The sequence below is a fragment of the Enhydra lutris genome, unplaced genomic scaffold, assembly GCF_002288905.1.
Source record: "Enhydra lutris kenyoni isolate GAN:26980312 unplaced genomic scaffold, ASM228890v2 scaffoldscaffold21, whole genome shotgun sequence".
Lineage (NCBI taxonomy): Eukaryota > Metazoa > Chordata > Mammalia > Carnivora > Mustelidae > Enhydra > Enhydra lutris.
In genome coordinates, this window is record NW_019154105.1 from 35,271,930 (window position 1) to 35,344,018 (window position 72,089).

The following is a 72,089-nucleotide window of genomic DNA, read 5'->3' on the forward strand; positions in this document are numbered from 1 at the left end:
AGTCTAGAGATACAATTGGAATATATTCACTATTTCACAAAGGGCAAGAAACCGGTTATGGAACAGACCTTGGGAATCTGAAAGCTCAAGGAAGGGGTGGGGAGGGTGGAAAGGTGCACTAAGTCATGCAGGGGCAAGGGTCTGGGCTTGGGGCTCCTTGAACCAGTGTTTGCTTTGCACTGATTGTGGGTTTACTCTGGTGACACTGGCTATTGCTAACCCTGCTATCACCAGGGAAAACGCAAAAACAGAGTAACAAAGTACCAGGGTAGGGAGAGCTTGGGTGTGTCATCTGCTAAGTTTTAGTTCTGAGTGATCCTACTCGAGCTATTTGATCTGAGTCTCAAGCGCCTCGTTTTTAAAAGGGGGCAGAAACAGCTAACACTTAAATGACTTACCATCATGCAGCTACACAGGGAAAGAACTGGGGCTCAAACCCAGGAAATCTGACCCTGGAGCAGGGAGCTTTTGCTGTAAAGGGCCAGACAGTGAATATTTTAGGTTTTACAGGCTGGACTGTCTCTTTTGTAGCAACTCACCTCTGCCATTGAAGCATGAGTCAGCCATAGGCAGTATCTAAACAAATGGGCATGGCCGTGTTCCAACAAAACTTACTCTAGAGCCTACTCTACTCTACTCTAGAGCCCACATTGTAAACTTCAACTCATAGGAATGACATGAAAAATCAAGTGTCTTCCTAAAGGTATATTATACGTATAACAGGTGCTCCAAAATGGCAGCTATCGTTAACTCAGGGGTCTTTAAACATTATGGAAACTCGTTGAGATATTATTTCTAGTCCATCTCTTTCCCTCTAGAGATACTTGCGTTTAAGTCCTGTTTCTCCCTCAGGGCTGCTCTCTTCTTGGCATGTAAGTGAAGCACACTGGGGAGTGGTGTCCTCCTCCGAAATCCCCACTGTGCTAAAGACAGCAGTCAACAGAGGTTGTGTGTCACAAAGATGCTCGATAAAACGGATTTTGGTTTTTACAATTTTAATGAATTTACTGGATTACAGTGTCATTGGGTATATATTAGATTTGTAATAGGTGATAGATGATAAGGTATTAGTTCTAAGTATAGGAGGATAAGGAGAACTTCACTCTTGAAGAATTTCCAATGGTCCGTAAATATAAGTAAAGCAGATACATGCAGATTTTCAGTCCTTGTTACAACTGGGCAACTCCCTGGTTGCTGTTTTGACTCATGGTCTTTCTTGCTGGTGCACTTGCTTAAGCCACTGTTGTAGCCTTGGCACTCGATAAAACATTGAAAGGACATGTGTGACCTCCTAGGGTTGAGTCATCTTATGTGGCCGCCCATCTTGGCTCTTGGGTTTCACTTAGCCCTCTTTCCTCTCTTTCCTCCTTCTTCATCTAGCCTTGGTAGACTAGGAAGCCCAAGGGCTGTGCCAGTCATCACCATATCCCCAAGACCTAGCACAGCCTGGCACACAGCCATGTGTCCCATCATCATTTGAATGAATGAGTGAATGAATGAATAAATGCATCCATGAATATTGCTGAATCATCTAGTTCATCAGATCATTGCCTCTTGCCTCAGGAGTGCAAGTGTTGATAATAGTACCAGTGAACTGGGGTCCAGAACATTTTTAGTGATTGTTCATAGTATGTCTTTTTAAAAAACAAAATGCTGACTCTTGAGTAAGGCTTCCTACATTATTGAAGACACCACCAGGGACCTTTGAGAAGGGTCTGGGTCTTAAAAACCAGATGCTAGCAGTTTTCCCGTGCCATGTAGTAGAGAGGTCTGAATTTAAATGAAGCACTTCTACAGCTTGGCAGATCCTTAGGCTGATTCCAGAAATAGTGTTTGTGGGACCCACGTCTGTCGGCTTGCCTGCGGGGACAAATCAGTTTGATGAAAGAATCCATCTGATAGGGCAGTATGGTGGTAGTTGCTTGGTTTGAAGAATTAAATAGAATTTGAAACAAATTAAATGAGTAGTTTGGTGTTAGAGACACACTGGACCTGTGAAGGATGTTGCACATTTCTCAGTCTCAGCAGCAGTAAGAGCCAGGTCAAGATGCCAAGTCCGTGCCATGAGTGGCGAGTATAAAATAACTTCTATTACTATTTAATTAATACCTGCATGTACAAGTATATAATCTGGTTATCAATCCACAATATAGTCAGACTTGGGGCGCCTGGGTGGCTCAGTCAGTGAAGCCTCTTCCTTTGGCTCAAGTCATGATCTCAGGGTCTTGGGATGGAGTCCCGCATTGGGCTCCTTGCTCAGTGTGGAGCCTGCTTCTCCATCCCTTTCTCTCTCTCTCTCAAATGAATACAGAGATTTTTAGGAGGAAAAAATAGACTCAATCAGGAATTCTCAAGAGAGGGCAATTTTGCCTGCACCCCCAGGGGACATTTTGGGTGGTCACACATGGGAGGGGGTGGGCATCAAGTCGGTGGATGTCAGGGGTGCTAGGACATGGTACAGTGCCCTGGACAGCTTCCCGCAATGAAGAATTATCACATCCCAAATGTCAGCGGGAACAAGGTTGAGAAACTTTGGATTAAAGGGTACCAGAGGTCCCTTTACAGCGCAGATTCTGGGATTTTGTGAAATTAGATAATCTGTGTGAAAGAATTTTACAAATTGCAGAACACAACATACTATTATATGATATCAAAGCATTGCTGCTTCTCCTTCGTCCTTCTCCTCTCTGTCTCTGCCAGTCGGCCTTTCTGTTCTTTGCCAGATCCCTCAAAGGTTTGGGTCAAAGGAGCCAAGATAAGGGTTGAGACTCGAAGTCTCTTCTACAGCTTGTTTACAGTTTGGGAAAACATTAATCCAGGAGAAGGATGTGGGCCAGCTTTGTGGGATTCATTTTTTTCGGCATTACCCCATCAACCTGTTGAGAAAAAATATACAAGCGTGTAACGTCTATTTAAAGGGAACCTGATAACAGATCCTTAACAGTATTTGTGGACTGCCAAATACCCGTAGAAAACTCACTCCCACTGCAAAAGCGGGTGGCTTTTCCCCTCTCGTGGTATACAGCCAGCTCCCCTGGGAACCCACAGCAAAATGCCTCGTTTTGGGGGATGTGTTGATAGAAATGGCCTGGGAAAAGTGAGTCTCTTGGCTTCTGCATCTGTTTATCAAACACAGTCATTCATTGAATGGTGTGCTTTGCCATAACAAAATCTGTACAACCATCAACACAGTGTGAGACCCTTGGAGAATTAACTCTTCTCAGATTAGCTGGGAGCTGACAGAGGTATGGCCCAAAATACTCTATTCTACTGCCTCTTTATCCTTTTGGGATTTTACCTAAAGAAGAGAGAGTCGTGGAAGGATTTTTATGTGTTCCAAGTGCCATGCCTTCAAATAGCGTGGGGTTGCTGGTGGGGATGGGGGGAGGGGTGGCAGTGGGGAGAGCCTGTGCTGGAATTTTGAGCTTACTATTCCGGCCTCCAGGTAAATTCCAGATAGTCTGCCTCCATTTTGAGTGGAACTCCTTTACTGCTTTCCAAGCCCTGAGGTAACAGGAATGTCCCAGTGCCAGAGGCCTGCCTGGTGGTGGGAGTGTTAGCTGTTGTTTACTCTAATGGGTGGTGGTAATGTGGGCCCAGGGCAATATGATAACCACTCAGGGTGAGGCCAGACCTTGGCAGCTTTCTGCAGAAGCTGGCCTTCGATATTTTCTGCCCTTGATTTGTGGCATTAAATGTTACTTCATCCTGGAACCAGTCCTCTGAAATGGGTGCTTTCACTAGAACCATCCTGGACCTATGGGCATGGAGCTGAGGTAGTTTGCCTCATATGACAGTGGTACCGTCATGATTTGAAATCCTGTTTCTTTGACTTTAAAGTCTTCACTCTTCTAGAATCTTCCATTATGTATTTTAATATATTGTACGGTTTATTTTACCAGTCTGTGAGGCCATGCCTAAGAAGTGACTGTCAGGAAAGACAAAAATGTTGTGATACAAATAAGGGACATCAAAATAGAAAGCTAACCACAAGAAGAGATAGAATTACCGCTTGGATAAATACATTCTAAAACCTTCCACTGAACTAAGTTCCAGCCGTTGCTGGAAGACGCTGCTTACCACTGTATATGATCTTCAAATTGCAGTGTGTCCATTCGTCAGCAAATAAAACTCTCCTGTGAATTCCAGATTGCACATTAATCTCAGGTACATAACGTATGTGCACACACGCACGTGCACACACGCACACACACATACATCCCCACAGCCGTGGAGCAGAGTTAACTAGTAGTTTGGATAATTCTAGAGTATACGCACTCTGTTTTTAATCCTAGGTAAAGACTGGTTGGCAAACATGGGAAATATTTTCCCAGTACCGTGGTATTCCTCGCCCTCTAAAATGTCCCAGTTCAAAGTTAAAGTCCTCCCAAAAGATACTCTGAACCACTACTAAGAATTTAAATCCTTGATTTATGTCTGCATTAAATCTGAGTTAGCCCTGAAATTTTATTTTACCCTGACAAGCTCGAACTTGGCCTAAAACAAAGACAACAAAAACTCTGGCTAATAGGTCAGAATAATGGCTGGATTTGAAAATATATTCTGCGCTGTTTTATATGCCCAGCTGTGAATAAATGTTTCACATATATTGCCACGTTTGTAAGCCAGCAGCCCTCCTTGAAGACAGAAGCATTTTTAGCGTGTGCAAGGATGGCGTTATGTTGGGATGGTCCTGCCTCAGGGGACCTGGCATCCGTGCGGATGACTGGACCCTTTGCATCCAGCACAAGTCTCTTCAGGTTCCTTCTGGAAAAGTCTCCGCAGACTGCTGTAGCCAAAGTTTAGGTGCAAAACAGGCTTACGCTTGGATGCCTGAGCCACATTGCCAGTGGAGAATTACACTACCAGACAGCTTACCTGCTAGGAATGGAATCTGGGAGAATCTGGTACACCAGTCCACACCAGAACACGCGGGCTAGGCTTCCCACACTAACTGGCGTGAGGTTGGCTGGGATAAGCACTTGTTTCCCCGCATACACAAGACTCCTACACAGAAGCAAGAGTCTCATCTCAAATTCAATTTTTTTTTCCCTAAGTTCAAATTTCTTCTAACAGTTTGTTTTGTTTTGTTTTCAAGATTTTATTTATTTACTTGACCTAGAGACAGACAGTGGGAGAGGGAAAGGAGCAGGGGGAGGGAGAAGCAGGCTTCCCGCCGAGCAGGGAGCCTGACGTAGGGCTCGATCCCAGGACCCTGGGACCACGACCGGAGCCGAAGGCAGATGCCCTATGACTTGAGCCAGTGACTCAAATATCAGCTCTGAGGCTCATGAACTGAGAATCTGCTTAATCTCTCTGTGCCTCAGTTTCCTTCTCTGTAAAGTGAAGCGCGTAATAATGCCCCGTACAGATGTGGTGAGGGTTAGAGCGAGTTAACGCGTTAAATAAAGAGTTTAGCACACTGCCGGGCACATAATGGGCGTTTAAGAAACATTAGCTGTTTTTGTCACCATTTTAAAGATGAGAAGATTGAGGCTTAAGAGGTTAGGTGGCTTTCCCCACGGTTCACAACTGGTAACCAGAGGAGCCAAGTTTTGTCCCTAGGTCTCTGCTAGACAACCCAAATCAGACTATCCGATCTATTTTAAAACTGTCTTATATTGGGGCACCTGGGTGTCTCAGTGGGTGAGATGTCCAACTCTTGATTTCGCCTCAGGTCACGATCTCAGGGTTGTGAGACTGAGCCCCGCATTGGGCTCAGCGCGGAGCCTGCCTGAGATTCTTTCCCTCTATCCCTCCCTCCACCCGCTCTCTCTCTCTTTCTCTCCCCTGCAAAATAAATGAAATCTAAAAAAAAAAACAAAAACAACAAAAAAAAAACTATCTTATATTGAATGGATAATTCTGTGCCGTTTATCCAAATTTTTGTTGTTTTTACTCACAAGGTTCAGCTTATAAAGTGTACTTATTACTCATTGTGTCCACGTCTCTACTACAAGAATCTTGTTATTCAAAAGATGGTATTTCTCACTACTTAGACACCCCCCCAAAAAACACACATGCATACATACACCTCCACCCTTCCAAAGAGGGTATTCTAAACTAATTTTTTAAAACACAGTAGTGATGGTGGCTATGCCTTTAAACGATAGCCTTATTAGAAACAAACTGTTAATAATATTAATAATTAATAATTAAGAGGTACAGCTCTTTTAAAGCAGTCTCTGGTCATTGAGCACAAATACAAGATTCATTCATTCTCAGCTTTTTGGGATGTGTAGCGTAAGTCTCTAGTTCCGTTAACTCCAAGGTAGGCTCCATGAGAACGAGGTCTATCCATAGCTGTCACATAGTAGGTGCTCAGGAAATATTTGCAGAATGAATGAATATAAATGAACTTCTGTGTTTGTGTCTCTTAAATTATTTGGGGCATCTGGGTGGCTCATTTGGTTAAGCGTCTGCCTTCTGCTCAGCTCATGATCTCAGGGTCCTGAGATCAAGCCCCACGTTGGGCTCCTTGCTCAGCGGGGAGTCTGCTGCGCCCTCTGCCTCTGTTCCTCCCCCTGCTTGTGCTCTCTCACTCACTCACTCTGTCTCTCAAATAAATAAATGAAACTTTGAAAAAAATTACTTTTGTGCATATATAAGTGTTGGAAGCTGAGCCAGCCACCTTCACCAGCTCTCTCTTCTTCTAGGTCTCATAAACTTGGCTACATATTTAAAGGGCAAGTAACTTAGACTGAGGACGGGAAAAGGCAGATCAAGACGACCTTCTTTGAAATATGTTAGAACTGGGACGCCTGGGTGGCTCAGTTGGTTGAAATATGTTAGAACTTAAAAGTTGGTCCTGAAATAAAGTCGTTGCTCAGCCTAGGACACTGAGGGAGAAGTGATTGTAATACTTAGCGGTAGCAATCTATGCTACTTACCCCCATTGATGTTCTCTGTGCATCTCCTAGAGCAGAGGTCAGCATACTTGGTCTCTACCTAGCCAGACAGCAAATATTTTAGGCTTTGCAGGCCATATCATGTCTGAACTATTTGACTCCGCCATGGTACTACAAAAGCAACCACAGCTAATATTTCCTTTAAGGGTATGGCTGTATTCTGATAAAATTTTATTTATAGGGACACCTGGGTGGCTCAGTAGGTTAAGCCACTGCCTTCAGCTCAGGTCAGGATCCCGGGGTTCTGGGATCGAGTCCCACTTCAGGCTTCTTGCTCGGCAGGGAGCCTGCTTCTCTCTCCACCTCTGCCTGCTTGTGTGCTCTCTCTTTCTCTCTCTCTCTCTCTCTGACAAATAAATACGTAAATAAATAAAATCTAAAATTTTATTTATAAAAAACTAATGGCAGGGGCGCCTGAGTGGCTCGGTGGGTTGAGTCTCTGCCTTCGGCTCAGGTCATGGTGTGGAGTTCCTGGGATCAAGTCTCACATCGGGCTGTCTCCTCGGCGGGGAATCTGCTGCCCCGTCTCTCTGCCTGCTGCTGCTCTGCCTACTTGTGATCTCTCTTGCTGTGTGTCAAATAAATAAATAAAATATTTAAAAAAAAAAAAGCAACTAATGGCAGGCTGGATTTGGCCCATGGTCGTAGTTGCCAGGCTCTTGGTCTAAAGCTGGTCTAATTGTGATAAATCAGGTTTTCTGTTCCGTCTCTGAGAGAAGAGTCGTATTAGCCGTATATAGTACCCTTTTTTAAGGCATTAAATAAATCATATATCTCTTTTATATATCGAAGCCTTTGGCCTTAAAAATTCGTTGAGCAGCACACCATATAATTAACGATAGTACAATAGACATAAAGATAAGGAGAATGGAGTTTGTAGACAAGATTTTTGTGAATGTGTTAAACTTCCTTGTTGTGCTTTTTTTTAAAGGCCTCTAATGAAATCCCAATTTTATGGGATTTTTTTTTTTTTTGTCCCTTTGGCATCTCTGAGCTTTCTCACTTTCTTTTTGAGGTTTTTTTAAAATTGTGGTAAAATATAGATAACAATTAACCATTTTAACTATTTTAAAATTCTTTTTAAGTATACAGTTCAGTGGCATTAAGTCCATTCACATTGTTGTGGAACCATCACCATCCACCTCTAGAACTTTCTCATCATGCCTAATTGAAACTCCATAAACACTGGTGTTCCCTTCTCCCGTTCCCTATCTCCAGACAACCATGATTCTACTTTCTGTCTCTATGAATTTGTCTGTTCTAGGTACTTCATATAAGTGGAATCATACAATATTTGTCCTTCTGTGCTGGGTTATTTCACTTAGCATGATGTCTCCATGGTGCATCCAAGTTGTAACATGTGTTCTAATTCCCTTTTCAAGGCTGAATAATATTCCACTAAGTATACCTACCACATTTCATTTGTCCTCCCATGCATCCAATGGACAGTTGGGTTGTTTCTACTTTTTGACTATTGGGAATAATGCTGGTAGGATCATTGGTGTACAAATATCTGTTTGAATCCTTGTTTTCAGTTCTTTTGGGTATATAACCAATAGTGGAATTGTTGGATCATATAATTCTAGATTTAAGCTTTGAGGGACCACCATATGGTTTTCCACAGTAACTGTACCATTTTACATTCCTTCTAGCAATGTGAAAAGGTTCCAGTTTTCTTCACGGTCTTGCTAATGCTCATTTTGTGTTTTGTTCTGTTTTTTATAATAGCCATGCTAATAAGTGAGAACCACTGTGGTTCTCATTTATTCGTAGGTCAGTGTTTTTAGTTAGTGTAAAAGACAGTTCATTTAGACATTACATTCATCAATGCCTGGTGCAAATTAGTGTGTGTGTGTGTGTGTGTGTAGATGCTTTCATTCCTCTGCTAGTTCCAAAATTAAGTGAGATGACTTCCAGGAATATATGAACAATAAGATGAATAATACAAATAGCTAAATTCATGGCACCAGGTATATAGAAGAGTAAAAAAAAAAAAAAAAAAGACACTATAGCTGAAATTAAATAAACTTGAGACTGTGTCATAATGTCTTTGATGATTACTAAAATTGAAGTGGCAGTTTTCATCCTGAACTTCCTAGTGGCCAAAGAAAAAGGGGAAAGAGGTACAATAACACGATTCATTTATTCCAGATGATGAAAGCTCAGGAAAAACGACTTCTTGGCTTATAGATGTAAGAAATCAGCTATAACAATTTTAAAGGAAGTGATTTAAAAAAAAAAAAAAAAGAGTGATTATATTACTGACCCCATCAGATTTCAAACTGAAAGCAAACAAAAATTTTTATAAAATTAATGGAATTGCCACTGGAAATGACTCTCATAGCCTGACCCTTATAAGACTTCTCTCGGGTAAAATGGTCATTTCAGAGTAAAATTAGGAAAACACGAAGTCAACTCTGCTCATCTCAGAGCAATAGGGTGTCTTCCTCTGGACTTTAGTTAACGTTTTATGTAGCACAACATGTAAGATCTTGCATTGCCTCATACATGTTTATGTATGTCCTGGCATTTCCTTCCCAGGTCACAAATTATAAACACATACATGTTTGTACCAATAGTCTTCTTAAGAATATATCCTTATCTCCCTTTTGAAGTAAGGGAAGAGCTTCATGTTCAAATCTGATATTGAAATTTCTGTTTCAGTGAGAAACTACAGGAACAAATGTATCATTTTCAAATTTGTAGTAGAAAAAAAGACTTCATGATAAGTGACTATGTTGTCAAACCAGTCTCAAGCACTTAAAAAGCAAAAGAAATAAAAGATAAGAATAGAAGCCATATGAAACAGATATTTTTAAAGAACTGAGAAAGTGGGGCGCCTGGGTGGCTCAGTGGGTTAATAAGCCTCTGCCTTCGGCTCGGGTCATGGTCTCAGGGTCCTGGGATCGGGCCCTGCATTGGGCTCTCTGCTCAGCAGGGAGCCTGCTTCCTCCTCTCTCTCTTTACCTGCCTCTCTGTCAAATAAATAAATATTTTTAAAATCTATTAAAAATATTAAAAAAAAAAAAAAAAGAACTGAGAAAGTGTCAAATTACCCTGAAATTGAAAGATTTGGGCTAGGGATGCCTGGGTGGCTCAGTCGGTTAAGCAGCTGCCTTTGGCTCAGGTCATGATCCCAGAGTTTAGGGATTGAGCCCTATATCAGGCTCCTTGCTCAGCAGGGAGTCTGCTTCTCCCTCAGCCTGCGGTGCTTTCTTTCTCTCTGACAAATAAACAAAATCTTAAAAAACAATAACAACAACAACAAAACATGTAATCTGGCTCCAGGGGCCACTCAGTTCCCCACGAAATCCTACTGCCCCTTGGTGTTAACGGCAGGTGAACCAAGAAAGTACTTGTTCAGCCGGCTGGCAAACATCTCAGATTTCAGTCGTGTCCCTCCAATTTCTTTTGTGTGTGTGTGTTTTTTAAACGATCAAACTTACATTAATTATTCTTGAAATTTCCCTTAATATTCTATACGGTTTCTACGGGTGAATTTTTACAGATCATGCTCCAGATTCCTGCTGAATGATGAAACTTTATGCCATTAAGTAATAAATACGTTTTTACAAAGAGTTTTTGAGAATCTGGAGGGATGCTTATAAAATGAAGCAAAGCAACAAGATGCAAATTTGTTGGAAGCCAAGCTCCATCCCCACCCCCCAAAAAATCATATTAAAAATATATATATATGGGAGAGTTTAATTTTGGCTATCATTGGGTAGGAATAACAGGAATGATTTCTTTTCCTGCTTTTCTTAATTTTCCATAAAATTTACCTGAATACTTTTGTAGCCCAAAAAATGAAATAAACTTCATTTTTTTAAAGGACCTTTTTACAAAAGCACGGCACAAAGCCCCTAATGATAACCTTACTGTATAGTTAAAATCATCTCCACAGAGCCCCATTCTGTATGAGCGAAGGTGAAATGGTTTACACTATTGTATATGGATTTTTTTTTAAGGTTTATTTGAGAGAGAGAGCCTGTCCATGTGTGTGCATGCACTAGTGGGGGGGGAGGGGCAGAGGGACTCTCAAGTCCTTGACTCCCCGCCGAGCATGGAGCCCCATGCAGGCTCCATCCTACAACCCTGAGATGGAGACCTAAACCGAAATCAAGAGTAGGATGTTTAACGGACTCAGCCACCCAGGCACCCCATGGCTATTTAATTTTAAGTTAACTAAAACAAAGTAAAATAAAAAACTCAGTTCAACAGTTACGCTAGCCCCCTTTTAAGTGTTCAGTAGCCACAAGTGGCTAATGACAGCTTTTCCATCCTCACCGAAAGTTCTGTTGCACAGCACTGCTTTCAAAGAAAAAATGTGGCATTGGGAACCAGGTGACTTGGAATCAAATCCTGGTAGGAGATGACTCTTGGCTGTGTGAAATGGGCAATTTGCTCAACCTCTCTGAGCCTACAGACAAATTAGGAGTAATAATAATACCGCTTTCCATGTAAGGAGATTAAGAAAATCGGGAATAAGATAATGCGTGTGACAGTTCCCTAAAAACCCGTACTGTGGCTCACAGGATTGTAGCTGCTTCAAACCCCCCCCCCCCCCCCGCCGGCAGTTGAACTTAATCTAGCTCTTTGTAGACTGATCCCAAATCCATGCATGGTTCCTACCCAAACTTTTACCTAAATGACACCGTAAAAATCCGACTTACCAGCAGCTCCTGCCACAGCTCCTAGGCCACGTCCTTGGCAATGCTGATGTTCCATTTCTCTCTTGGAAAAAGCTTCCGCACACGGCTCTGTCCTGTAGAATAACACCTCCTCCAAGTTTTCCTTGACAACTTAAACGCACTGCTCTATGTCTATTCCTAAGGGACAAGATTGTCTTAAAAAAAAAATAAAAAAGCAAAGAAAGAGCCTTTGTCTCCCCAAGAAATAAATGGGGTAAAATGCTATATAACGAAAAGGAAATCAGTCTGAGTCGACAGTGCAGGAGTTGAGCAAAAGATGTTCCCATTTGCTGCAAGAACGTGAGGTTTTTCACTCCCAATTACAGCAGGTTCGCCGTGCTTCAAAGCTGCTGGGGGTACTGATTCAGCGGAAGTCCTTACTCGTTCTGAATTTTTTTTTTCCCCGAGTCCCTTCTGGTTTTTCCGGCAAAACAACTTGGCTAATTTAGACTCTGTTCGAGCTGCTGTATTTATTTCTCATCTAACCACCTGCTGGTTAAGGCGTGAGTCTCGCAGGTCTTAAAAGAATGAAGTAGCTAGGTTGAGGCTCGAGGCGGTGCGGACTCCACACTCACCCTGCCTTCTGCCTCCTCCCCCCAGATCTCCTGCAGCCGTGGATGCCTTTGACATTATGACTGCAGAGGATTCCACCGCAGCCATGAGCAGCGACTCGGCCGCCACGTCCTCCGCCAAGGTGCCGGAGGGCGTGGCCGGCGCGCCCAACGAGGCGGCGCTGCTGGCGCTGATGGAGCGCACGGGCTACAGCATGGTGCAGGAGAACGGGCAGCGCAAGTACGGCGGGCCGCCGCCCGGCTGGGAGGGCCCGCACCCGCAGCGCGGCTGCGAGGTCTTCGTGGGCAAGATCCCGCGCGATGTGTACGAGGACGAGCTGGTGCCTGTGTTCGAGGCGGTGGGCCGCATCTACGAGCTGCGCCTCATGATGGACTTCGACGGCAAGAACCGCGGCTACGCCTTCGTCATGTACTGCCACAAGAGCGAGGCCAAGCGCGCCGTGCGCGAGCTCAACAACTACGAGATCCGCCCGGGCCGCCTGCTCGGCGTGTGCTGCAGCGTGGACAACTGCCGCCTCTTTATCGGCGGCATCCCCAAGATGAAGAAGCGCGAGGAGATCCTGGAGGAGATCGCCAAGGTCACCGAGGGCGTGCTGGACGTGATCGTCTACGCCAGCGCGGCGGACAAGATGAAGAACCGCGGCTTTGCCTTCGTCGAGTACGAGAGCCACCGCGCTGCCGCCATGGCGCGCCGCAAGCTCATGCCCGGCCGCATCCAGCTCTGGGGCCACCAGATCGCCGTGGACTGGGCTGAGCCCGAGATCGACGTGGACGAGGACGTGATGGAGACCGTCAAGATCCTCTACGTGCGCAACCTCATGATCGAGACCACGGAGGACACCATCAAGAAGAGCTTCGGCCAGTTCAACCCGGGCTGCGTGGAGCGCGTCAAGAAGATCCGCGACTACGCCTTCGTGCACTTCGTCAGCCGCGAGGACGCCGTGCACGCCATGAACAACCTCAACGGCACCGAGCTGGAGGGCTCGTGCCTCGAGGTGACGCTGGCCAAGCCTGTGGACAAGGAGCAGTACTCCCGCTACCAGAAGGCGGCCAAGGGCGGCGGCGTGGCAGAGGCGGCAGCGCAGCAGCCCAGCTACGTGTACTCGTGCGACCCCTATACGCTGGCTTACTACGGCTACCCCTACAACGCGCTCATCGGGCCCAACAGAGACTACTTTGTGAAAGGTTAGTGGGGGCTGTTCTGCGGCGGGGGGGGGGCAGAGCCGCATGGCCCGGGCAGCGTCAGGGGTGTTGTGGCTATAATTTGCTGAGCTGCTAGATGGGCTCCTCCCCGCTACTCACCCACCCTGCTTTGGGTGTAGGTTCTGGGGTCTGTTCTTCACAGGCACGTAGAACATTTGCTTCCATAGCATTGGGGGACACGCAGGTCGTTCCTCTGTATGGGATGAGCCCTAAAATCACGGGGGCATGCAAGCATTTTCTTGCACACTACCTTTGCAGGACCTACCCTATCTGGGGCTAGTCCGCCAGTGTCTGGGTACTTAGGTTAAAGCCTCCTTGTGAAATTCATCTTTAGGATGTTGTTGGCGTGGCGGTGGTGGTTAACTTACTCGCTAGGGTAGAGTGAAACCAGGCATTACACTGGGAAACCAATACCTAGGTTCTGAAACCTGCTGTCATCAGATTGACTGGCTATGTGACTTTCATCAGTCCCTTGACCCTCCCTCCGCCAGTTTTCTCACCCACACGATGAGGAAGGTGAACCAGCAGATCCCCTTCCAGATATAACATCTTTGCAGCTGGGGAATGTTGTTCTTTATTGAAGTTGCAGTCACAGTCCTAGGAACTTGCCATGTAACTTCATCTCTTGCGTGAGTGTAAGTGCTTAGGATACGAATCTAGGATGGAATAGAATGTTGGAAGCCTCTTACCAGCTCATTCTAGAGCAGCTTACACACCATCTCCAACTAGACTCGGGGCAAACACTGGAACGCCGAGAATCTTGAGTTGAGATCTGCCTCTCGTACCATCAGCTGTTGGATACTCACCATTTTTTTGTGTTGTTATTCCAAGCAGGCAGCATAAGAGGCCGGGGTCGAGGTGCAGCTGGCAACAGAGCCCCAGGGCCCAGGGGTTCCTACCTCGGGGGATATTCGGCTGGCCGTGGTATATATAGCCGGTATCATGAAGGGAAAGGAAAGCAACAAGAAAAAGGATTTGAGCTTGTGCCGAATTTGGAAATCTCTGCTGTCAATCCCGTTGCCATTAAACCTGGTACAGGTCAGTATAAACCAGAGATAGCCTGCATCCACTCAGCCAAAACCCCAACGCTGTCTTTGAAGTGACCCCAAGATTTCCTCGGGCTCCTTCATTGACACGTGCACTCCGCTTCTCACAGGCAGCCAGAGGTCAGGCAAAGACTATGGCCTCCTGAGCCGCTTCCTCTAGAACTTAAGGGGCTCTTCTACCTCCGATCATGTTCAAGTCAAACTTTCCAGTGGTGGGTTTTACCAATGGGTGTCATCAGTGGTTAACCTGTTGCTCAATCTGTGACCGAGGTGGAGTGGTGAGGAGGGGTGGCAGAAGACACAGAAAATTGGGAGGCCCTTCTGTATCTTCTGCTGGCCCAAACTGTCTTCTCCCTCCTCAAGCCTTTTGCTACACCAGCAGTCAGCAGCCACAAGGTACCGCTGATCACTGGTTCCAAGAGTTGGTGGAAAGGGTAAAAAATTTCCTCGGGAGCACAAAACACAAGCGTCCCTTGTCATGGTCTTAGAACAAGCCAGAAAACCTGGGAACAAGGCAGCTTAAAATGGCAGCTGCTCATTGATAAAATGGCAGTTGCTCGTTTCTTGGATTCCAATTCCCAGCACTCTTCTCTCCCCATCTTGCTGGAGCAGTAGATCGGGGGTAGGGACACTCATATAATTCAAGCCAGAAACCTTGAACTTTGCTTTCACCTGCAAAGCCCCACAAACCAGTTTGCCCCTGTGATTAGTGCCCATTGGTCAACCTAACAGGAGGCAGGTCTTCCTTCTGATCCAAACTTGTGCAGAACTCGAATCCCGAGGGCAGCGTAACACCAGCTCACACCACACAGGTGTCCAAATGTAGGGAAGCCTCATTCGTGGACAGTCAGAGCCATCCTCCCCCAGCCCTCTTCCTGGTTTCAGGGAGGGCAGATTGAAAAGCTCTTGGAGAGAATCCTCCCCTTAAAGCTCAGCTGCTCCAACTTTCTTCTGGTTGAGGATTGTACACTCCTTTCCCTAGCTAAGAGATCCCAGGAATCTGCATTGCCACGTAGGGCTTAAAAAGTGTTTTCCCAGTAGAGCTTCCTTTTGATAATCCAGCAATTTTTATTTATTTATTTATTTTTTGCCTGTGAAAAAGTGTTGCAAATTCTCCGTCAAGTGACTCCTTACACTGGATTTCCTTATAAATGCCACTGACACTGTAAGTGTGTTAAATTGATCATGGATGTCCCTAATGCCTTAAGACAGAGCCTAGATGTGAGAGCTGTCACTTCTTCCTGTTGGAAAAGGGACTCCTGTTGGCAAGTTGTGATAATTTAAGATTTAATTAGAGAAAAGAGCTTTTAAACCATCTTTAAGCATATAGTCGTGTCCTGGGGCCTGACATAGAAATTCCTGCGGGCTGACATCCAACAATCCAGAGTTACTCAGTAAAATCCCAATGTAGCTTAAACTCCTAATCACCTCAGGTCCCCATCCCCATGGCCTTTCTAACTCATCCAGAAAATTAGAACTTTATATTTTAGGAGAAACACCAGGGCATGCTGAAATACGTGACCACAGACCCTGTAATTGAAAAGGCAGGTGAAGGATTTGGTGAAAGTTTTAGGTCCATTTTATTGAAAGATCGTACCATGGTTTGGCCTGCAATCATTTGTCTCTTTACCTTATGTCAAGTGAGCTTGTAGTAGAATAAATATACCTACAGTTGTAGAAAAAACGTGAAAGCCCACTCTGTGTATGCATTTTATATTCTTGCTTACCCTTCAACACATCCATATGTACCATGTACTCAGACTCCTCCAAAACCAGAGCTAGAATTTTTTCCTTGTACCTGTCTTTATTAGATGTCGGCATTTATTACCTGCTGTCTGTTTGAGCCCTGGTTAAAATAGGGACTTCACTCACAGATCACATCTTTGAGTTGGCGGGGCCCGTCCCCAAACCAGTCACTCTGCCTGCTTCACTGCTATGAGTGGACATTAGAAGATGAGGGAATTTGCCATTTTTTATTAAGTATTTTTGCTTGAATCAGTAATGCTGAAAGCTAAAACAGAGTGGGGAAGGCATGTACAGACCTCTGAATTCCCAGAAGGAAACCCTTAGCAGCACCTGTTTCTTAAAACGTGAAAGTGAAAGGGTGGCAGGTCTGGTAATGAGCCGGGTGAGGGATGAGGGCGGGCCGGCTCCCTCTCGCTCGCACCTGGTGGGGCCTCGAGCCTCTGATTTCATGTTTCACTCTGAGCCTCTCCTCTCGGTCAGAAGGCCCTTGCCTGTGCTGTAGGAATCAAGAGTGGGATTCCAGATTAGAGTTCTCTGTAGAGTCAGTAGGAAAAACGTTGGTGCCGACACCTAACTCTGGAGATCTCTCCGTGAGCATCTGTTGGGAGCCACCATTGGTCCCACGTGGTTCCTTCTGCAGGATGAGCAGGGAGCTGGAGAGCATACCTGCCAGCTCCCCTCTCTTCCTCCTGGGTCATGCCTTGTTACATGGCCTCAGGGAGCATTAGTTAGCCGGCGAGGCCCATGACCACCACACTTGGCTTTGCAAAATAACAAGAAAGGACGGATCTCCCTCAGGGACTCTCAAGCGACACGCATTTTCTCTTATCCCTTCTCTTGCAGTAGCCATCCCTGCCATCGGGGCCCAGTACTCCATGTTTCAGGCAGCGCCAGCCCCTAAAATGATCGAGGACGGGAAAATCCACACAATGGAGCACATGATCAGCCCCATCGCCGTGCAGCCAGACCCAGCCAGCGCCGCTGCGGCCGCCGCTGCCGCCGCTGCCGCCGCCGCTGTCATTCCCACCGTGTCCACGCCGCCACCCTTCCAGGTAGAGCTCTGGCTGGGGTCCTTGACGTCCTTGTGGGAGGCCTCCCTTTAGCATGGATTCATTTCCCTGTCGGCAGGACAATCAGCTGTGTGCCTCGCTCTCTGATGAACCCTGGGCGACGGGAGAAATGGGTCCTATAAATCATGTCAGGACAGAAAAATTCAAAATCCTAATTGTACTACCCCAAGGTCATCGCTGGATTAAAGATGGGAAGCCATATGCAAAAATGACACACGTAATTCTTCACAGTGTCATGATATTGTACATACGATTTTTTTTTTTTTTTTTATGACGCTGGGTAATTTTTAACTCCTGTTCTTTCTGCTAAGGGGCTGACTCCCAAAGTCCAGGGAGATAGCTCACGCTTTCACATTCCAAATTGCAGTTCCAGGAAGATTTTTTTCTTTTTTTCCATTCTCTCTCTCAGGTGCCTGGGTGGCTCAGTCGGTTAAGTGTCTGACTCTTCATTTCAGCTTAGGGTCGTGAGATCGAGCCCCACATCGGGCTCTGTGCTCAGAGCAGTCTGCTGGAGACTTTCTGTCTCCCTCTGCCACTCCCACCCTGAGCTCTGTCTTTCTCTCTCTCTCTCGCTCAATAATTTTTTTTTTTTTTAAATACAGTTCTCAGAGCACAGTGGGTTAAGCGTCTGCCTTCGGCTCAGGTCATGATCCCGGGGTCCTGGGATCCAGCCCCACATCAGGCTTCCTGCTGGGTGGGGGAGTCTGCTTCTCCATCTCCCTCAGCCCCCATCTCATGCTCTCTGTCTCACACTCTCTATCTCAAATAAATAAATAAAATCTCTAAAAAGTAAAGTTCTTCTGCCCCCTTCTGTGTATAAATATTTCAACATATATATCCATATACAGTGTGTGTGGAGAGAGAATTGCCTGTAGAGAGAGAGATCTATGAAACGTTACAAAATGTGTCCTTAACCCTCTCCTCCAACCAGACCCAGCTGTTTCCATTCCTCCTCCTCCCAGTCCAGTCTCACGGTTCCAACCTCCTTCCCCACCTTTGCTCACAGCTTCTCTTCTCTGTGGTGTCTTCAGTCTCGTGACTTCTGTGGAATCTTCCCCATCCACCATAGCCTTGGAAATCCTGTCCCCTGTATGTCTCGTTACCCACGTGATACCTTGGCGAATGATTGCTGCTTTGTCCTGTCTCCCAACTCATGAAGCTCCTCTAGACTGACAGTCACATCTTGTGTTTTCTTTTTACCATCAGTGCATAGCACATAGGGAATACCTATAGATGATACGTCATTCTCCCGAACAAAACAAAACAAAAAAATCGTGTTAAAGCTGCTTTTCATGAGGCTCTCAAATACCTTTTTAGTCAAGAAGCACAGATACCCAGGCTGGGGGTCTCTTCCCTAACTGAACTATGCAGGGATTATGTTTACAGAACAGATTCTTAGACTCGCACCTTGAAGACTCCCACTGGGTAGAACTCGGCTGGGGTTCTAGAACCCAGTGATGCTGAGATAGAGCCAGACTGGGGGAACCATCACACGGCCCTCGTGTCGCTTTTGCCCTCGCTGTGCACAGTCTTACTGTGTTATTCAGAAAGGGTCACGCCAGTTGAAGTATATTCCTGTGTCGGTGTGTCGTCAAGCCTTCCTTGAGTCTGGACTCCCAAAAGCCTGGAAAAGGAGTAAGTCGTAAATGACTCACACTCTAAACGGCAACTGAGCATAGCTACGGCTTGTGGCCTGACTGTAAATATCTACAATAACCTCCAAATAGTATTTAGTGGAATTCTGGTAATAATGTCAGATTTCCCTTGACTAAGAAACTCGTGCACTTTTGTCCGTGGCGCGTGGTGTCCCAGATTCCAGTTCTCGTATTCACCGTCCCAGGCTGTTCTCAGTCTTTCATCAGTCTCGACTCGGTGTTGCCATCAGGGTCTCTGTTCCGAGTCTTTGCTTATGAGTTTGTTCAGTAGACAGGGTTGATCAGTTTATTCTGATGAAGATTCCACCCCCCCCAACCCTGTCCTTCAACATATCTGGAGCTATTACTTTTGAACTTGAGAATGACTTCTTTGTTTATGAGTGGCCTCCGTGCTCACCCACCAGTCTCGGTCCTCTGCATCCTCCCTCTGAGTTCTTTGACCCTGGGCTCTCTGAACGTTTGGCTCTCTGTCCCCACCCCTGTATTCTCTGCCAAATTGCAGCAGCAGAAGGAGCATTTTGAGCGCTGCTGATGGGTGACTAGAACACTCTTCCAAGTGGAGCCACACTAGAAATCTGCTCCCAGCATTACTTCCAGAACCTTCCTGTGGAACACCTTCGTACTCCTCTATCTTGCACATGCTCAGGGATGTTCCTGCTCAGCCATTTTATATTCTCCACTTCATAAAGGCTTTATAAGTAATTGAAGAAAACATTTACTGGCATAGACCTTTTTAAAATTTATTTCTCAAGGAGTTCTCAATCTTCACAAACCTCTGGTATAAGTAGAACAGGGATAGGCATTTCCCCTTGATGAGGTCTCTTCCTCTCCTCCTTCCTCCGCCAGCTTCCCATGCTCAACCCTTCCAGGCCTAGGTGTTGAGCTCGACCTTAGCACATGGAGAGGTTTCTCTCGGATGTCCCCTTCCCTGCAATTTCATCCCTTTATGCATTTGTCACTGAATATATGTCTGCCCATTTGGAAAAGAGTGCTTGTGTCTTGCTATAAGGCACCATCTTCCCAGTTCTGAAGTTTCTCTCTTGCCCATGAGATCTTTGCTGTTTTAGTGTTGTAGGAGATGAGCTAACACAGGGCTAAAAGTGCAGGCTCCAGAGTCACCATTCCTTTGCTTAAAAGCTGTGTCACCTTGTGCAAGTCATTTAACACATCAGACCTCTCCGTATAATCATAGTACCAGCTTCATTGGTGGTTGGGATGATTCCAGAACATCATACAAATAAGGCACTTAGAATAGTGCCCAGCAGACCATAGTCCCTCGGTTGTTACTATCATTTAGTATAATTATTATTTTGGTTACAGTGGAAAAAATGGCTCTTTGATGGTGAGTCGCCTTTGAACATAATTTTATGACTCTCATTGCAAATTTTGTTAGGGAAAGATAACTAATTCCCTTATAAAAATCCAGGAAGAACTCATTTTTAAAAATTGAATTCTCCATTTCGTATATCCCGAATTGTTTATTTTGAAGATGCATGAAGACAGAGAGGCCATATAGGCATTTACTGCAGGGCACCGTGAGGAACGTAAGGCGTACTAGGTATTTGGTTAAGCGTGTGTTTCTTTCACCGAAAATCCCCCTTGCCATAAAGCATCTCACAGAACTGGTTCCGGAGCAAACCCTTTGGGAAATACTGAGCTGCAGTCTTTACTCTTTACACCTGTTGGCTCGGGAAATGTAGCATGTTAGGCTTTCAGGTAGACGAGAGCAAGTAGCCGGGACTCTGATGGAGCCCGAGGTGGTGTCCGAGGTAAGGAAGCTTTAGTGAGTGAGCTAGCCGTTCCCTACTGCCTTCTCCTGCAGAAACTCCTCCTCATCCTTCAAGACCCAGCTCAAATGTCTCTGCTTCCAACATTGCTTTCTCCAACTTCCCAAGTGAGTTGGTTCCTTTTCTGAGCCTCTACAACCATCTGCACAGTTGACCTTGAGGAATGCAGGGGTTAGGTGTGCCCACCTCCCCCCACCCTCCACACAGTTGTACATAAACCCACATGTAACTTTTGATCCATCGCAGCGTAACTACTGACAGCCTACTGTTGACTGGAAGGCTTCCTGATAACATAAACAGTCTATGAAACATACGTTCTGTATGTTACGTGGATTAGGTACTGTATTCTTACAGTAAGAAAGTCATAAGGTAAGAAAAATCATAAGGAAGAGAAAATACATATAGGTACTGGGCTGAACAGTGGGAAAAATCCACATGGAAATAGACCCACTCAGTTCAAACCCTGGTTGTTTGAGGGTCAACCGTACGCATCGTGGGTGTCCTATCTTAGGTGAGAGATGGTCGAAGTCATCAATGACACCTGCTGAAAATTATATGTGGTTGCAGGGTTTTCAGGTCACAGCTTCCAAAGCTGCCCCTGTGGAGATCTCTACACTGGGTTCCGTAACATTGTCACAGTCAGTTGTCCTCTCCCGTTTTTGAAGCACCATGTTCCTTCAGTTAAGTAAGAGTGGAGGCACTGGCATGTATTTTATGGACCATATTTTTAATTACAGTGAGATCAGCTGAGCAAAGGGTAGATTCCCAACTCCCTTGCCGCTGGAAAGGAATGGCAAGATGGAAGATTCCAAAGTATTTAAACTTAGCTTGGCAGTTCTGTTGCTTTGACTGTTTGAACTCAAAGGAGCCTTGACTTGAGGGCACAACATCTCCAGCTTACCTTAATGGCCCTTACCACCTTCCCTTACAACAATTACTTATTTTACCCGTCTACCTCCTTGCCCTGAGAATGAAAATGTTTGCCTTCACCTCTTCCTGTCCCCTTCCAGCCCCCCAGGAATGGGAAGAATGAGTCCACGGGTTGACTCCATGGGAAGGGCACCATGGGCGTGGTCATTAAGGGGCCTTTCTGTGTCTCCCCCCTCAGGGCCGCCCGATTACCCCCGTGTACACGGTGGCTCCGAACGTTCAGAGAATTCCCACTGCTGGAATCTACGGGGCCAGTTACGTCCCGTTCGCTGCTCCGGCCACTGCCACGATCGCCACACTACAGAAGAATGCGGCCGCTGCCGTGTACGGAGGCTACGCGGGCTACATACCTCAGGCCTTCCCCGCCGCTGCTATCCCAGTGCCCATCCACGACGTCTACCAGACATACTGACACTGGCGAGGAGAGTGCAGGCAGACCACAGACTACCCCTGAAGGAACACTTTACTATTTATGAAGAAAGAACGTGCGGCATTACCGCACTCATGAAACCTGAAAGTGAAGAATGTTATCCAGTATCATCCTGAAAGATTTTATATTCATGAAGTTTCCACTAGTTGTTGTTGTTGTTGTTGTTTTTTAAAGACTGTTTTCCACTTAGCAGACCCTGTTCATACATTTCTAAGAGACTCGTGACGGTTCGTGCCTTAATACCATCTCTCAGAAATTTGTACGCCGTTAGTATATTTGTATAGAGGTTTTTGTTTTTGTATTTTTAAGGTTATATTTTCAGTATGAAGGTTATTTTCTTAACTTCTGCACTCCAGAGATTTCTATTTTGTAGTACCTTCAATAATATATCAACTATATATGGAAAAGCACACTTGAGCAGCTAGGGAACTATTTTGAAAAATATATTCAATATTTAAAGATACAAACAATAGTGCTTTAAAATACTACATAAAATGTTATTTTAAAAGTTATACTGGAAAGTGCAATTTTAAAGTGAGTAGAATCTCTGTTTCAGCTGGCATTAAGGGGTGACGGTGTTACCATGTGTTATCTATGACGGTTCTGTTTTTTTTGTTTTGGTTTTTTTTTTTAAAGAAACACTCGATCTCTCCTTAAGCCCATGTTGAAAAGACTTGTCACACTTCTGAGTCCAAACACTGGAAAGCTCTCACCTGCCACATTACCCTGTTTCCCGTTTCTTCTCCATGTGTCTTGCCCTCCCTACCCCCCTACTCATTCCTTCCTTCCTATCCCCACCCCCACCTCTGAGTCTGGCAAGTCTAGGGCAAATGAATTACTCTGATAGAGAAAGCATTGATAGCTTTTATACTTCTTCTGGGTTTTTGTGGGGTTTTTTTTTGTTGGGGGTTTTTTGTTTTGTTTTTTTAGTCTTGGTTGGGGAGGTATTTCCAATAGCAGAGTATGCATAAGCGCAAGATTTTAATAGTTTCCATAAGATATCTTTGCATAGTTATTTAATGTCTCATATAAAACCTTAGTTCCTTTTCTAATGCTTTTATCTTATTCATTTTTGAAGTATGAGTTTATAGAGACAGTGAATGTTATTGTCGACAAGGCCCCCAGAGACTCTTGTCGCAGAAAGTTATGCTTCTAGCTGACTTACCATGTTTCAATGCAAAATGTCTGTGGTCGTCAAGGGTGTTGGTAATGCTGTGTTTATTGAGCAGGGCTTTCCTCCATTGCTGTGCACGTGGTAGGTGAGCTGACTTGGGATGTGCACATCCAGGAGGAGGAAGAGAGACCTGTAGAAGTTAAAAGATAGCTTGTACATAATCTAATGCTGGTTTTTAGTTGTTTTATGTTGTGGAAGTTCATGGTATAGAGTTTAATGCAGAGTGAAACCGTTTTATTTCAATGTTATTAAAAAGTTTTATTATTAGGAAGTTAATGTATTGTTGCAGTGTTGTGCCTGTTTCCAGGCTTTTGTTCAGCAGAGTGAATGTAAAATACAGTAAAATGTTAAGAGTGTCATCTGCTTTATGAAATACATCAACTTGGAACTTTTTTTAAAGGCTCCATCAAGGAATTGAGCTGTGCAATAGGTAGCAAGGACACAGTTGTGTGTTTATGTCACATTAGAGATCTATAAAATCTTTGAACTCACTGAATTTTTGCTAATGGCTGAATTCTTATTTATGGATTAATAATAGGATCACGCCTTTAGCAAATATTTTAGTTTTGTCTTAAATTTTAAATTAAGAGACTCCCAAATGCCTTTTCCCTCCCCCTCATCTTAGGGTGGGATGAATTTTTTATATATAAGCAATATTTATTTAACTATTCTATAAAATTATTGAGTGCCTACCAAGGCCTTTAAACATTTCTAACATTTCTTTCCATCGTTCTTAAATGACATAAAATGATTGTGCAATGTTCCTGATGATGTACCCAGCAAGCTGCATCGAACCTTTCGGACTGTGTCATCCAACTAAATACAATTTGGATCAGATCCTCGTCCCTTGACTTAGTGTGAAAGAACTCCTTCCAATGAAGGATTGTCGCAGAGGTTCACTGGATGAGACTCTGACCCAGCGGTCTTACTGTATTTTACATATACCTGTAAATTATTTGCAAGAAAAAAAAAGGATAATGAGAAGAAAAGAAAAAAAATTGATATCTCAACATGGCAACTACCAAACTACCCTAAAAACAGATTTTGGTGAGCCTGTTCTCTATGGTCTGTCTGTTTCTGTTTCAAAACCATTTCACATACACTACTGAGGTAAGTTTATAACTTGAAATGTGAACTTTTTTTTTTTTAGGGTTAAGAACAAACTATATAAATATTAAAAAAGCTTTAGTGTTCTCTGTTTTCAAACATGTTAGCAGTTTATCTTTAGTTGCTTTGTATTTGAAAAGCTTTTAAATTTATTTAGATCTTCCTCCATTTACAATACATTCTTAGGATGTATGTAGTAAATAAAGCTTTCTTTAAAGCAGTTTCCAGACCTTATTTTAAATTGTGTTTTCTTTATACTGATTTTTTTTTCCCCCTAACAAGACCAGAGAAACCCTCACAAAGTGGAAGGAAACAACTAGTTCAGTATTTTCAGCCGGAGTAACCAACAAGTTACTATCACATTTTTGGCTTAGAATTACAGTGAAGATGGGTTTTAAGTAAAAATTGTGAATTATCCGTATCCTCAGACTTGAGCTTAGGTGGTTGAAGGCTAATCACCCAAATTATATTCAACATCTGGGCTTGGGTAGGGTGTGGCTAAGCCTGTCACTCCTGTCAGTCCTCAAGTTTATGATCCCAAGAGCTCCACACTCAGACCTCTAAATGGAGGCCACTGACGAGACGCTGAGTTTGTTAGGCGATCTCGTGAAAGTGCTGGGCGACCTGAAGGTCCATCACTGCATTCAGAAACCAAAGCCTTGTGTTCCTCATTTTCTCGGTGCACAGCAAGGTCAGCAGGAAGCTTGCTTCCCTTTTCTCTAGAGAGCATCACTAACTTCAGACAACATCCATTAGCAAAGCCAGTCAAATGATTCAAGGGCAGGTGATGGGTTGTCAATGGAATTACTTCTAAAAAAAACTTGCCCCATGTGGCTTTACCATTGATTAAGAATTTTACCTTTCAGTCTCAGGCAGTCTGGCTTATGGCCTTCCTTCTCACATTTCTAGGAATAATAAGTTGTTGCTTCCTCTTAAAAAGATAAAGCCCTTTTTCAGAGGCAGGAGGGGCTGCTGAACGTCCCAAGATGGCAGATGGTTAGGCAATATTTTCAAGGGCAACAAGATCTGCTGATTTCTTTTTGTTCTGGGAGAAGAGTACAGACGCCCTGCAAATTACAGAATCACAGTTTGATTGATCTCATTAGAAAAAGAATAATCGTACAAAATGTGTATCACTCCTCTACTAGGTGCCAGGTTGGCTCTGTGCTGTAGCAACCACAGCTTGAGCAAACCCACAAAATCTTGCACAAGTAGAGTTTACATTCCGCGGGGGGAGAACACAGACTGATTGAACAGATAAACAGCATGGTGAGCAGGGACAAAAGTTATGATTACGTGACTCATTAGGCTTTTTGGCTTCCATAATCTCATGCGGACCTCACAATAACTCAGGGAAGTAATCAGGGTGACTGGCCAAGGTCACACAGCTGACAAGGACCTGGACTGCAGTCTATGCTCAGATTCCACGTCCCAGATGCTTGCGAACAGTACACTGACTCTGGAAGTGGGTAAAACCAGTCACACCAACATCCCACCTCAGAGCTCAGAGAGAGAAAAGCAAAGCTTCTCTATAATGCAGTTTTCCATTGGGTTCTAGTATGTTTCCATAGGCGACCTCTTCTCTTGGGTGAGAACCGAAGGCTGAATGGCTGAAAATGCCTCTTCTCAGCCTGCAAGACCTCACAGCTCTAAGTGGAGCTGCCGGAAATGTCCACGCTGGGAGACTGAAGGAATTCTACCTACAAGGCTGGGCCAGAGATGATAGAGAAGACTCAAGAACTATCATAGGAAGTCAGCTGCACCCTTCTGATTCTTCAGTGGAATAGGTGCCCCCTTTTTTATTCCAAAAGTATCTGTCATGACAATATACGTAAGCAGTTATCTAGTTGAAAGTCAGAATGTTAGGAAACAAAGCTCTGGTTTGTCTTTTCTAGTGAAGGATAATCCCAGGCCAGTCCAACATTCACTGGGTTCTGTTACCTGGCGTATGGACAGTGTCGGGTGTGTTTTGTTAGCTGTAATTGATCTTCCTGGCTTATCAAACTCTGTTTCAAGGATATTAGGGGGCTTGACTATTGAACAGAAATATATAGTATATTACTTCAATTATTACATGATATTATATCTTTATTGTAAAGTCTTCTGGGCACTCAGCTTCTACCAGAGTTGGTTTTGTTTGGTTAAGATGAAATGTGACATTTTGGCATGGCTCTTTTGACGAAATGACATTTTTGACACCATGACCCTTAAGAAAAAATTACATCTTCAGCTTTTGAAAAAATGACCGGGTAGGATGATACAGACGTACTCACTTTATCCTTGCATTCCAATCACTTTCCTGACACATTCCCCATCTCTGACCACCCCAGGTCAAGGGCAGGATTCAGCTTTAATACAATACCTCATTAGGTTTAGGAGACCTCCACAAAGGGTTTTGCTTCAACTTCAAGTTCTATGCTGTCAGACTGGATACAGCCTTTTTTTCTCTTTTCCCTCTTCAATATCCCTTTCTGGATACTCAGTATTCCTCTGTCTCTTAACTTCTCACACCAGTATACCTGGAAAAAATCTGGTTGCCCAAAGACTTGTCTTTGTGGGCAAGCCCCGTGGCCTCGTGGAACAAGGCTGGGTTTGTAGGCCACCTCCCTGGGGGGTAAAACCCCAGCTTTGCTACTTACCAGACACGTGACTTTAGAAAAGACACCTCGCCACTCTGAGCACCAGTTTCTTAACTGGTAAAATAGACATACTAGTCCAGACCTCAACAAAGTTATTGTGTAAATCAGGTGAATTAATGAATCTAAAAAAGCCTAGTTGTTGTAGGTACTCAAGAAACCCATTTCCTTCCCCTTCCCCTGCAGGGTGAATGCATTCTGCTATATTAACTCCATTAAGCCTTTCCATTTTACCCCTTTTGATTCCTCTTTGTTTTCATTGGTTTAGTAACCGTTTATTGAATGCTAACTGTGTGCCAGCACAGCATGAGGTACTGGAGAGACACCAGCCAACAAAACTGACTCTGTCCCAGGCGTGGTAAGATAGGGTCACAAGCCCTCTGAAGTGGGAGGGGGCGGCCCCGCAGGCTTGGGCAGGGGGTTCAGAAGGACTCAGGGAAAGAAGTGGCATCTGAGCCAAGATCTACACAATGAGTAGGAGTCAGGGCAGCTGAGCAGAAAGAAGAGGGAACAGGAAGTTGCTACCAAAAAAACCGTGGAATTGTCAGGTACCCGGAACAAGCTGAGTAGGGCTGTCTGTCTTGGAGAAAGAGAAAGGGTGTGCAGTGAAGAAACTCGACCTTTGTTCCGTTTGGCATTAAACAGGGTTCAGGGGCCTGTGTTAGCTGTAAACTGAAGAGATTTGGCCCTTAAAACAAGGAAGTGAGAAGAACACTAAATCATTCTTCCTTAGAGTTTTGAGTTCCAGAAAATGGCGGCGCCCTGCATTTACTAAACCGCGGAGAAACAGAGCTTTCTCTCCATCGACACACGGTGCCTCTGAACACTGGCCCTAGTGGGCAGCTCCTGCCGTTCTGTCTTCCTGGTCCCGGGTGATGCCCACCAACCTTGAGCTCATGGCGCAGAGTTTGTAGGGCGGCCCGGGCTCTTAGGATTCCCCACCTCCTCCTTCCTCAGGTCCACTTTCCAGTCTTTGGACCCTTCCTCCCTTTTCTCTGAGAAATCAGACTGCAGCTACATGTGCCAGACAGGGATTCCCCACTTTCCCCCTGGCAGCCCTACAGACAGGCGGACTTCTCAGCAACGATGAGGGAAGCCTAAATTTAGTCCTCCCCAGGACTGTGAGGGCCGAGGAGGGTTCCAAGGAGAATCTTCCAAGCCTTACTGGCTTCCTCGGGGGCTTATATTTTCCTGTGACTCTGTTCCACACAGTTATACCCACAATCAAATGGGACACCAAACCCTGCATTTGCAAAAAATATGACCTTTCCTGAGCTAATTTTTAGCCATCCCTCTTTCTTGGCTTGCTCTACTTTGTTTGTCAAAAATCTTCATTAATGATTAACCAACCACGAGGCTTAAATAGGCCTTAGTCATTCTGAGGCAGGTAAGACAAGTTGCCGAAGTCCAGTTGTTTCTGAGGTGACCTTGCTAGGGAGCCCTGGGTCAAGACATTTTGAGCTTATGGTATTATGATAACACTGGGCCAGGCCAGTTTACTTTTTGCAGGGAATTTTCCTCTCTGTTTTCAGGACCTTTATTCTAAAGAGTGGTGGCACCAGGAAATGCTATTTCTACCGGCCTCACCAGCTTCACCCCAACCCTGATTCAAATACGGCCCCTTGAGACTTTCTCAATCTTACATAAGGTGCTAAGTAAACCCAGCTCCTGACAGGCACTTAATCTCCCCTTTCCAAATAAGATGTGCCCCTAAGAAATTCTGGAAATGTGGCCGAGTCTAAATGGGCTCCAGCATTTCTAGAAGGAAGCACTCAGAGCATAAGAGATGATAGAGAAAATAATCTATTTTGCATCATTTCCTAACACCAAAGTGCAAATATACTCCTGCCCTCTGTGAGTATTTCTTCCTGTTACCCGTTTTCTTTATGCTTGGAGATAATGTTAAAGACTTAAGAGGGTGATCATTCAGCAAGAGGTAAGAAAAATTTAACAGTGTAATGAGTTCACAGTAACTTCTATGCTGATCAAGTCATGTAGTTTACATGGATTTTTAAAACCTTATTAAAAATAATGTAGATCTAGAATTGTGCATATATCACATATAGCTTGAAGAATGTCAGAAACAGTATATCCATGTCACCAGCATCCAGATGAGAGACATAACCTCCATCCCAGAAACCCCTATGGCCCCATCCAGTCCCCATCTGCTCCCCAAGGGTAACCACCACTCTGACCTCTAACAACATAGATTAGTTTCACGTGGGTCATTTTTCTCATACTTGAGATCACTGCTACTATTAAGCAGGGAGGCAGAGAGAGCCTTAATAACTTTCCCCAAAGTCACATAGCTGGTAAGTGAAGAGTCTGAATTTGAACCCAGATTATCTAACTTCAGACTTGGGGACAAGGGTTTGTATCTGGGTGGGTAGTGGGGTTGGGGGCTAATTATCATATACCCAATTTGTAAGGACTTAATTTGTTTCTTCTAGAAGTTTACACTATTTCCTAATAGTCATATCACCATAAAGGACATTGGAAAGGAAAGAATAAAAACCAGCGCACACAGAGGAGGGTGGGACAGGAAACCTTTAGGAGTTCCTGGGTCCTGTGGATTGTCCTTCTTTTATTCCTTGTGGCTCCAAATCTCTTGCACTCCAGCATCCCTTGTATCAAACTCCATTTCCAGAAAGGGAAAGAATGAGCTAATTCACTCAGGGTTGGGCATTTTTCAGTAAGGGCAAATCCCTTGTTCAATAAACTGAGGAGTAAACTTCTCTTTTTGGCATTTAAGGCTATACCCAGTAGGATAAAGAAAATAACTAAGGATCAGGAAGGTCTTCCAACTGCCCACGACCATGTACCACAAAGACATCCCAGAAGGGAGCTCAGCCTAGGAATTCTGAGTTGCCAGGGGCCAAATAATTAGACCTTTGGAGAGTTAATTGACTAATGTTAAGGACCAATGGCCCACATATGAGACATACTGAATAAAATCCTGGAAAGACATGCCGCTCAAGGGAACATCTTTATTCTAAAATGGTAATATTATTATCAGCTTACCTTTGAATATCATTTCACTGTCCACAGAAGGCTGTCTTCAGCTCTATGTCACTTGACCCTCAGGACAATCCCTAAGACAGTTACAGAAGACATGCCTCTCCTTCCTGCTCTCCTCCTCATTCATTCATTTGTTCATTCGACAAATGTGTTTTGGGGGGCGGGGGTTGAACATCTATTATGTGCCAAGCATTGTGGTGGGGCCTAAAGAAACAATGGTGAACCTTATCTCCATGTTATCAAGGAAGAAATTGAGGCCCAAAGGGGATACATGGCTTGCCCAAGATGACAGTGAGGCTCTAAATTAAATAATACAGCATGACTGTTTACGTGGTGACAAGACTTTAAACACAGTGTCTCACTAAGACTTCGTGACAACTCTATGAGGCAGTTACCATTCTTTTAAGTCCATTTCATGAATGAACAAACTGAGGGGCAGACAGAAGCTAAATGACTGCCAAGGCCTCACAGCTGTCTGTGGAAGAGTAACCATTCACACCCTTGTTGGGTCGACTCGGGAAATGAAAGCGTAGGCATTATTTTACAGATTTAACAACCAACTTCGCGTCTGAACCCTACCTCACTCCCTCACAGGAGTTTCAACTCTGAGGCAAGCCACAGAATGGTAAGAGTTCTATGGTTCTGAGGGAGTCTGAAAAGAGACTTGGTTGGCTCTGTATCAGCCCTTTTTCTTGGGTGAAACAGATATTTCAATGCATCTCTCAGAACAGCTTTTCACCCAGATGTTAAATACATCCATTCAAACAACTTGGAACTTGAAATTTAAAAAACCATACCACAATAGCTTGATGCTTTCATTTAAATACTCTGTCCCAAATAAAGCTAGGCTAGCCCACTGATGGCAAGGAGATTGGCCATTGAAGACTTTGCTTCTGCTTTTTGGAATGTTCCCCCTGGTAATCTGAGTATCTGTGTACCTCTTTACCCCCAAGGTTAATCTCACCATGGGGTAATCACATGAGGGAGTGTCTGGCTCCTTGTGTTTTGAGATTTCTACAGTAAGAGACAGCATGCCGTTTTCTCTACGAAGCACCAGCAGTATCTATTACCATGTTGTAAGGACAACGGTGGCACAGTTGGCCTCCTCATGGGTCTCCCCGCCTCCAGTCTTACTCCCTTTCTACTTTCCATTCACCCTTCACACCATAGCCAGAGTGGTCTTCCCTAAAACCAAACCTGAATGACACGTCAAAAACCTTCACTGGCATTGCCTTGTTGACCGAATGAAGCTCAAACATTAGCTTACAACACACACAACCCTCTATAATCTGGCCCCTGGGCATCCCTCTAGAATTATCTCCTGCCAGTCACATACAGGCAGAACTGGCCTTTCCAGACATTTATCTCTGGTGGCCCCTCTGATGGACCAGAGACCATGTTGGTAGCTGAAGATTTGGACTATGCTCCTTTCACCTGATCACCATTCTCTCCCATTATAACAAACGATCTCTGTTCTTTTTGGAACTTCTCTTCTTACCTCTACGTGTCTACCCAGCAAACTTCTATTCATTCATTGAACATTTATTGAGCATCAGTTATATGGTAAGCATTGTGTGAGGCATTCAAGAAAGTTCTGGTTTTGGGGTGCCTGGGTGGCTCACTGGGTTGGGCCACTGCATTTGGCTTGGGTCATGATCTCAGGGTCTTGGGATCAAGCCTGCATCGGGCTCTTTGCTCACTGGGGAGCCTCCTTCCCCCTCTCTCTCTGCCTGCCTCTCTGCCTGCCTGTGATCTCTGTCAAATAAATAAAAATATTTTTTTAAAAAATAAAGAAAGTTCTGTGCAGTGAGAGAACTGTCAGGATAGAGAAATTTGGGGGCTTGTGGGGTACCGAGGAGGGATACTTAAGCCAGACTCAGGGTTCAGGGAGCTGTTCCTGGAGAGGGAAAACTATGCTGGGTTCTGAAGGCTGAGAAGGGGGAGAAGGAATCATTGATAAAGGGAGCAAAGGGCCTGTAAACAGCACAAATAGGGTGAGGCTTGTGATGTGAGTTTGAAGAGAGAGTCTTCTGGCGGGGGCAGTGTGCACGAGCGCTGTGGGGGAAGGGGCAGGAAGAGCAGATTTGGCATAAGATTCAGGTGGAAGATTCCATCCTGAGCGCAGTGGGGAATCAGTCATTCATTTTCATCAAGGAAATGAGTAGCATTGTATCTTAGAGAGGATATTCTGGCCAGAGCATGGAGAACAGACAGAAAGGGAAGGATAAAGGGGAGGGAGATCCCTTAGGAAGCTGTTGCAGGAAACTGATGAGAGATGATAACGGGCTGGGCTAAGGCACTGGCAAGTGAGTTAGTGACAGAATGAGTTCAAGAAGTGTTAAGTTAAAGTCAATGAACATTGGTGACTAGTGATGGGACAACGGGAAATGGAAAATAACTCCAAATCTCTAGTCTGGGTAACTGGGTGGGTAGTGGTACAGTTTTATGGAGCTAATATCACATAGCCCTCTGTCAAGCACTTAACAGAAATTGGCCCATTTAATCCTCTTAACAACTCCATGAGATAATTTTTTTGTTGTTTTTAGGTTAGGGTTAGGGGTTAGGGTATACGCCTGGTAGCCTGCAGTTCAGATATCTCTCCAGAGAATAAAACCCCAGGCTTCTGCTGGGATGAGAACAGACATGACAGCCATACACCCAGCTGAAGCAAGGAGGGAACTGGGGGTTCTGAATACTCTTTAAATAGATATTCAATTGATCCTTCTGGGGGTTTTGTTTATTTGTTTGTTTGTTTTTACACAAGATATTTCTCTTATCCCCATTTTGTAAACAAGGAACCAGAGTCACAGAGAGGTCGAGTAAGTTATCCAAGGTCACACAGCTAGTAGGTGATGGAATCAGGATCTGGACTCAGGCAATCTGAGTACAGAATCCACATTCTTTTTTATGTATTTATTTTTTTATTTTTTAAAAGATTTTATTTATTTATTTATTTGAGATCGAGACAGAGAGAGAGCCTTGGCAGGAGTTGGGGTGGGGCAGGAAGGGGCAGAGGGAGAGGGAGAAAGAATCTCCAGCAGACTCCATCTCACAATCCTGAGATCATGACCTGAGCTGAAACCAAGAGTCAGATGCTTAACAGACTGCACGATCAGGGCACCCCAGAATCCACATTCTTTTTTTTTTTTTTTTTAAGATTTTATTTATTTATTTGACAGAGAGATCACAAGTAGGCAGAGAGGCAGGCAGAGAGAGAGGAGGAAGCAGGCCTCCCGCCGAGCAGAGAGCCCGATGCGGGGCTCGATCCCAGGACTCTGAGACCATGACCCGAGCCGAAGGCAGCGGCTTAACCCACTGAGCCACCCAGGCGCCCCCAGAATCCACATTCTTAACCAGATCCCTGGATTGCAATTTACTTAACTGAAGAGTATAGAGGGAGTAGCGAATTCGGTTAAGCCCTTGGCAAGCTCACTTTAGAGATATACTGAATTTGAAACACCTGTAGAGAATTGAGGCCAAGTCCAGAAGGTAACTGGGTATATAAAAGTGGGTTAAGGGGCACCTGGGTGGCTCAGTGGTTAAGCCTCTGCCTTCGGCTCAGGTCATGATCTCAGGGTCCTTGGATAGAGCCCCGCATCGGGCTCTCTGCTCAACAGGGAGCCTGCTTCCCCCCACCCCTGCCTGCCTCTCTGACTACTTGTGATCTCTGTAAAATAAATAAATAAAAATGTAAAAAAAAAAAGTGGGTTAAAACTATGGGTTTTAAAAGGATGACCCTTTATAATGAGATATTACCTCTGGAAAGTTTCTTTGAAAAAATAAAAAGATTTTATTTATTTGAGAGAGAGAATGTGTGAGAGAGCACAAGTGGTAGAGAGGGCTGCCCATCGAGCAGGGAGCCCAATGCAGGGCTCCATCCCAGGACCCTGAGATCATGACCTGAGCCAAAGGCAGACGCTTAACCGACTGAGCCGTCCAGGGGCCCGTACTTTTGGAAAATATCAATGGATGTATTTTTCATTTGCTTTAATCATGATGTTCTGGGACTCCCCATACCTGGGATAATGGCATTCAATGATTTGAAGAGTGAGAGGCCAGCCAGGAGGTCAGTTTCTTTTCAGTCCATTGTAAGACAATTGTTTTGAAAGTTAGGTATTATCAAAAGAGAAGCAGAATGTCTGAATTGTGACAGCTCCATCTTCAAGTCAGACCATTGAGCACTGTCACGACGGTGCAGCAGAGAGCCCATGGGCATCAGCCAATAGGCGCTACGACTGATCAGCCTCCACTGTGATCTGCGGATTCTGTGTCATGTTCACCCAACAGGGAGGAGGAGGCAGCAAAATATGGGAGGGAGACTAGGAAATTGGTGGCAAAATTTCTGGTCCAGAGTAAAAACAAAACAAAACAAAAAACAAAACTTGGCAAGAGGATGAGCATGGATTTTTAAAATATTTTGGCACAGGATGAGATAATCCAAAATCCAATGGGGACCCCAGATATCTTCAAGGAAAGTCAAAGAATATTGTAGCTGGTACTCTACTTCCCTTCCCTTCAAATCCAATACAGCATGAGAGGTAGAATAATGTTTTGGAGGCATGTGACTGGATAGATACATCTAAGAAAGTGTTAGTGGTTCTAGGTTCTCCGCAATCTTATGATGATATTTCCCCACATGCTCCCACCTGCCTCCAACTCCCCACCCCTGCCATGCCCCACCAGCCCCGTGGAGAAAGAAACATAACCAGGGTGCCCATAGCAAAGGTTGCCATGGACACCCAAGGCAGGGGGCTGACTGACGATGTGACTGAGATTCCAAGGGTCCACAGCTCCAGCACTGTGGCATGCTCTGGTGAGCTAGATAAACCTCTTCTTCCCATGCATGGTGAGAAAAGCAAGCACAGTTTCACTGGCCACAGACTCCATTGATCAGGAGCAGAACCAGGACCAAACCCCCAGAGATTACGTTAAACATCCCTCTGCATCAGAAACCAGCAAAGACCACAGACCAACATGAAGCTCCAGAGCTTCTCCCCTCTTGCCATGACGTTACTGAGCTCCCGGCAAAGAGCGCCATTTTGAAGGAGGAAGAATGAGAAGAGGAGAAGAGCTCTGGTGGGGAGGTGAACTTTAAATGGTTGACTATTTACTTGAATGGATTTAACTGCAAGACCGAATGTTGCTGTTACTATGTCTCCCCAAGAACACAAAGGTATAAACTGTTGTATTAAACTAAGAAAACTACTTCTACATTTGAGAGCATATTGAGTGAGGGAAAAGTCATCCCTTCTCCTGATGTTACCCTTTCTGTGTAGGGAGTTCCAAGAATACAACTCTTTGCCCCATTTTTCTTTTTACTTACGGCATGACAGTTTTGTATATGATCGATAACTTGGGGGAAAAAAACACAGCATTCTGGGCTAAGCAGTTCCCTCCTCCTCTGGGGAAGGAGCCATTAGATGAGTTCCTCTCTGTTCTTCCCTCTTCTAAATCCTCCCAGTCCCAGGATTGCCTGGGACTGGGTGAGGTAAATCTGCCTAATTCGGGGTTTATTTAACAGATCTGGCTCTCTTGCCAAGCCAAGTCCTCCGACACCCTCCAGTCTCCTCCATCAGTAATGAACATGATACTCCCACCTCTATTTTTTTTTTTATTTTATTGAGGATAAAACTAACATAACGTAATATTCACCATTTTAGCTATTTTAAAGCATTCAATTCAGCAGCTTTTATTATATTAACAACATTGGATAACTATCACCACTATATAGTTCCAGAACATCTTCATCACTGTCCCCCCCAAAAAGAAACCATCCATTAAGCAGTTACTCCCACACCATGTAGCCCTAGCCCCCCGCAACCGCTGATCTGCTTGCTGTCTCTATGAACTTGTCTATTCTGCTGGGCAGTTCATATCAATGGAATCATGAAATGCGTGACCATTTATGACTGACTGGCTTCTTCACTTAGAATGTTTTGAATGATTCATCCATATTATTGCATGTATCTGAACTTCATTTCTTTTTATGCTTCATTAATATGCCATTATAGGGATATACCATATTTTGTTTATCCTTTTAATAGTTGATGGACATGCGTAGAGTTTCTACTTTTGGGCTCTTACGAATAATGTTGCTATGAATATTCATGTACAAGTTTTTGTATGAACACTTGTTTCATTTCTGCTGAGTATGTACTTACCTAAGAGTACAATTGCTAGCTCAATATAGAAATTTACGTTTAATTTTTGAGGAACCGCCAAACTGTTTTTGTATAATAATCGCACCATTTTACATTCCCACCAGCAATGTATGAGGGTTACAATTTCTCCATATCCTTGCCAGTACTTTTTTATCTTTCTTTCTTGCTTTTTATTATAACCATCTTAGTGGATGTGAAGTGGTATCTCATTGCGATTTTGAGTTGCATTTCCCATATGTTTATCGACCATTTTTATATCTTCTTTGGAGAAATATGTATTCAAGTTCTTTACTCATTTTTAATAGGGTTGTCTTTTTGTGGTTGAGTCGTAAAAGTTCTTTATAGATTCTGGATACCAAGCCCATTTCAAATATATGCTTTGCCAATACTTTCTCTCATTTTGTGGGTTATCATTTCACTTTCTTGATGGTGTGCTATGATGAAAAAGTTTTTAATTGTGAAAAAGTCCAATTGATCTATTTTTTGTCTTTTGTTGCTTGTGCATTTAGTGTCATCCCTAAGACTCCATTGCCAAGTCCAAGATCATGAAGGTTTTTTCTTTGGTGCTATTATCAAATGCAGAATTGGGAGGAAAATGTAATAATCTAATTTTTTTTGGTATTCCCACTACACAGAGAAAATAGATGTAAATAACCTTATTCAGGTTTGAATATTTATTAACTTCCTATTTTATTTTTAGGATTTTATTTATTTATTTGTCAGAGAGAGAGAGAGCACATACAAGCAGGGGGAACAGCAGGCAGAGGGGGAAGCAGGCTCCCCACTGAGCAGGGAACCTGTTGCGGTACTTGATCCCAGGACCCTGGGATCATGCATGACCTGAGCTGAAGGCAGACGCTTAACTGACTGAGCCACCCAGGAATCCCTGTTTATTACCTCTTTAAATATAATTTATTTCATTATGTTTATATAATTTGATCTGTAATAATGGCTGTATTTAACAATTTGTTCACAGAATTCCTAAAAAAATTTTTTTTAAACATTTCATTTAGGGGCACCTGGGTGGCTCAGTGGGTTAAACCTCTGCCTTCAGCTCAGGTCATGATCTCACGGTCCTGGGATCGAGCCCCACATCAGGCTCTTTGCTCGGCAGAGAGCCTGCTTCCCTCTCTCTCTCTCTGCCTGTCTCTTTGCCTACTTGTGATCTCTGCCTGTGAAATAAATAAATAAAAAATTTTAAAAAACAAACAAACAAAAAAATTTTATTTATTTATTTGACAGAGAGAGATCACAAGTAGGCAGAGGGAGAGGAGGAAGCAGGCTCTCCACGGAGCAGAGAGCCCCATGTGGGGCTCGATCCCAGGACCCCAGGATCATGACCTGAGCCGAAGGCAGAGGCTTTAACCCATTGAGCCACCCAGGGGCCCCAGAATTCCTAAAAATTTAACAATCAGCTCTCATGAGGGAGCACCAGCCAGCTCCAGCCTGGGCTGGAGACATGCTTTGAGCTAAGAGGACACATCTCTTTGCATAAACAAAAGAGCAGGGGCAATGAGGTCAGATGGACCTCTCTCAGACTTACTTCTTGGGAGAATTTGGGCAAGTCACTGAATCTCAGTTTCTTCTTCAGTAAAATGGGATGGTACTATGAATCTCAAGTCTGTGATAAAGCTTAGAGATAAACACATAGAGTCTGATCTCTAAGAGGTGTTCAAAAATGCTAGTGTAATATTATTTTACCATAGCTTCAACTTTCTTTTGTTAGTCAGAGAGACACCTGGGAGTCCCCCAGGGTACAATGGGGAGTTCCCAAGTCCCACATGAGATATAGCATTTGTGTGAGGACACCGATGCAAATAAATCTCACTCCTTATACACCTGGCAGGGGCAGAGCCTTGGAAATCTTGCCCAGGGTAGTCTGGGGGGGAGGGGAAACAGAGTAACAGGCTCATGGTCACCCTAGAAATAAGTGAATCGGATTATGATTGTGGTATGTCCCTATAAGACCTTCGTGGCTCCTCAAACATATTTCTGACAGATTGCTCAGAAGCTTGACAAATCTACCCTTTAGCTTTCCAATGTGTCACCTGAAGGGAGCTGGGGTTGGCCCTGTGCATATCACAGGTTTCTGCTTATCGGCCAGCCTGGAGGGCAGAGAGCTGGGCCCCAGGGAAATGTCACATGGGCAGTATGTCTTTGTGGATCGGAGGGAAGGAGGGAGGGAGGACTGGGCAAAGTTTCTGGCATAGAGGAAGGCTTTGCAGGGGTCCTGTCGGGACAGAAGGAAGGAAAAGATACCAAGAAGAGACACAAAACCTGTTCCCCGCCTCCCAGAGCGGCATGGAGCCTCTGATTTCACACCACCCCATGAAAGAGCTAACATCCTCTTTGCTTTTCTGGGTCCTCAACAGTGAGTGCCAGGGACACATTTAAGCAGGAAGTAAATGCATAGTGGCTGGCACTTGAGTCACCTTCAACTCGTTTGTCAACATTTCACAGCCTCTTTGGAGAGAACTGTGGAAAGATGAGCTGAGAAGTATAATCCTTTCACCCCGGGGGAGGCCAGGTGCTTTTCCCCCTAGTTACCCGCCACTTGCGAAACAGCAGGAACAACCTGTCACCCTTTGGATATGGAAAATCCAGCATTCCGCCAGCCCCACCAGCAGGATTCTAATTCAGAAAATGGCGGCCAAGACAGTGTCCAGAAACCTGGCTTGGTTGTGCTAAGCAAGAGGACCCTGAGCAAGTCACCTGGCTTCTCTAGGCTTCCTTATTCTTTCCATTAATTAGAGATAAGAGTACCACGCCCTGACAAGGTTTACATAACTTGAGGAAAATGCTTTGGCCAATGGTAGATAACGTCATGTGCGTTCAGTATATTGGAGCAGCGGGCGTTATTACTACTGCCCGTGTGCTCTTGGGCAAGTTGTTTCCTCTATCTGGGTCCTTAGTTTCCCTTTATTGTGGGCCCGATGATCTTGGAGGCATCTCAGGTTCCGCATCCTGTTATTCCATGACATTCTTTGCCTTAGCCCTGGTAGGCAGGTCTATCTACGGCGACAGATGAGGCCATTGGCTGTTGCCGTAGCAATGGTTAGCAAACAACTTCGTGAGCAGAGAAGACTTGTTTACCCCTCCCCTTGAACAGAGTTTTAAGGCTCTGGGACAAGACTTATTTGGGGTGTTTCTCTAACCATACTATTAGGAAAGGGGACGGGGTGCTAGGCAGCAAGATGTAGCAAAATGATCACCTTTAAAGTGTTGCCAAGAGGCAGGAATAGATGTGATCTCTGGCCAAGGTCATGGCAGACATGTCAACATTTACTTGGGGTTCTAGCAACATCTCTTTAAATTTTTTTTTTTTTTTTTGCAACATCTCTTTAGATCCTACCTCCAAAACAGGTGGTGACAGAGTGGGGATGACACAGCTCTATACTTTCAGAATAAAATTCCCCCTCTGGACTCTGGATGGATGAGGCGAAGCCTTCCTTTTCTGAATGGGGCCCAGTGAATAATTATAATTAAGTGAGAGAGAGAAAGAGAGAGTGTGGGTAGGTGAAATCAAAGCTGTGTCTCTGGGTTGGCGGGGGTGAAGGGGGAGGTTGAGGACAGTAGAACTCTACCAATGCTGTTAGTCCAGCCTAATATTTTGAGTTGTCCTGATGTCCTTAACTCAGGCATGTGGGATAGAGATTGATGACCTTGGATGCAGAGCAGAGGGACAGGCTTCTTTTCCTCAGACCTGGGTCCCTAGGGTGGGAAGCTAAGGATTTCAGGCTGACTTATTCCCAGAATATCTTAGGTCAACTCTATCTCCACGAAAAAGTAGACACAAGGGAAAAAGAAGTACAATTATGTGCAGGGCACATTTTCTACAATCTCTATTTTCCCAGAGCCTCATTGCTTTTGCCCTTCCCACCCAATTTCCATTAGTGATTTCCAGATGTCAGTTAAGGAGCTGGTTTCCAGCTGGTAGAAAGCATTGCTCATTAACAATATTCACAAGACCCCAGGCCTTTGGATGACAACTCACAGGGTTTCTGTCACCCTCCCAGCTGGAAGGTCTCTGCTAAATGACAAACTTCCTGAAGTTTCTCCCTACACATCTTGGACAGTGATAATGTTTCAAGATCACACTTTGGTTTTTTTTTATACTGTCTCAAATATTTGTGTCACTAATTCTATGGTTCCCCGTCAGTACAAAAGAAGCATCTGTCACAGAAAAGTGACTTGAGAGGACAAGGGGCACCCAGCTGCCATCTGTGTGTGTGTCTGGAGCTCCGTCTCCGCCTGGAACCAGGGGGGTGAGAGCTGCGAGTCATCTTAAAGGTGGTGTGTTCTCATTCATCCCAGCCTGCTCACCGACCCATCATCCACGATCATGCCATGGCCACGCTCTTATGCTAAGTGATGGCAACATTTTCTCCAAGTCCTCAGAACAGGGGCCTCCTTTTCACGTCCCTCTCTAAAAGCCTTATCTCCCAATATAGTCAGTCTTCTTCTGAGGTATGGGAGCTGGGCTTCAACCTATGTCACGAAGGCCACATTTCAGCCCAGAATCGTGAGCGTTCCTTTTCCTTTATTGTTGTTGATGTTGATGAAAAAGAGGGAGAGGAGAATGTACCCCAGAATTTTGGAGGAACATAAAACTTCAGGAACTATCCAGAGGTTAGCAACTAGATCCAAGAACATAACATAAGAAAAACTAAGAGAATTCAAATCACTGGGCCCGAAATAGAAAAGGGTGATTTTCTTTTATTGAAATACGCTTAATTGAAATATGGAGGCTTAAAAATACTTGCCATACAACTTGGATGTGCAGGGAAAGTATTTTCTTTGTGCTGCCATCTTATTTGTTATTACTTGCTAGATAAAGAGGAGAAATCTAATCGAATGTCCAATCCAGCTTAAAATTTAGTTGGTTTTGTTGTTGTTGCTGTTGCTGTTTTTTTGTTTTTTGTTTTTTGTTTTTTGTTTTTTGTTTTCAGAGAGATCCTGTGGGGGGAGGGGGGAACAGTAGAGGAAGAGAGAATCCCAAGCAGACTGGGCACTGACCATGGAACCCAACATAGGGCTCTAACTCATGACACTGAGATCAGGACCTGAGCCAAAACCAAGAGTCAGACTCTTGACCAATGACACCACCCAAGAGCCCCTTATAACTTAATTTAAACTGATCATTTAATTGGTCCCTTTTGGGTCTTGTTCAGGATCATTCTGAGCCTTTGGTCCATGGCATTGTTGTGGGGGAAGAAGGCACCTTGGCTTTATGCAGGCTTTAGGTGGGTGCTTGTTCCTGGAGGTTCAACTGGTAACCTACTAATGTCTATAACAGGCATGGCTCCCAATCACTTGTCCCTGGCTTCTCACCTCATCTCAGCTCCTTCTGGAGCTGTGGACCCTTCAGAACTCTGCCCCAGGCTCCCTCTGCCATCCTGGTGCAGTGGGCATCAGGGCTGGCTTGCAGCCAATGGGAATGGAGGAGGTTTGGGACTACAGAGCAGTAGACTGACTCTCTCTCTCTCTCTCTGCCTGCCCCGTATGCAACCAGCCTTTTGTACCACTTTGGACTGCCCCCTCCACCCTTGGCTCCTGTCCCAGAACACAGCCTGCTGCCTGAGTTCTCCTCTCAGAGTCCTAAACAAACAGGGAGTGGAGAAGAAATCCATCTTCTAGGTGCCTCTTAGCATATGGAAAATGCCTTTTAAAGGGACATTAGAGCACGCATCTCACCACTTCCCCTCTTAATTTGCTTCAGTTTGTGGTATCCTCTTCCCACAATGCCCCAGGACAAAAAGAAGAAGCAGATTCATTTACTTTCTCTGCTTTGAATTTTCCTGGCTTGAACCTAAACAGAACGTATAGACGGTTGGTTAAACCCAAATTGTAAACAGCATTATCTTCTCTGTCCTTTGAGAGAAACTCTGTGATCCTGACCAAATGGGAGCTGAAGCTATTTAGAAAAATCCTTTCTCAAATCTAGCATTCAAGTGACTGTCTTGCTGTGAAGTCTTATTTTGATTTCAAAACGGAATACTATCTCTCTTTTGCTTTGAATTCCTTTAGGGACCATTATAACTGCTTCTCCAGATAAAAGGATTCCTTCAGCCAGTGGGGAGAAAGCAAAAAAGAAAAGTACATTAATCCCCCAATGATGACTCCCATTACAACAGTGCGTGCACTTCTTGATGGGCAAAGAAAATTCCCCCAAAGCTCTTAATTCATGATTATTTTTTTTAAGGGAAGGAAAGGGAAAAGAAAGAAAGAAATCAATATTTTGAAAATTATCACTGATTTTCCCCTGTTTTGATAAGATAGAACAAGGAATGTTTGGGTTCAATCAAAACGGAAACTGTTTTGAGCAGTGTGAGAGAAGCTGAGTGTGTTGCCATACTTGGGCATTGGAGTACAAAAGGGTAATTGTGCCAAAGATGAAGAGATAACTAAATGACCTCTGCAAATCTCTTCTAGATCACACACCTGTTCGCCTAATCCCAAGAAGGCCCGGAGTGGACGTTAGAGCCATCTTTTTTTCTGGAGTCCAGTATAGGGGCATGGTCCAAGGAGCTGCACCTGGCATGGTTGCCTCTGTGAGAACAGGACCATGATGGGACCAGGAAGTCCTTGGTTCCGCAGAGTCTGTAAATCTTTCTGAGCCAGAGCACTGAAGCTCTGTGAACTTCAGGGGAGTCAGGGGCTTCTGGGAAGAAGCATGTCAGAAAGGCAGCAGAGACTCATTTACCCTGGAGACGGAGACGCTGAGGGGACTTTGGGGAAAGTGAACCAACCCCACCAGAGGGCCTGTTTGGTGAGTCTATGCTTAAAAGCGTTTTTTTTTTTTTTTTTGTAAGATTTTATTTATTTATTTGACAGAGAGAGAGAGACCACAAGTAGGCAGAGAGGCAGGCAGAGAGAGAGGAGGAAGCAGGCAACCCACTGAGCAGAGTGCCTGATGCGGGACTCAATCCCAGGACCCTGAGATTGCGACCTAGGCCAAAGGCAGAGACTTAACCCACTGAGCCACCCAGGCGCCCTTAAACATGGTTCTTGAGAAAAATGTCACTTTGTTTCTCCAAGCCTGTTTCCTCATCCATAGAAAGAGGGCATCAGTGCCTGCCTCCTATATTTATTGGAAGATTTACATGACAGAACACAGATCCAGCCCCTCATCCAGGGCCTGGCACATAGCGAGTTGTCGGTAAATGGTAGCTGGTTTTGTGACTACCATTGTTTTTAGTGAAACTCTTAAAAAAAAAAATATATAGGCAAGGCAGAGTAGAACATCCTGCACAAGGATCCTCTAGCATACAAAATAAACAAAAGATGGCTTTGTATGGCTTTTTTTCCCCTCCTTCTGAATAAAACCAAGGGGCAAAGAGATGAGTCTGAAGTTGTAGCCCATGTTGTCAAATAGGAACCTGATGTAACCCAGATCATCTGGGTTTTCACTGAGAAAATGACAAGTATATTTGACCCCACCCTGCAGGGGAAGGGTCAGATGCTAAGAACTCAGCCCCTCTACTGTACTCTCATGACCCCAAAAAAGTTAGAATCCTCAGGCTGAGTGATTTGGGGCAATGTATGCAAGATACTGAGTGGGAGGACTCCGGGGTGAGTGGAGAATGGAAAATTCCTATATTTTTTTATTGTGCTTCATAACTGGTGGGTTAAAAATGAGCAAAAGAAATAGAAATAATGCACACCAGAATTAGGGTGGAAGAACCAGGAAAGTCATGGATGTATGAAGTAAAATCAAAAAGAAAAAAAAAAAAAAGATATTCGAGTTAGAACCGTAATCACCATGATTCAGCAGCTCTAGGAAACTTTACATCAACACCCCCGTGATTTTCCAGATAAGGAAACTGAGGCTCATAAAGTCAGATTACTTGCCCAAGTCCACAGTGAACAAATCTGGGCCTCTCGACTTCAGTCTGGCACTCTTTCCACATCCAGGGATTATAGAGAAGACCCTGAGAGGGAAGAACCAAGAAGGAAAAAACAAACAAACAAACAAACAAACAAACAAAAAAACACAGGTCATTTCTAGCCAAGTCCCAAGATCTTGGTCCCAAGATCAAGTCCCAAGATGATTGGTTAACTGGCCGCTTACAGCTTCATGTAAGGAAACTTGACACCAAGAGCCCACCGCCAGGCTAAGGCCCTGGGGTTGGAGGCCCAATGTTAAAACAGCAAGAAGTTGGAGTTGAGCAATGGATGGCAGGACTCCAGGTCCCAGAAGGGAGTCCATGCACCTGTTTGGGTACCGAAGCATGACAGGACTTGGGCAGGCCCAAGCCCAACAGGAGAGAAGCCGGAGGAGGGCTGAGCAAAGGGCCTGGTTGAAAAATTCACTTTACGACACCCTCTACATTTCAGTGGCCCATCATTCTTCCTTTCTTCCCTTCTTACTCTCTCTCTCTCTCTTTCATTCTTTTTTTCTCTCTCCTTTGTTCTTTCCTTCCTTCCTTCCTTCTTCCCTTCCTCCCTCTCTTTTTCTTTCTCTCTTTCTCTCTCTCTCATTTCTTCCTTCCTTCTTTCCTCCTTTCTTCCTTCCTTCCTTTCTTGCCCAGCATCTAAATCCTCCTTCTTAATTTTGAGGACCCCCCCCCCATTGTGAGTCAGAGCTGGTGCTCCTCACACCAGTGCCCCAAAAGTCAATGAGGGGACATGAATCCAGTGTAACTACACTGTAACTTCTGGTTGCTAGCCAATGTGTGCATAGTACAGCGAAAAAGAAGAAATCCTTGCCCTCCTTATTCTTGACCACCAAAGGAACCACACAAGTTAGGAACACCACCACCCAGGACTTTGAGTTATGTGAAGTCACAGAAACAGTGGCGTTGGATCCATGATGGCCACTGAGGTGGTCTAGCATTAAGATTCATGTCCAGGGATAGTGACCATGGTTGGTGATGGTGGTGGTATGCTGGCCACATTTGAGTCTGCTGCCCAGCCTCCCTGGACTCTAGGCCTACTTCTCCTTCCTTCTTACAGATTCTGTGAGCAACCTTCCATGAATTCATTTTCTGCCATTGTTGGCCAGCATTCAACTACAGATACCTGGCCCACACAGGCACCATTCCTCACCTGTAACAGCAGAAGCCAAGAAGTTTTAGAAGGCTAGGCTCAGCCCGACAGTGAATCTTATGAAAGTAGTTGTGGGAGCACAATGGAGAATAAAAAGATTCACAGTGGAACACATGTGGTGGAAACACATTCACGTTCAAGGATTAGAACTTCACCCAGAGTCACTCAGGTAGCTAAATGACAGAATGCAATGGAAGCCTTTGGGTTTAAGTGAACTTTGAAATGTCAGGAAGAAAAGAGGCTTTGGCTCCTTCTTAAAAGAGGCATTAGATGCTAAAGGTCTGATCTGGATTATATAATCTAAACCAAGGACTTCCTCAGCTCCTCAAACAATGAGGCATTGATCGAGGGAGAAAGGGAGTTGAGAACCGTTTCCTGATTAGAACAAGGAAGACAACCCCATGATTTGTAAGCCACACTGAGAAAGTTACGTAGCCACCCTGGGTCCCTGCTTTTCCATGCTGTTCCTAAAAGAGGAAAAATGGAGAAATCCGTGCTGGATTTGGGGAAATACCTTCTGATTGTCCATTGGGTTCTCATTGTCTCAATCCACGCCCTAGGCTCATTTTTCCTTCTTTGCAACAAGCCCCAGAGACTTCCATTTCCTATCTGCTCTTTCCTCTGGAGCTTTGTTTTGTTTTGTTTTTAAGATTTTATGTATTTATTTGACACGGAGAGAGGGAACACAAGCAGGGGAGTGGGAGAGGGAGAGGTGGGCTTTCCATGGAGCGGGGAGCCCGATGTGGAGCTCGATCCCAGGACCCTGGGATCATGACCTGAGCCGAAGGCAGATGTTCAATGATAGAGCCACCCAGGTGCCCCTCCTCTGGAGTTCTTATCACTCCTCCATCCCACCCCAAAATGGCTACAGAAGAAGAACATTTCATTCCAGCTGCCCCCAAAGGCATAGACAAGCCCTGATTCTCTTAAGGATTTTCTTCCTAAGAATTCAGGACAAACAGAGGACAACAAAAAATACAAAGAGGTGGTTCATTACAGAGCTTAAGAATATTACAAGGTTTCCATAGTCCTTACAAGGTTCCTTTGCGTGCTGAGCAAAGCTAAAATGTCCCAGGCATTTCTTTCTCACCAGGACTGCCTCAGCAGGTGTTCCCCACTTTATATTCCCAACAACCCTCTGAATGTTATTAATGGGACTGAAGCCAACAGAGATTGAGTAACTTTCCCAAGTTCAGTTGGTAGTTAGCGGCAGAATTGGAATTTGAACCCAAGCCTATCTGACTGTATCTGCTGCTCTTCTTTACATTTTAGTTCAGCTTTCTAATGCCCACTTCCATCCTTGCCCCTTCTTCCTGTCCCCTTCCCCCTTATAAATTATTTCTGTTAATTTCTGATTTATCTTTCTAGTGTCTCTTTCTGAGAATATACATACATACACATGCACACACACACACACACACACACACACACACACACACACACAAATTAAAGCTGGTACTATTCATACCATGCCCAATTGAATGCCTACTCTGTCTTCAAAAAATAAATAAATTTAGGGACACCTGGGTGGCTCGTCGGTGAAGAGTCTGACCCTTGATTTCGGCTCCGGTCATGATCTCAGGGTTGTGAGAACACGTCTGGCTCCACACTAGGCATGGAGCCTGCTTAAGATTCTCTCTCTCCCTCTCCCTCTGCCACCCACCCCCACCTTGTCCCCTGCCCTCATGCATGCACACACTCTCTTGCTCTCTTAAAAAAAAAATCAATTTACAAAAAACATTGCAATTTAATCAGAAGAAAAGAGCCTAATAGGAGGGGGACTGGGAGAAGCGAATGCTCTTTTAGATGGTTGAAAACAGACACCTAAGAATTTTCCAACATTGCCTAAAACCCCCCAGATAGTTTTTAAAAGTGTCTCAGCAATAATATTAGCACTTGGATACCAGAAGCAAATATTGTGAATACATTGGAAGCATCCCTAAAATAAAATAGAAATCAAGTATAATCCTAGTAAGAGCCAGGTGCCCACGTGGCCAAGTCTGTGCACAGAGCCACAACTCAGGAAGCCTGCTACTATAACCAAAAGTAATGAAAGCTAAATTGTAATCTTTGTTCATACCCTTCAACGAAAATCAGCAGAAACCTCATTCACAAGACTCAGCAAATGTCTCGAATCCAAATTCTCTCCATATTCAGTCCATATTTTTTTCTCTCTCCCCTCCCTTTCTCCCTCTCCCCTAGCTCAGATCAACTCAGCTTCCGGTGCTAAGCCTTCCATGCTTTCTTCCGACTTCTTAGATCCTGTCTCCTCTACCTATCTCCTTACTCCTTCTAGAATCTGGGAGATGGAACTGGCAAGGATTCCTCTTGCGTGGCAGGAGAAGGATGACTTTTCAGGAATACTTATGTGCTGAGAAAGAATTCCTTGTACACCCCACGTCAAGTCATCTTTGGTAACAGTTGCAGTTTAGTGGAGAAACCCACCAGGTAGGTCTCTGACAAGGAAAAAGAAATCACATTAATTATTTGAATAAGGAAACTTTGACGTAAAGGACCATTGCCTAATACTAATAGAAGGTGACTAACTATTACAAGGAGTTAAGAGATGCCCCTAAGGGGTTCAGCAGGAACCAGCTACAATAAAAAGAAGCTTCTAGGGGCACCCGGGTGGCTCAGTGAGTTGAGTAACTGGGTCTTGGTTTCGGCTCAGGTCATGGTGTTGGGGTCCTGGGATTGAGTCACATTGGGCTTGGTGCTCAGTGGGGAATCTGCTTAGGATTCTCTCCCTCTCCCTCTGTCCCTCTCCCTACTCACACTCTCTCTCTCTCAAATAAATAAATATTTAAAAAAAAAAAGAAGAAGAAGAAGAAGAAGTAGAAGAAGCTTCCACTTTTAGGCTGAAGAAGCCTGGACAAAGGGCTTGGGAGACCCTCTTGAAAGAGGAAGAGGCTGCTATAAGAACACCAGCCTGACAGGGTGAGGAGACAGAGGCTAGAGCTGTCTGCGGAAGAGAGTCTCTAGTGTCAGAGGTCGTGGGCAGACTAAAGCTGCTGGAAAGTCACAGTAGGGAGAGCAAGGGGCTAGGGTGCTCCCAAAACTTGTCTGCTTGGGCTAGGGGGTTGCCATGTTGACTAAGAACAATGGACGGAACTAGAATGAATAACAACTAGAAGGGAACACTCTTTCTGTGGATATGTCCTCACAGTGTCACTCCAGTGCCTTATTGAAGAAACCTAACATTCTGCCAGCTGGCAAAGGAGAAATTTTATAGGGTCCAGCTCTGATAACACGAAGCTGTATAAAGAAGGTTGAAACTGGAACATAAAGACAATAAACTGATAAAAGGCACAGGCCCAGGCCAGTCAGAGGGGATGCCGGCTGTAAACAACCTAGACCTACTGGTTCGTTTTAGGTGAGTACCCGGAGTTGTGCAAAGATGTTATATTTCTCTAGACTCTGTTTCAGCTTTCTGCTGTGTCCCTAGAGAGTGCATGGTAGAAAAACCTGGGATACAGGCTATAGCCTATTCTCAAAAATCAGAAAGATCCAGGGGCGCCTGGGCGGCTCAGTTGGTTAAGCCTCAGACTCTTGGTTTTGGCTCAGGTTGTGATCTCGGGGTCCTGGGTCAAACGCTGCATCAACCTTGGCACTCAGTGCACAGTCTGCTTAAGATTCTCCCTCTCCCTCTGCCCTTCCCACTTGTGCACTCTCTCTCTCTCAAATAAATAAATGAATCAGAAAGATCCAATACAAACAGGACAGGCAATGGGGAAGCAAGGTATCCAAAGGATAATTTTTTTTAAAGATTTCATTCATTTATTTGATAGAGAGAGAGAGAGAGACAGACAGAGAGGGAAAGAGCAAGCAAGCACAAGCAGGGGGAGCAGCAGAGGGTGAAGGAGAAGCAGGCTCCCTGCTGAGCAGTGAGCATGTCTCAGGGCTTCCAGGACCCTGGAATCTTGACCTGAGCCAAAGGCAGATGCTTAACGGCTGAGCCACCCAGGCGACCCTCAAAAGGATAATTTTTTTATTGCAGACATTTATAAAGTACCAATTATGAGCTAGACATTGTACTTGATAATTTATATGCATTTTCTAATTTAGGGCTTATAACAGTCTTAGAAGGCTGGTGTTATTCCTGTCTTTTAGGTGAGAACACTGAGCTTTGCAGAGGTTAGCTAAGTTCATGAAGTCACACAGCTAGTGTGGTGGAAAAGGGATGTGAGCTCAGGTCAGCTTAATCACCACCAAAGCCTGTTTGAGCTATCTTTTCTTAGAGAGATGTGTTAAGCTGCTTTAGTTCCGTAAGTTGTTGCTTTATATATAGGAAGATAGCATACTTGTCAATGATTGTTGATATAGGTCTTATAACCAGCATCTAATGTCCTCCTTTATCCTTTATGAACATTTTCTTTTTTTTTTTTCCTTATGATCATTTTCAACTTACATTCTATTTTACCCATTATTGAAATCACTATCCCACCTTTCCTTTGGCTTCCTTGTGGGTGTTTTTCCATTCTTTATTTTCAAGTTCTCCATATCCTTTCAGTACAAAAAAAGGCCTCTGTGGACAACATATTACTGGATGGAGGGGAGGAGTATGTTTTGTTGTGACCATTTTAAATTTCGATCTAAGAGGGCACCTGGGTGGCTCAGTGGGTTAAAGCCTCTGCCTTCAGCTCGGGTCATGGTCTCAGGGTCCTGGGATTGAGCCCCGCATCGGGCTCCCTGCTCAGCGGGGAGCCTGCTTCTTCTTCTCTCTCTGCCTGCCTCTCTGCCTACTTGTGATCTCACTCTCTGTCAAATAAATAAATAAAATTTAAAAAAAAAGAAAGATGTTCTATTTTTTAAAAAAAGTTCAATCTAAGAGTCTCTCTCTTCTTATCTTTGATTCTAAGGTCTGTGCTCTCTAGAATCAGAACGCACACTGTATGTCCGCTCAGAGAAAGCTGGCAGGTGGTTGGGAAGATTCATAAACAAAGACAAAAATACTCAGACAGGAGACCAGCAGTCAGTATGTGGGTGTCACGCCCCACAAAGGAGGACCTCAATTTTTCAAGAACTAGAATAATAAGCAGGAAAATGATGAAGTGGGAAAAAGAGAAACATGAGCCTCTTCTTAGAATAGGGGGTGCAGGTCGGGAGTCTGACCATGGAGTGACAAGGAAATTTAGGGTTATCAGAACCAGAAACAAGCCAAATGAAGTAAAAAAGATGAAAAGACATGGTGTTTACAAATATTAATATATTTATGATTCCATATTCCAATATCATGTTGGCTTTTTTTTTTTTAGCAGATGTGCTAAATGGCTTCTTCCAGCAATGCATCCCCCCAAAATTGCTTCCTTCTCTCAGTGTTTGTGTTTTTTCCATCTCTGTTCTTCTAGTGGGTGTATTTGAGGGTAAATCAAATCCCTTTAAAACAACTGAACAAAATAGCTTCCAACACAATATAAATCTGGCAATTACTCTTTCCTGAAAGATTGAATTACTTAACCACCTTTCTCCTCCCAATTCTCCTCCCTGTCATCAAAAGCACTCCTCTGCAAGAAGGAATAAAGTCATCAAACACCATACTTGGAGATCTATTCATCACGGAAAAAGAAGTGGAAAGATTGTCAATAGGACAATCCCAAAGGGCCATCCATTTGACTCATTTATTATTTTCCTTTGATAGTGAGCCAGATTATTCAATGTCCCACAAATTGGAAGTTTGGAGTTCAGTTGACTCTTGGTTTGGTTCACTAACTATGGAAAAGTTGTCTTGCCTCCTTTGACCCCTGGATAAAATCCCTTACATCCAGAGAGCACTTTCCAGGTATGAAACACCTCCACATCTGTCATGTCTTGTGAGGCCTCCTACCGCTCACTAACCTGGAATTTTACAGGCCAAGAATGCAGAATGGCGTTAAAGGTTACAACTAGTCAGTGATGGAACTGGAACTCAAATCCGGTTTCTGATGTCAAGTTCAGTTCTCTTTTCACTTTTCATTGTTTCCTCCTCCCTTCAATGATCTTGTTCTCTATTCTACCTCAGCCACTGCCACGGTCAGACCTTAGACCTTGTCATTACTAATAACCCACTTATAGGTTATCAACTACCACCAATGTTTTTTAAAGATTTATTTATTTATTTGAGAGAGAGAGTGCACAAGGGGAGGGACAGAGGGAGAGGGAGAGGGAGAGAGAATCCCAAGAAGACTCCCCACTGAGCATGGAGCCCTACAACCAAGGGGCTCCATCTCACGACCTTGAGATCATGACCTGAGCCAAAACCAAGAGTCAGTCACTTAACCAACTATATCACCCAGGTGTCCCACAACCACAACCAACTTTTATTTTTCCAGCTCATTCCCTTTGACTCTGACTCCAACATTTCTTCGATCCCATCAGGACATATAATCCATTAGTCTTGCCTCTTCACCCCATTTTCTTGCTTTCCAACATTCCCAGCTCAGGGTCTGAAAAATATCTTTGTCATCATCCCCTTTAGCTTCCTTGCCCCCATTTCCTTCCTGGGAAAATCTAATTTGCTACCAACTTGGCTACTGAATGTGGCCAAAGACACACACAAGCACACGCACATGCCATAAATTCATTATCAATCTCTGAGGCTTCCCTTCAATAAATAACCTCCCTCTCCCCGATCAGGTTCTCAACGAGTTGAAAAAGAATACAAAGTAAATGGTGAGGCCAAACATCAGCTTTATTGCGAATAAAGACCAGATTAGAGGATAGGCGTTAGGTCCGTTGGTCAAGGTACCAAGTTCTAGTACCCATCCAGCTCCAGCAGCAGTAGCAGCAGCAGCACTGGACTAGTGCTCTACCCTCAATTATTGCTGTAATCCAGCCACTTCTCACTATTTTTTAAGATTTTATTTATTTATTTGACAGAGAGAGATCACAAGTAGGCAGAGAGGCAGGCAGAGAGAGAGGCGGAAGCAGGCTCCCCGCTGAGCAGAGAGCCTGATGCGGGGCTCGATCCCAGGACCCTGAGATCATGACCCGAGCCGAAGGCAGAGGCTTTAACCCACTGAGCCACCCAGGCACCCACACTCCTCACTATCTTTTTTTTTTTTTTTAAAGATTTTATTTACTTGACAGAGATCACAAGTAGGCAGAGAAGCAGGCAGAGAGAGAGGAGGAAGGGAGGAAGCAGGCTTCCCGCTGAGCAGAGAGCCCGATGCGGGGCTCGATCCCAGGACCCTGGGATCATGACCTGAGCCGAAGGCAGAGGCTTAACCCACTGAACCACCCAGGCGCCCCCACTCCTCACTATCTTAATCATTACACTGGGTCCAGGCCACCATCGACTCTCCCCTGGAATCCTGCAGTAGTCTCCTAATTGTCTCCAGGCATCCCCTCTCACCCCCACTCCTCTTTTCTCATCCAAAGAGCCAGAGTGAGTCCTTTAAATCAGTAGTTCTCAATCTTTGCTTGACATTAAAATCACCTGGGCAAGTTTTAAAAGTCTTGGCTACCCAATCCTCACCAATTAATTCAGAGTTGGGGCTGTGACCTGGCCCTTGTGATCTTGTAAAGCTTCCCAGGAGATCCACTAGGCTGCCAAGTTGAAAACCAGTGCAGTCAGATGTGTCATTCTTCTGCTCTCACCACTCCCCACACGACTCCCCTCTTCACCCAGAGTGAAAAGGCCTGCTGAGCTGCTCATGAGCTGACTTTCCTGGAACTCCCCAAGTTCATCTCCAGCACGACTGGCCTTCTCTCTAGTCCCCAAACACGCTGAGAGAGCTTTTCCTGGGGCATCTTTACACTTGCTGGTCTTCTCACTGTCGAGGGAGCCTTTCCTCAAGATAGCCACATCCCTAACTCCACTTTCTTCAGGTCTCTGTTCAAATACCTCTTTATTAAGAGTCCTTTTGCAAGTGCTCAACTTAAAGAAACACACACACACTTGACCCCAGTGGTCTCAGTCTCCATGACTCTGCTTCATTCTTACTCATGGCACTATTGTCTCTCACTGGAATGGAAGCTCCTTCAAGGCAGAGATTTCCCCTGGTTTATTCACAGATACATTCCCAGCACCTAGAACAGTGCCTGACACAGCAGGGGAACTTAATAGCTGTGAATGAAGGAATGAGTGAGTGAGTGAGCTTCTTTGCAAAATGTTGGCTGCACCACACTCTCTTCTTCTTGCTGTAGGAAACTGAACAGGTTACCATCAACCAACATATGTCTAACTGAGGATACCAGGTATGACTTTTGACTTGCTTAAGAAAAATATGAGTAGATAGGAAAAAGAACCCCTCTCCTCTCTCTCTTTTTTATTTCCCCAGCCCTCCCAGCATCTCTGAAACGAACTCTCAGCAAAGTAACCTGAATTAAGCCTGAGCGTTCCCACTGGGGAGGTGCCCTGCCCAGTTTGGCTGGGAAGAGAAACACTAGGTCAGGGTGTCTGTGGACCAGCGCCTTTGCAAGACACATCCTGCAGAACTTCTCTCCACGTTGGAGGAAGCCATACAATCTCAGTCCAAAGCAAAATCAACAAAGGAAGAAGGGAGGACCAGAACCAGAAACCACAATGGGTCATCCTGTGCCTGTCATTACCAGAATAAGTAGGCTTCGGGTTTGCAAAGGGAGGGAGGCAGAGGCAGAATGAAAAGGAGGAAACTGATTTTTGTCTAATGCATTTATTTCTAAATACATTTTTCTTATAAATAAATGCTGAAGAAATCTAGGAAAATCTTAAAAGTAAAATAAAGCAAATGACACATTTTCACAATCCCCTACCCAGACGTAACAAGTGCTCAAATTTTTATGAGTTTCTTTATATCTCCTTCCTGTGTACTTTTTGTCACTCGTGTAAAAGAACATAATGGTTTCCCTTTCATTGGCCAAATTTCTGATCATTTCCATAGAATACCGCTCCAAAGTTTGCAACCAAACAGATGATAACTAAACAAATTTTTATTCAAGTATAATTAACATACAGTGTTATATTAGTCTCAGGTATACGCTATAATGATTAAATAATTCTCTACATTACACAGTGTTCCTCGTGGTAGGTGTACACTCTTTTATTTTTATTTTATTTTATTTATTTATTTGACAGACAGAGATCACAAGTGGGCACAGAGGCAGGCAGAGAGAGAGAGGAAAGCGGGCTCCCTGCTGAGCAAAGAGCCTGTTGCAGGGCTGGATCCCAGTACCCTGAGATCATGATCTGAGCTGAATCAAAGGCAGAGGCTTAACCCACTGAGCCACCCAGGCACCCCAATAAGTGAACTCTCAATCCCCTTCACTTATCTCACACATTCCCCCCACCCACTTCCCCTCTGGCAACCACCGTTTTGTTATCCATAGTTAAAAGTCTGGTTTTTGTCTCTTTTTCTCTTTGTTCATTTGTTTTGTTTCTTAAACAATATGATATTGTCTTTCTTGGAGTGACTTACTTCATTTAGCTTTATATCCTTTAGACCTATCCATGTTCTTGTGAATGGCAAGATTTCATTCTTTCTTTAAGGCAGCGTATTATTACACTGTTTATGCACACCACTCGGTCTTTATCCAGCCCACAATCGTTTTTAAGTCACTTAGAGATGCATAGCCTAATAGCTTTCCAAAGAGGTTTACTAATTTACGCTCCCTCCAGCACGCCATGAGAATACATACCTCACCGGGCTTCATCTGGCCTCACCTGACAAGTCCTGACCAAAATCACAGTGAAAACATTTCAATCATGACATCGTAAAAGATCCAACCAACCCACAGTACCTTCTGACTTTCCAGAGAGGCAATGAAAAGGCAAGAGATAAAATCTGAAAGGTTAAGGTGCCCTCTCCGCCTAAAAAAAAAAAAAAAAAAAAAAAGTGCGGATCGTGCCCTGCCTTGGTCTTTTCTAACCTCGATTAACTGCCTCTCAGTTCTCTAATCAGATCCATGACCAATCAAATCCTTGCCCCCAGGGCTTCTCTTTCCCCGTAAAACCATCTTAAGCTATCTCCGTCTTTTTCTGTAATTTCCCTGCTTTCAGGACCTGGGAGTCACCGAGCTCGGAGCCCACTGCCCCGCCCACAGCAGCGTGGTCAGCAGCTCTCACCTCCCGCCCCTCCCCCTCCTGGCTCGCACGCCTCCTTGCTCCGCTCCCTGCCATCTGGAGATTAGGAGTAAGTATGCCAGCATACCTCGAGGCTTTTCTTCTGTGGGGTGTGTATGCGTGTGCGTGTGTTTAAGGACTCAAAATACTTCAGAGATCACAGTGATGACGAAGGTGGGACGGTCACTGCTCTCTGTAGCGAGCCTGGCCTCGACTCAACATTCCATTCACTGCGCTCAGCGACTGGATACGCTTGTCTTCTTAAGCCTCCCAGCGACCCTATGGGGTAGCCATTACACCCTATTACACCCGTTTTACAGGTTAAGGAGACTTAGGGGAAGAGGTTTGATTGAGATCACTGAACCTGTGAAAGCAGAGCCATGACTAGAGTGCAGAGATGGATTTTTCCACCTTCCGTGTTGAGTTTTCAAAGTAGCCGTGTCAAGCATTCACACTCTTTTCACGCGCCCATTCCTTTCGTAAGGTAACAACAAGAGTATCTTGAAATCAAATCTCTTTCCTTCCAAGGGTTTCTCAGATCCTGGGGAATGGGGAATGCCGTCCCCTCGGTGTAGAGGGCTGCTAAAGGCTGCTTCGTCCACTGGTCCTGCCTTCTCCTTACTTTGCCCAGGCGGCGGGTCACCCTAAACACGACTTCTTTCCCCCCTGCCCTTCTGCCTCATGACTCCACTACAGTCAGAGTGGAATACCGATCGCTTTGCTGAGAACAGAACAGCAGGGATTGAAATTGGCTGTTGGACTTGACTGTTGAGAAATCTGTCGATGAGACACCAGAGCGGAGTGGATTTCAGTGCAGGGGCTCTGGAGCCCACGTCCTGGCTCCACCACCGCGAGTTCCTAAAGGCGGGGCCATCCTGCGACCTTACGGTGGCCTCCGGGCTGATTGGTTAGAATCCATTCCCGCGTCTGTTCTGATGGGTCAGGTTCTGTTGCTGTCTCTTCTGAGTATTTGCTATCAACATTAGGCTGGTGGTTAAACGTTTGACCATCGCTCTCCTAATCGGTGCGTAAATTCCAGCCCGTTACTTAAGCATTTTTGTGCCTCAGTATCCTCATCTTTTTGCCAGAGACAAAAGATGGGATTGAGGTAGGGGAAGCTACTTATCTCAGTGATTAGCATCTGAAGATAGCTGGAGGGGCGCCAGGGCGGCTCAGTCGTTAGGCGTCTGTCTGCCTTAGGCTTAGGTCATAAGCCCGGGGTCCTGAGATTAAGCCCCGCATGGAGCTCCCTGCTCCACGGGAGGCATGCTTCTTCCTCTCTCACTCCCCCTGCTTGTGTTCCTGCTCTCCCTGTCTCTCTCTCTCTCTGTCAAATAAATAAATAAAATCTTATAAATAAATAAATAAATAGGTAGAAAGCTTAGAAAGTGAGAGAGCTCACATTGATACTAACGTAGACAATCATTCATAAAAACCCAACACCTATGGAGTAGGACTGGGCCCTGGATGGTGCCATTAAAAAAAAACAAAAACAAAAACAAAAACAAAAAAAACAACCTAAGCCCATGTGACTGCTGACCATTGCAATTTTATGAGACTTGGACATATGTGCTATAAAAATTCCTACAGTCTCTTTTTGCAGAAAAACAGCTTATTGTCATCTGCCCCAGGTGAGCAAGTTGCAGATAAATGAGCTTCAGAGGGGTCTCTGGAAATAAGATATGGGAAGATTTCCTGGGAAACTGTCAGAATTATGAAAAACTGCTGCTCTGAGGCTAAACTTGCATCAGAAGAATCTAGATCTAACTACATAAAAATCTAGATCTAACTACATAAGATCTAACTACATAAAAATGTAAAAATTATTTTGTTTAAAAAAATCATAAAAAGACTAACCACAAACTAAAAATGTATGTCACAACACATGGCAAAGAGTTTAATTTCTTTAACATATAATTCATACTCATTAGCAACATTTGAAGGAGAGTCAGTGTGGTAGTATGGAGAAAACATTGCCTGGACCTTAATATTTTTTTTAAGATTTTTTTTATTTATTTGACAGAGAGAGATCACAAGCAGGCAGAGAGGTAGGGGGGGGGGGTAGGGCGGGGAAGCAGACTCCCTGCTGAGCAGAGAGCCCATTGCAGGCCTCGATCCCAGGACCCAGAGATCATGACCTGAGCCAAAGGCAAAGGCTTACCCACTGAGCCACCCAGGTGCCTCGTTGGACCTTAATTTTTAAAAATGTTCAAAAACATATAAATAAAAATGACCAAAGAATATGAGTAGATAAAACATAGAGGAATAAATATAAATCACTAAAAACCTTTTGGAGAAAAATATTTTCCATCTTTGATAACTAAGTAAATTTTAATTAAAAAATACTTTGCCTGTCAATCATTTATTCATATTCATGGTATATTTGAAAATTGTAAGAGAGTAGATCTTCCAAGTTCTCATCACAAGAAAGAAAGAGCTGTGTGAGGTGATAGATGTTAACAACTCACTGTGGTAAACATTCTGCATTATATACAAATATCAAATCATTACATTGTACACCTGAAACTAATATGATGTTATATTTCAATTCTATCTCAAAAAAAAATCATGTATTTGTTCATTCGACAATAAATACTGAGCACGCACTACACGAAGACACTATTCAGACCCTGGAGCTTCAGCAGCGAACAAAGCAAACACGAATCCCGCCATCTTGGAGATTGCATGTCTAGTGTGGGAGACAGACCAAAATAAACAAACAAATAAATAAAATATATAGTATGTTAGGTGGTCGTAAGTGCTAAAAAGGAGAGCAGAGCCAGGGAGTGGAGGGCCTTAGGATGGGGAGTGTGGAGAGCTCTTTAAGATAGGGTGGCTGGGGATGAGTAAGTGGCTGAAAGGGAGGAAGGAGGTTTCTGGGGAAAGGGCTCCTCCACAGAGATGCCAGAAAGCACAAAGACCCTGAGGCAAAATGTGATTGCTTCTGTGCAAGGAACAGCAGGAAAGTTAAGTGGCTAGAAGAGAATGAGCAAGGGAGACAGTGCTAAGAGTAAGATTCAAGGAATGGAATGAGGCTCAGGCGGTACAGGGCACTGGGAGAACTTTAGCTTTCACTTGGAAGAAAATGGGAAGCCATGCAGGGGTCAGGGAGAGGATGATGCAATCTGGTATGTCTGTTTGCTAGCGCTGCCATTACAAAATACCACAGACTAAGGGGCTTACAAGACAGAAATGTCTTTCCTCACAATTCTGGAGGCCAGAGGTATAAGATCAGGCTGTGCGTAGGCTTGGTTTTTCCCTGAGGCCTCTCTCCTTGGTTTGCAGATGGCTGTCTTCCTGTGTCCTCACATAACCTATCCTCTGTGTCGGCAGATCCGTAGTGTTTCTCTGTATATCCAAGTCTCCTCTTCTTTTAAGGACACCAATCAAATTGGGTTAGGGCCCACCCTAATTCTCATTTCAACTTAGTCCTTTCTGGAAAGACTTTATCTCCAAATACAGTTAAATTCTGAGGTGCTGGGGGTTAGGACATACGAATTTGGGGTGGGGGGCGATTTACCCAATTCAACCCATAACGACTGATTTACATTTTAACAGCATCATTCTCGCTGCTGGGTTGAGAATAATTCTAAAGGCAGGAGCCAGGAGAGCATTTAGGAGGTTATCACAACAACCCAGAGAAGAGATAACAGGGTCATGGTAATGGACATGGTGCAAAAGGATTGGATTTTGATCATTTTGAAGATGGATGGAGCTGACCGGATTGACTGATGGATTGGATTCTGGATGGGAGAAGAAAGACAGGAGGAGTCAAGGATAACGCCAAGGTTTTTAGCTTGAACAACCAGGAAAAGGGAGTTCCTGCTTATTGATGGGAGAAAAACGTACAGATGTGAGTAGAGGGGGTAGGGGGTGTTAGCAAAATCTCTGTATGGTATTTAGACATGTTAAGTTTGAAATACCCATTAGACATCCAAGTAGAGAGGTGTGAAAGTAGTGGGATCCATGAATCTAATGTTCAGGGGAAAGATCAAGGTGCACATAAACATTTTTGGAATTAATAGTTTATTTTATTTTATTTTATTTTATTTTATTTTAGATTTTTAAATTTATTTGACAGAGAGAGAGAGAGTGCGCAAGCAGGGGAAGTGGGGGGAGGGAGAATCAGGGTCCCCGCTGACAAAGGAGTCTGATGCAGGGCTCCATCTGAGGACCCTGAGATCATGACCTGAGCTGAAGGCAGACGCTTAACTGACTGAGCCACCCAGGTGCCCCAGGTTAATAATTTTTTTGAAGATTTTGTGTATTTGATGGCACCTGGGTGGCTCAGTGGGTTAAGCGTTGCCTTTGGCTCAGGTTGTGATCCAGGGTCCTGGTATTGAGTCCTGCATCAGGATCCCTGCTCAGTAGGGAACTACTTATTATTTCCCCAGCTCCTGTGCTACCTCTCACTATCTCTGTCTCAAATCAAAATAAATAAAATCCTTTTAAAATTATTCATTTATTTGAGAGAGAGAGTGTGTGTGTATGTATAGGGAAGGGGAGGAACAGAGGGAAAGCAGATTCCCTGCTGAACAGGGAGCCCAATGTAGGACTTGATCCCAAGACCTTGGGATCTTGACCTGAGCCAAAGGCAGATGCTTAATGGAATGAGCCATCCAGGCGCCCCTGCAGTTAATAATTTTTAAACACTTGAGACTTATGTGAGGTCACCAAGAAAGTGAGTGTCGACAGAAAACAGTAAATGTATCATTGTCTGTGGGGATGCAATGAAATGGACATTCAGATACACTGTTGATGGGCATACCAACTGACCTAGCAAGGCACACAAGCACCTTGGCAGTATGTCTCCAGGATCTTAAACACAGTTTTGGTCGGTGTTCATCCTTCCTTTGACCACCCAGCATCTGAACTGCCTTCCTAATAAAATAGAATGTACTTCCCACCACCAAAGTCAAACTTGCCAGATACTTCCTCTTCTGGTCTCCCTCATGGCCCATGGTCAAGGCTTCGCCTGTCAGATATGCTGGCCCAGACCTGGAACCAGTGCTGCTAATGTATGAAAGTGAGAACTTGACTGACCACTTGCTGGCAAACATGGCAGCAATAGAAGTCTCGTTCTGGGGCCTGTGTCCACTGTCCAAGTTCTGCGACAGCCATGCTACAAGGGGCAGAGTGGGCACCCTGCAGTAACGGTCATGTTGAACTTCTGTGTCCACCCCTGTGGTACAATCCAAGGCATCATTCCCAGCTGGGAACTCTGAGCCTGGTTCTCTTGTCCCAGAGATTCTGTGATTGATTCACTGGTCTCTCAATAAAGCAAAATTACTTAAGGGAGTTAGTGGGGGGGGGGGAGGGGGCGGGCAAAAATGTGTGGAATATATCAATAGATACAAACTTCCAGTTATAAAATAATTAAGCCATGGAGCTGTAATGTAGAGCAAGGGGAATACAGTCAATAACATTGTATTAACTTTGTGTGGTGACAGATGGTAACTAGCCTTATTGCCGTGATCAATTTGAATTTAAATAAAAAATTTAAAAAATATATAAAAACATGGGACAACTGGGTGGCTCAGTCCATTAAGTGTCTGCTTTCAGCTCAGGTCATGATCCCAGGGTCCTGGGATTGAGTCCCACACGGGGCTCCTTACTCAACAGAGAGTAACTTCTCCTTCTGCCCCTCCCCCCGCTCATGCATGTATGTATGTGCTCTTTCTGACAAATGAAATCTTAAATAAATAAATAAATAAATTTCTGCATATTATCCCCCCCATCATGTATTACCTTTTCTTTTCTTTTTTTTTTTTTTTTAAAGATTTTATTCATTTATCCGACAGACAGAGATCACAAGTAGGCAGAGAGGCAGTCAGAGAGAGAGGAAGGGAAGCAGGCTCCCCGCTGAGCAGAGAGCCCGACGCGGGACTCGATCCGAGGACCCCGAGATCATGACCTGAGCCGAAGGCAGCGGCCCAACCCACCGAGCCACCCAGGCGCCCATGTATTACCTTTTCTATCATTTTTTTTTTATTGTGGTAAAATACACATAGCATACAATTTACCATTTTAACCATTTTTTAAGTGTACAGTTCAGTAGCATTAAGTACACTCATGCTGTTGCACAATTATCACCATCACTCATCTCTAGGACTTTTTCCATCTTTCCAAACTGAAACTCTGAACCCATTCAACATCCCATCCCCTCCCCTCCAGCCCCTGGAAACCAGCACTCTACTTTCTGTGTCTATGAATTTGACTACTCTTAGTAGGTCATATTCATAAGCGAAACCATACAGTTTTTGTCCTTTGAATTATGAATTACTTCTTACATTAAAAAAAGAGCTCGCATTTACTAAGATAAAATTAAACTCATAAGAACCAGTTCAACGTGGTTGAAACCCCATGATTCATAATAAACAGTTCAAAAGTGGCTTAAACAGCTTACTGAATGAATGTCTCAGCATGACAAGACTTAGCAATTTCTTGGCAAAGACGTATTTTTGGTATATTTCCACTATTCCCAAGTTTCCTCAAGCCACTCTGGGTGGAATGAAGCAGGAGCTACAGAACTGGAGGAAGATTTAGGGATACCAAACATGGTCACAGTATGCCTACCACCTCACCCCAAGTGACCCTTGACCTGGACATGTCCACAGCAGAGCAACAACTACAATAGGACTATTAATAATTACACCAGTTGCCATCTATTAAATACTTACTGTGGGCCAGGTCCCATTTTAAGTATTTTATATGTTTGAACTCATTCAATCCTAACAGCAGCTCTATGAGAAGACAGACATCACCATTATCCTCATTTTGCACGAGGAAATTGAGGCGTGGGGGAAGTTGAGTAACTTGCTGAAGAGAAGTTAAGGTGGTTTCAAAACCAGCAGACTAGCTCCTTGCCCTTCAAACAGGGGTTCTCAGATGTAAATGCACATCAGAATCCTAGGCACTGTGGGGCCCATCTTTGAGTCTCTGATTCAGTAGTTCTTGGATGGAACCCAGAATTTGCATTTCAAGTACATTCCTAAGTATGCTGTGCTGCTGGTCCAGGGGTGACACATTGAAAACCACTGTACCCAACTGGAGGTGAAGGTGTTACAAGCATCTACTTGACAAGAATAGCGGTACCATGAGATGTTGTTTCCATTTTACAAGTGAGCATTTGAGAATCAACAAGACGGAGGACATGCTCATGTTCACAGAGATCTGGAAGTGCAGCAGCCTGCGTTCAAGTTCAGCTTTCAGAATGCCGGAGCTCCTGTCTTTTATATCCCACTGCCTCACTGACAGAAGTGGACTTGGGTGCTTGGACAGGGTGATACTTGGGCACCTCTTCAAAGTAATGTTCAGTAAATATTTGTCTCTTGTTTAATTCAGTGGAGGCAGGAGAAATAGATTTTCTATTAATAGATTCATACACCTCACATGTTTATCTTTATGTTAAAAAATAGAATTAGTCCCCTGTCCTGAAGGTCTCCTACTGTTTTAACCTCTGTGGCAGTGTCCTTCATTTTATATTATTTCTGTCCCTCATCACTGGATAGTATTTGGTCATTTATAGTCATTAAGGATGACTTAATGGATGTAATTCTAAAGTCTTGTTCAATATTTAAGTTTAGGGCGCCTGGGTGGCTCAGTGGTTAAAGCCTCTGCCTTCGGCTCGGGTCATGATCTCGGGGTCCTGGGATCGAGTCCCGCATCGGGCTCTCTGCTCAGCGGGGAGCCTGCCTCCTCCTGTCTCTCTCTGCCTGCCTCTCTGCCTACTTGTGATCTGTCAAATAAAAAAATATATATATATTTAAGTTTATTTCTCTTTTCTTGTCCAATTTTTGTACTGGGATAATATTTCTTTCATTTCTAAAGTTTTTCAATTTTTCAAACCAGACAAATTCTGAGAAAAACTAGTAAGGGATTTAAGTTTCAGACATTCAAAAGGCTCTAGGAATCAACTTTCTATTCTTATCAGCTGACTGTTCTCAGAGTTGGTAGGGTCTCTAATTGGGCTCCTTGCAACATACATGGCCCCAGAGAAGAGTTTTTGCTTCTCATTCAAGGTGACCATCTACTTTGGCAAGATATACATTTGTCTTAATACATACAGAGTAGTAGGTAGAAAGTTTCACTAGTTGGTGCTCTACTTTCTGTTTTTCCCAATGTTATTGTGGGTCCAACCTGTTAGCTATCCAACCACATTCTTCCTTGCCAACAGAGCCCTTCTAGCGTTGGGATATGGGGAGCACAACAAAGAAGTGAGAAAAGTTGACTCCTTCCACAACCTCAGAGAATAAACCTGATTGTTTTTTTTTTTAAGATTTTATTTATTTATTAGAGAGAGAGAGAGAGAGAGAGAGCATGAGCACAGGCAGACAGAGTGATAGGCAGAGGCAGAGGGAGAAGCAAGCTCCCCGCTGAGCAAGGAGACCGATGTGGGACTCGATCCCAGGACGCTGGGATCATGACCTGAGCCGAAGGCAGCCGCTTAACCAACTGAGCCACCCAGGCGTCCCAAACCTGATTGTTTTAAAACCAGTCATGCAAAGTGTGGACTAACCTTTGTCAGGGATTGGTCTAAGGGTGTACATGTGACCAAATTCTAGCCAACGAGATAGAGAAGGAACACCGCTGGGGCCTCTGGGAAAAATTCTGTTTCATGGTAAAAGTTGGGGAAGCTCTTCCACTTCCAATTCTTTCTCATTATAAATCTTTTTTATAGCCTTTGATCCATTTGCAGAAGGTGTCTTAGAAGAGTATTAAGTTACTGACTGATTCTCTTAGAGTTGAACCAAATGATAGAGCAGAGCTCTGTTGCCTTTACCCTATGGCAGGTACCCAAGATGGGGCAGGACCTGGAATGCTCAGAGTCCACTCCTAGGGACAGAGAACACCTGGACGTCAGCCAGCTCTCTGCCTGCTAGCTGGTCTCTGGACCTCGGCCCAGTTATCTGATGTGAGAATCTCAATTACTATATGTTCAACATCTGAATTACATAGGAAACCTCACACAGTTTTCTGGCTTAAATAACTTCCACAAAACCAGCCACTAAAAATTCAACGTAGCCGGTACTGAACAAGACAAATCTTTACCTAGAGCTTGGTTTTCTGGATCTCAGGGACTCTGATGAGCTCCATCTAGGTCTTTGCAACTGTTCTGTTGCTACGACAGCCCAGCACCACCAATCAATTGAATTAATTAAGAAAACAAGGATCCATTTTGGCTTGGAATTGATTTCAGCCCAGCCCGTGACTCTCAAGGGCGGGGGACGAGCCCTGCTTCAAATCTCTAAGACACTGAAACAAGGCAATTCACTTGGCTTTGGGTAAGTATCTATCAACCACCTCACCTGGGGCCTTCAAGGACAGTTTATTGGTCTGTAAATGACTGAAGTCAGCAGCCTTCAACCCCAGTCCTGGTGACAGAGACAGGGCAAGGCAAACCTCCCCTTTGCTTCTTGCCAGAAAGGGGATCTTGCTGCCCGAGTTTGTCAAAATTCTGTTCCCTCCAAACTCAAAAATGAACCCGACTTTCATTGTGTCTGTAAAAATACTGAATTGTTTCACAGTGTATGTTTCTGAATTATGTTTCTTGTCTCTTCTTGCCTAGTGTTCCTCAAACTTTTTTTTCTTTTTTAAACTTAGGGCCCCTTCAAAGCTTTCTCACTTTGAATTCTTTATAACCCTGCCAGCCAAGATTTAGTCAGTTTTGTTTCCCATAGTCTGATTAATGAAAATGACAGCTTTGTGGAAAAATTGTTTTTGAACCAAAGACACTTCACCATTCTCCTGAGTCTCCTGGAGTGGTCTTCCCCAATTTGAGAATGTGTGTCCTAGCCTTGCGCATTAGTGCAAGTAATCCTTGTACTTTAAACCAACATACCTACCTTCCTTCCTTCCTTCCTTTTTTTTTTTTTTTAAGATTTTATGTATTTATTTGGGAGAGAGAGAGCGGGAGAAGGCGCACAGGGAGAGGGACAAGCAGCAGTCTCCGTGTTGAGCACAGAACCCTACACAGGACTCCATCTCATGACCCCGCGATCATGACCTGAGCCAAAACCCAGAGTCCGACGCTCAACTGACTGAACTACCCAGGCACCCCACGAGTCATCTATTTCTAAATGTGATTAAAGTATACACTGTGTCAAGTAGAAATTTTGTTATGATTAAGTTTCTGTGATCTGGATAAGAAAACATGTACAAAAGAAAGATCTTTTATTACATCTCTCACAACCCCCATCCTCATTCTTACTTTCCTCATATTTACTTATTTTTATTACTTCCCCACCAATTGGCATCAATTAATGGCTACAAATCAGGATACACTTTGCTTTTATTATAGTTCTCCTTAGATCACTAAAACATAATTGCTTATTCTGTGCGTTTTCCTTTCAGTATGAAGATTCTGTAACTTCAATTAAATTGAAAAATCACTTTATTACATGTCTCCTGCATGCTTCTTATAGGTTGACTCATGTCCCCTCAAAAGACATGTTGAAATCCTAACCCTCAAGCCTGTGAATGTGACCTTATTTGGAAACGGGGTCTTTGCAGATATAATCAAGTTAAAATGAGGTCATTCTAGAGTAGGGTGGGCCCTAAATCTGATGACTGGTATTCTTATGAGGAATTTCAGTATAGAGACAGATACATACATGAAGAACACCATGGGAAGACAGAGAAGGTGACTGGAGTTCTATAATTTCAAGTCAAGGAATACTAAACACTCCGGAAACCACAAGAAGTTGGAAGAGACAAGGAAGGACTCTCCCCTAGAAACTTGGGAGACCATGACCCTACAGACACCTTGATTTTGGACTTCTAGCCTCTGAATTGAGGGACAATAAATTTCAGTTGTTTTAAGCCACCCAGTTTGTAGGATTTTGTGATAGCAGGACATGAATAAAATGCCCAACTTGACAATGGGATACGAAGATAAATAAGAGACAAATCTTTTCATCAGAGGTCCTCACAATCTAAGAGAGGACATAGGTGTGGACATTTTTAAATTACAAATATTTTGTGTGTTATAAATGAGAACATATAAATCTGTACACACTATCAAGATACCACAAAGGAATACATTTTTGATTTCTTAATTTTTTTTTTGTTATGTATAAAAGCACTGACCTTTTTTGGTGAATCCTTTCTCCCTTTTCTGTTTGACTTCCTTCCTTCTCTCCTCCCCTTTCATCTTATATCAATCAGCATACTTCACTCCAGCTAACCTTGCTAATTATATGTTATATATTTTTCCATATTTTCCTCCAAGCTTAGGTAATAATCATACTCATAGACATGTATATGTAGTCATTACTCATTTTACAAAAATGTGATCATATTTTAGACATTTACTGTATCTTTCTTTTCTCAGCGATACCTTATAGAAATTCCTGCATTTCAATCAATATAGCTCTAAATTATTCCTTTTATTGACTGTGTAATATTCCATCCTGTAAATATACCATATTTTTTCCAACCATTTGATGAATATTATATGCACTGTTGTAATAGACATCTTTGGACATAGATTCTTAACTGCAGCTACTTCTGCTTCTATGGGCTAGATTCCCAGGAGAGGGATTTTTGTGGCAAAACACATACTTTTAATGTTTTTAAATGTTGTCAGTTTGCTTTTCAAAAATACTACAACACCTCACATTTTACTTGTGTAAGAGAGAGAGTAGCGCTTCCTTCCCCCACCCATTCCCACCAGCCACCATGGTTTTTATAAATATTTGCCAACAAGCTGGGTAAAAACTGACATAGCATTAATTTGCATTTCCTGAATGTATTTTAGCAACCTTTTAAAAAGATTTATTTATGTGTTTTAGAGAGAGAGAGAGAGAGTGTGTGTGTGTGTGTGTGTGTGTGTGTGCATGTACATGCTCTTTCACATGTGAGCAGGGGAGAAGTAGAGGGAGAAAGACTCTCAAGCAGACTCCCCACTGAGCGTGGAGACCTACATGGGGCTCCGTCTCACCTGAGATCATGATCAGAGTCAAAACCAAGAGTCAGACACTTAACCGACTAAGCCACCCAGGTACCCCTATTTTAGCAACTTTTAATATGCCTTCTAGCCATATCAATTTGTTTTTCTGTGAATTGTCTTTTCATATTATTTGTTCATTTTTTTGATTGGGTTGTTTACTCTTTTGATCAGTTTGTATGAGTGTTTTGAATATTAACAGTACTACTGGCATATCTAAGACTATCATTTAATCATTTGACTTTTTCATCAACTATATTCATTATATCTTTTGTCATATAAAATTTTTAGTTGTTTTATTTTTTATTTTTTTAAGATTTTGTTTATTTGAGAGAGAGCACAGGCAAGGGGAGGGACAGAAGGAGAGGGAGAAGCAAACTCCTCTGTAACCAAGGATGCAGGGCTTGATCCCAGGACCTTGAAATCATGACCTGAGCCAAAGGCACATGCTTAACCAACCTAGCTGCCCAGGTGCCCCTGTTTGTTTTTTAAATATCTATTTATATATTTATTTATTTATTTGAGAGAGAGAAAGAGAGAGAGTGCGAGCACTTGAATGGGGGCGAGGAACAGAGGAAAAGGGAGAAGGAGAGAAGCAGACTTCCCACTGAGTGGGGAGCTCAATATGGGGCTCGATCTCATGACTCTAAGTTCATGACCTGAGCAGAAATCAAAAGTTGGAGGTTTAACCAACTGAGCTACCCAGGCACTCTTAACATTTTTAGTTTTATGTAATCAAATATGTTTATCTTTTTGTTTATAGCTTCTGATTTCTACTTTATGTTAAGAAGATCTCCACAAATAATTTTGGGGGCTATAATGTACAGTGACTATAGTTAATAATAATGTATTGCATATTTGAAAGTTGCTATGAGAGTAGGTTTTAAAAGTTCTCACCAAAAGAAAAAAAGTTTTGTAACTGTGTGGGAGATGGATGTTAACTAAACTTACGGAAGTGATCATTTCACAATATATAAATAGCAAATCATAATGTTGTACACCTGAAATCAATATAATGTTATATACATCATTATACCTCAATTTAGAAAGTCTCTTCTGCTGCTTACAGGTAGTCTCCTGAATGTTCTTTCTTTTTTTTCCCCAGTTTTATTGAGGTATGATTAATAAATGAAAATTATACATATTTAGATAGTACAACATGATTTTTTAAGGTGTAACAAGTGTTGATTTAATATATGTACACATTGTGAAATGATTGCCACAATCAAGTTAATTAACATATCTATCACCTCACACAGTTGCCATTTTTTCATGTGTGTGGTGGTGAGAACACTTAAGATGGAGACTTTTTTTTAAAGATTTTATTTATTAATTTATTTGACAGAGAGAGACACAGTGAGAGAGGGAATACAAGCAGGGGGAGCAGGAGATTGAAGAAGCAGAATTCCCGCTGAGCAAGGAGCCCGATGTGAGGCTCGATCCCAGAACCCAGGGATCATGGCCTGAACCGAAAGCAGACACTTAATGACTGAGCCACGCAGATGCCCTTAAGATGGAGATTTTATTCACTTATTTGTGGAGCATAACAAATAGCATGGAGGACAAGGGGAGTTAGAGAGAAGGGAGTTGGGGGAAATTGGAAGGGGAGGTGAACCATGAGAGACTATGGACTCTGAAAAACAATCTGAGGGGTTTGAAGCGGCGAGGGGTGGGAGGTTGGGGGAACCAGGTGGTGGGTATTAGAGAGGGCATGGATTGCATGGAGCACTGGGTGTGGTGCAAAAACAATGAATACTGTTATGCTGAAAATAAATAAATTAATTAATTTAAAAAAAAGATGGAGATTTTAATCCTTCATTCTGTTAGTTGTGATGTATCATGTTTATTGATTTGTATCCCAGGGATAAATCCCACCCAGTCATAGTACACGGTCTTTTTTTTTTTTTTTTTTTAAGATTTTATTTATTTATTTGTCAGAGAGAGAGAGGGAGAGAGAGCAAGCACAGGCAGACAGAATGGCAGGCAGAGGCAGAGGGAGAAGCAGGCTCCTTGATGAGCAAGGAGCCCGATGTGGGACTCGATCCCAGGACGCCGGGATCATGACCTGAGCCGAAGGCAGCTGCTTAACCAACTGAGCCACCCAGGCGTCCCGTACATGGTCTTTTTAATGTGCTGTTGAGTACAGTTTGCTAGTATTTTGTTGCAGATTTTTCCATCTTTGTTCATCAGGGATATTGTTCTGTAGTTTTCTTGTGTCGTTATCTGATTTGGTATGAAGGGAATGCTGGCCTTGTAAAATGTATTTGGAAGTGATTTCTCCTCTTTGATTTTTGGAAGAGTTTGAGAAGGATTGGAATTAATTCTTCCTTAAATGTTGGTAAAATTCACCAGGCAAGTCATTTGGTCTTAGGCTTTTCTTTCTTGGGAAGCTTTTGATTACTGATCAATCTCCTTACTTGTAATTGATCATTTCAGATTATCTATTTCTTCAAGATTGATGTTGGAAGATTATATGTTTTTAGGAATTTGTCCATTTCTTCTAGGTTGTCCCATCTGTTGGGGTCTTTGTTTGTAATAGTCTCTTATCATCCTTTGTATTTCTGTGGTGTCAGCTATAATGTCCTTTCATTTATAATTTTATTTATTTCAGTCCTCTCCTTTTTTTCTTGGTTAATCTAGCTAAAAGTCTGACAATTTCATTTACCTTTCCCCCCCAAAATTCTTAGAGGCTAGAACTGTGTCATAAATCTGCTTTAAGATCATGGTCAGACTGAGGTCAGTGGATCTACCTTTGGAAGCATGGTTGGGTATGTCTCCTTGTGGGTTCTTGGGTGGACAGGGATACTCTTGGCCCATGGCTAAGAGGAGCTGGAGCCCAGATGCAGGGCTATTTCCGGATATAAAGTCAAACTGAGGTTGGCAGGTTTACTTCTGGGGACATGGATGGGCGTGTCTCCTTCTGGGTCTCTTGGCAGATGTTTCTAGTGCAGGGCCAAGGTCAAATAGGCTGTATCCAAGTTCATGGGGACTGTCTCCAGGTCTGTAGCCAGGACCACAGTTGATGAGTCTGCTACCTAGACATGTGCTTGCCTTTTCAAAATGGCTCTCCTCAGTCTTGGGGTCCATTAGGGTTTCACAGTCTCCTATCTGGATCTCACAGTGCTCCCACAAAGGCACTTTGGTCTGTGAATGGCTGCCAAATTGTTGCTGACTGGGCATTATGAGGGGATCTCCTAGTCCACCATCTTGCTAAAGTCCTCTTAGATTTTCTTACAGGATTGCTATTATTTGGTTTTGTTTAATCCATCTTAAATTAGTATTTGTAGGGACACTTGGGTGGCTCAGTTGGTTGGGCCTCTTCCGTAGGCTCTGGTCAGAATCCCAGGGTCCTGGGGTCAAGTCCTGCATCAGGCTTCTTGCTCAGCGGGAAGCCTCTTCTCCCTCTGCCCCTTCCCCTACTCATGCTCTCTCCCTCTCACTCACTCTCCCTCTCTCTCTCTGACAAATAACTAAAAATCTTTTTTAAAATTAGCATTGGTATTTAAGATAGAGGTGCATCTTTTTTAATGATAGCCCTTCCCCACTGATTTGAACTACCCTCATTGACATATATTAAATTCTCACATACACTGAGGTCGATTTCTAGAATTGCAATTCATTTCCACTGATTTTGTTTATTTGCATTTGTCTATTTCTAGCCTAATCCTAATTTCACTTGTTTATCATCACCTCCACTATCTCCTTAGGCAAGTACCCCTCACAGTCGTCTTTTGCATATTTTTCTTGACTGTCAGTATTTAATATTCATTCTCCCATATAAACTTTAAGATTCAATGTCTCAGGTAAGGGTATATATCCAGCTCAGCCTGAGTCACATGCACAGGGTAGGAAGTCAGTTTTGCAACTCCTTTTTTAATCATTAAACACCAAAGTTCTTATTTCTAAACCTCTCTCATAATAAAGACCCTAATCACTCCTGGGGTCTCAGACTCTCAAAACAAAAAAGGTCTGATTACTTCTCTTCCAAGACCTAGTAGATTCGTTACTCCCTATGCCAAGAAGATAATTTATATTCCCAGGGTGAACAAAGGAACACCTCTTACGAGAACAGCAGAAAAGAAAACACATACGCACACATTTTTTAATTGCTGCTATATCATATTAAGGAAGTTGGACTTTACCCAACTTGTAGGTATTTGGTTAGCCATTTAAAAGTTTTAGGTGAAAGAGTCACAAGATCAGTTTGGCAGTGGCAACGAAGATGAATTAGAGGGGGAAGAAACTGGAGACAGGAGGTTCACTGAAGGTACTACTGCAATGTCCAAGCAAAGGTGACAAAGATCTTAAATAAGGCAACCGCCAGAGGTATGGAGAAAAGAGGACAGTTTTGAAACCACTTAGCAGGTAGAATTGACAGGATCCATGATTGATTTGATGTTGAGTAAGATAAGAAACCAGAATAACTGCCTGATCTCTAGCCTGGATGATAGAGTTGATGGTAGGACAGATAAATGACACAGAAGCACAGAAGAGGAGGAGGTTTGGGTGAAATACAGATAAATAAGCTTAGTTTGGAACATGTTAAATTTGAAGGTCTGTGAGACATTGAAGTGTTGATACCCAGCTGACACGAAGATTATATTCGGTTTGGAACTAAAGAGAGTACGAGACTGAATATGTAGTTTTCGGAACCATCAGGCTATATGTGGTAGTAAAAACCATGGAGGAGGAGAGCCGAGGATGGAACGCTGAGGGACATCAACTTATACCAGAGGAGAGAGGAATTGGAGACAGCCAGTGTTTCTGAGGATTAGCCATTTAAGAGGCAGAAAGTGGTAACACAGAGGGTAAGGGGGAAGGGGGGTAAGAAGGAGGAAGTGGTCAGTTGTGTTGAAGGCAGCAGAGAGGCCTCAGAGGTGTCCCATGGATTTGGCAATTACCGAATGGTTTACTTTGCTAGAGCAATTTCAGTTGATCGGGG

At 43.8% G+C, this 72,089-nt stretch overlaps 1 protein-coding gene across 1 annotated transcript; it reads left to right on the forward strand.

Annotated features, from left to right (window-relative positions):
* The first annotated feature begins 12,203 nt into the window (after window positions 1–12,203).
* Window positions 12,204–22,890, forward strand: LOC111149079 (RNA binding motif protein 47). The gene is made up of 4 exons (XM_022505986.1): window positions 12,204–13,356; window positions 14,206–14,412; window positions 17,010–17,218; window positions 21,787–22,890. Exons 1-4 carry the CDS (start codon window positions 12,231–12,233, stop codon window positions 22,018–22,020), a joined length of 1,776 nt encoding a protein of 591 aa, XP_022361694.1. The 5' UTR covers window positions 12,204–12,230; the 3' UTR covers window positions 22,021–22,890.
* The last annotated feature ends 49,199 nt before the right edge of the window (window positions 22,891–72,089 follow it).

Bases quoted from the DNA above. Each gene is read 5' to 3' on its own strand.
- LOC111149079 (XM_022505986.1), top strand. From the start codon at position 12,231: ATGACTGCAGAGGATTCCACCGCAGCCATGAGCAGCGACTCGGCCGCC. The intron at 13,357-14,205 runs GTTAGTGGGGGC...TGTTATTCCAAG, and splicing joins CAGAGACTACTTTGTGAAAG to CAGGCAGCATAAGAGGCCGG. The intron at 17,219-21,786 runs GTAGAGCTCTGG...CTCCCCCCTCAG, and splicing joins CCACGCCGCCACCCTTCCAG to GGCCGCCCGATTACCCCCGT.